At 38.6% G+C, this 72089-nt stretch overlaps 1 protein-coding gene and 1 pseudogene across 2 annotated transcripts; one reads left to right on the top strand and one right to left on the bottom strand.

Annotated features, from left to right (window-relative positions):
- Nucleotides 1–26682: 26682 nt before the first annotated feature.
- On the top strand, nt 26683–54001 carry RESF1 (retroelement silencing factor 1). Its single transcript, XM_081058363.1, has 5 exons — nt 26683–26808; nt 28121–28210; nt 43708–48670; nt 49923–50000; nt 53244–54001. The coding sequence occupies exons 3-5, from the start codon at nt 43765–43767 to the stop codon at nt 53408–53410; spliced, it is 5151 nt and encodes a 1716-aa protein (XP_080914489.1). The 5' UTR covers nt 26683–26808; nt 28121–28210; nt 43708–43764; the 3' UTR covers nt 53411–54001.
- An 8293-nt stretch (nt 54002–62294) lies between these two features.
- On the bottom strand, nt 62295–62694 carry LOC308502046 (large ribosomal subunit protein eL32-like; annotated as a pseudogene). The gene has a single exon. The product of its transcript is annotated as a large ribosomal subunit protein eL32-like (transcript).
- Nucleotides 62695–72089: the final 9395 nt, after the last annotated feature.

Below are 72089 nucleotides of genomic sequence, written 5' to 3' on the forward strand. Positions count from 1 at the left end.
ATCTTGTTTGGTTCAAATAAACTCTTACAATACTTTCCTATAGGCTGGACATTCTTTAATCAAAAATAGTAATAGAAAAGAATAGAATATAAAGTAAATAGAGGGGAAAGTTATGCTAGGCAAAAAGAAAGCCAACATAACTACATTAAAATGAGAAAACAATAGAGTTCAATACAAATAGCATTATTATAAATAAACAGGGCTATTGGTGCTAAGAACATAAGACTGTTATTTGCTCACTCATCCTTGTCATTTTATAATTTGATCGTCAAAATATGGTGGTATATCTTATAGCTTCCATTATCACAGCAAAGATTAAAGCTTCTTCTTCTATCTTCTTGAAATTTCTTCTTTTTCTCCCCCTTCCACTCCTCTCCCATGCCCCCTCTACAACCTTCTTCCTTCCCTCCCACTTAATCTCATTTCCTTTCTCTCCATCTTCTTCCAACCCTCTCTCTGGGGTAGGAAGGGAGGGGAGGGGGGAGGAGGGAGCTGAAAATAAAACTCCCAAGATACAGTAAAATAAAGTTTTTTCAAGATTTTAAATTTGTTTATTTCAGTAAACCCTTAGCAGCATTAATATACAGAGGGTGCAAAAAAATTATATACATTTTAAGAAAAGAAAAACGGAATTAAAATTGTAATACTCAATATATACTGATAACAAAAGATGAAAACAAGCCATGTGTATACATTTTTTTGTCACCCCCGGTATTTGGGGGGGAGATATCTCAATGTTTTAATTTGAATATCTTTGATTAATTGTAAGGTTGAACGTTTCCTCTTTCTTTTGCATTTAGATTTTCTCCTTTATGAATTGTTGTCCCACATCCTTTGTACATTTATCTAATTGTATCTTTGCATATTTATACCTGGTTTGCTCAAAAGAGGGGACTAACAATTAAAATCTACAACTAAAAAGATGAATTTATCACTTAATTAAGCAAGGGGTAACTACTACACTGATCGGGTACAGTATCTTTGAGGAAAGCAAACTGCTGGTCTTATGAGGTCCTTGGAAAGAATTTGTCTAGTGGTTGTATCAATTATAGAGGCAAGATTGGGTTTACACCAGCCTTACAAATGTGGCTTGTGCTAGTTAGAGAGATGAGAGTAGGCAGGACTTGTTGACTCGCTCACTTTCAGGAACACTGGATTGTTCCTAATTGTTCGACTTTCAATGGCATTTTCACAAAAGCAAATTGATTTCAGAGCATTACCTGTATTCATGGCTATAGAACTGTCCATCTTTCTCCAAGGAGCATGAGCACTTTTTAATATTTAGCTCTCTGTATTAAGGATATTAAGCTTTTGTCATGTTTAAATTTTTGTTTTCAGGTTGTCTTTTAATTTGGAGATCTTTCAAATGTAAAACCCTATAGTTTGTCAAATTTCCTTGTCTTCTTTATGCTTCCCACTTTTTCACATTAAAAATCTTTTACTACTCATGGCATATGATGAGGAACTTTCCACTTTTCATCATTAAATTTTCAAAGTAACTCCTTATATGTGCTCATTATAGCTTAATGTTGTTAACCTAAAAATAAAAGGCCAAAGTGAGAGGTAACAAGCATTTGTTTGAGATCCAAAAGACTAGCTATTTGGGAAACATAATTCAGGCAGAAACTCAATTAGTGTTCTGATTAGGCGGTGAAGGCAAGGGAAAGGGACAAGGAAAGGGATTACTTATGAGAAAGGGAAAGGGACTAATTACATGAATAGAAGGAAGGAATTTTTATGGGTGCAGATAAGCTAGGGAAGGAATTTCCATAGGTGCAGATAAGCTTACATAGTGATGCTAATTCTAAAGAATGTCTTTAATTTTCAGTCTGGTAGTCATAATGTCTGCTTCCCTGTTATCTTTGCAAATAGTAGTTTGGAATAAAATACTGCTTTAAGCCCAATCCAAAAGTTATTTTGCCCAGTTTTAACCTTCCAAGTGTTTGAGTAAGACTTGCAAGGCATTTCCTCTGGGATGGCAGCTTCAACTCCATTTTGAAGTGGTTCCATTAATATTATCTTTTACAATATCTATATATCTTACTTCCTCTAAAATTCCAAGCACTGTGAGATCAGGGTTTGTGTCATTTTTTGCCCCTCCCATAGCACATGTTTTGGTGTATGAGAGGGATGTGAGGTTGCAGTGTGAAACCTGTATTAGAACAGGAATAATTAAAACTGAGAGATAATAAACTATCTAGTGGGGTAGGAGTTACTAAGAGTTGATGTAAATGAAGGACAAGTTGGATGTGCAAAAGATTCAAGTAAAAGTACCTGAGGATCCAAATTTGAACTTGTTGACAAAACTAATTCTCGTGTGCAACTCAAATTTTTATCGTATTTTTTTCCAATAATTCTGCTGTTTATTTGGTATTAATTCAGTGGATTGGAAATAGTGGAATCCTCTTGTGTGACCTTAGGAAGATGGTGGTTAAGCATAAAGACTGGTCTTATGAAAAGAGCCACTAACAATTGAACTTAATAAATCCCCAGGAGGACTAGAAGACTGAAGACTCAGGTGGCAGTTTTATTTAAATAGCTACTTCTGAACTTAGAGGAAAAAGTAACCATAGTTAGTGTGCTTACTCTAAGATGGTCCCTAAAGGGACATAAATCCCCAAGACCTGCCTAGGACATCCTAAGGGTAATCAAAATCACAAGGTGTTTTCTTTTCCCCAAAAGATTCTAAAAAAAATTTTGTGCGTGTCATATTAAGTTAAAAGGCAGAATAGCCTACATTGGGACTTCTTGTTATATGAGGTAATTAATTTCCTCATGATGATTGTAGGGGAGGAAAATTTTCTTCTACCCTTCCAGGTTTTGTTGGCTGGTCTAATAATTACATTGACATAAGACAGATTAACAGAAGAAAAACATTTAATTTTGTATTTATAGAAGCCTCACAAAGACACAAGAGGTTCTCAAGACAGTCAGGAAATTGAGGCTTATGTGCCATCCTGAGCTAAGGAGAAGGAGAGGTCTGTGGCTTCAAAGGGAAGGAAGACTAGTTACAGGAAGATGGTTATGATATAGGATTCTGGGGTGTTCCCAGAGATCATGGTCTCACATACCCAAAGAATGAGAACGCAGAATCGGAAGGAGAGGTAAGGTTTAAGCACTACAGTTTTATTTTAAAGTGCAAAAGAAAAGCTCTCCAGAGAGGGAGAGGGGATCCAAAAATGGAATGCCCCCGAGGAATAGGGCTATGCTAGGAACTATGTCTCTAGTCAGAGCTGATTGGTCTCCTGTCCTTGGGCGGTTCACTATGGCGGGCCATGCAGTTTGAAATTGTTAGCTATTTTAAAGTCATTTCCTTTGGCTTTTGTTATGGTCTTGGCCTTAATCCCCTCCACCACAGCCATGTTCCTGACTGCCTATGGTTTTTCTATCTCAATTAGAGCAAATGTTTGCTAAACAAGTCTGCCATACTATGCAGAGACAGTGGGACACAGAGAAGACATTGAACAAACAGGCCCAGCCTAACTCCCCCTAGTTATCTCTGGTGATAGTTCGCTTCCCATACCAGGCCCTCTATCTAAACTCTTTTAGGTAGTTAAGGGGGAGGTAGAAGTTCTTCCTGAGCCTTTTGGGCCTTGCTTGTCTTCAGCTCAAATGTGGCACATCAGGAGAGACTTGTTCTTGTCGATGTAAGAATGTCTAAACCTGTACAAAATTTTTATTTGAGCCAAACAGGATATGTCTGCCAGAGCTCAACAGACAGAGAAAAATGCTTCTTAGAATGACAGTTTGCAGTTTCTTTTATGCATTTGGAATTAAGATGGGAATGTAAAGAAGATGAAATGAAAGTGGGAGAAACCAAGGTGGGGATTGAATTACAGGACAGTTAACGAGATTATGTGCTATCTTCAGGATGGTTAAGCTTCTGAGGGATCTGAAAAAGAGGCATTTTAAAGGTATGTTAACCTAGATTCACAGAAACAATGCACAAAGCTTGCTTAAGGCAAAGATAAACTTGCAGTAGTCCTGGAATGCAAAGGTACCTGGAAGTCACCTAGTTCTATTCCTTGACTTTTTAAAGAAAAAAAAATTGAAAGGCTCAAAGGTTAAATTATTTGCTCAAGTTAGTTATTACCAGAGTTGGAACTATAATTTTTATCTTCGATTCATAAACAAACGGTATGTGCTTTACATTATGCCTCTTTATGATGTAGAATGTTCCTCAGTGTATCCTGGGTTCCTAGTCTTGTGGAGTCAAAGAATGTATACACGGACCAAGGAGAGGCAGAGAGTTGCACAGGAAGATAGTTTATTATAGCAAGCAAAGAGTTACAGCTCCTGAGTGGGAAGGGGTACCCGAAACTGGGATGCCCACTAGCTCAGGCAAAAAGCTTGTGTTTATATACCTTTATTTCTACCTGGGAGGGGGGATGCTGGAATATTGGTGCCTATGGATACAATATTTCTCAGACTCGCTCTACTGCTCAGCCTGGGGGAGACCTTTGAAAAACCCAGTTGCCTGAGAGCATGATTGAAGATACTTTTGCCCTGGTACAGTTACTCTGGTACAGGTAAGTTATTCACTGTTCTGTTTTTGTTTAGTCTACCAAGGACTTTCTAACTATCTGATTTCATACTAACTAACCTGCCACAATTACACACTCCAACCTCTGCCTCTTAGTTCAACAGCTAATGGGTGAGAGAGCACAAACTGAGACAGCTACACAAAGATGTTTAGCTACATCTTAATGATTTTTGGATAATATAATCTCTGTTGATGAATTCCTGAGGATGTAGTTAATATTTCTGAGGAGTACTAACGTCAACTTTTCAATTTCTTATGCCCCTCACATGATTGAGGTTTGCTAGGCCCCAGGAAGAAGATAAATCATTTTTGGGTAGTTCTGATAAATACATCCTTCTCTTCCTACATCTTGCAAAATAAAAAATGGGTATGGCAAACCAAATTTTTAGGAAAAGATGGCTTTATCTTGCTTAAGCATGACTTTTTCTGTTAGGACTTATTCATTAGGTATTATTCAGATCAAAATATCTCATCAGGGTGGTCTTGCCTTAGACTGTCATAGGGACGGATAAAAAGCTATAGTTGGGGTGATTTACAGTTGAGGGTGTTTTGTAAGCAGAAGTCTCAGTCAATGGAACAAATGTTTTTCTCATTAGTTAGCTAGTTTCAGGGGGACAAAGAATTCTAATCTTAGCTGAAAATCAGGAGACAAAGGATGGCGAGTTGGCTAGGTACAAAGCAGGTTCAGACTAAGGGGCAAAGCCTGTGTCTGGCCTTGTCACAGCCTTTTCCTAATCAACAATTTTTGAATCATTCATTATTTCTTCATTAAATCTAAATCCCCCAAGTAACCAAATCCTCCATTGCCTTGCTCTAGGCTTGATGGAAAGCTCTGTTACAAAATTAACTTATGAAAAATTGAACAGTGTCGCATCCAGCGCAACACGGGCAGTGAGGGTGAGAGAAGGGGCGGCTTTGGGTTAAGTTTTTAAGAAAGAAAGAAACAGAGACTTAATGCAGTTAAGTCTCAGAAGGTCAGGGGATCTCACAGTCATGAAAGACTGGAGCCCCTAATCGGACTGACTGGTAGCTTTTATTGATAAGCGTACAAGGGAGTAGCGTTGTTTCTGATATGGTCTGTGAGACTCATTTATCACGTCATAGAGACAACTCAAACCAATTATGTTGGTACCCAAACATCTGAAGCAGAAAGTCCTATGACGACTGAGGTGAGGTATGCGACTCCCTAAGGGACATATATCACATGTCGAAACTATTCCATAGAACTGAGCGGAGGGCTTGATCTTTATTGTTCTCTTGACTTCTCTCACAATCAGGTGAGAGGAGAAACAATCAGGAGAAACAATCTCACAATCAGGTGAGAGGAGAAAGTCAGTAGTGGTTTTTCCCAGGCAGGGGGAAGGGGAGACAAGGCCCCTTCCCAGATCTTTCTAAGGCAGCTCATCAGGGGTCTCCAAGTGGTTCCACTTGGCTTGAGTTGTTCCCCCCCATGGGGAATCTTACTCGTCATTGGCTGCAAACCCTCTTTTGGAGACTAGATAGAGAGACATGAGGTGTAAAACGTCAAGATAAAACAAAGTCCAAAAAAGTCACAGTCTCACAGTTTCTTCTTTCCTTAAGGAAAGACACGGGGGGACAATCGGCTAGGCTATTGTGTGACAAGAGAACAGTCTTTTGTGAATGCTTTCCAACTTTTAGTTATTAATGTTTTTGCAATTGAGGTTGTCTACCAAGAGCTACTTCAGTAATATAGGCAGGAATAAAATCAACATAGGAATGAATCAGAGGATAGTGGTGATGGTTGTACAACATTATGCATATACTTAATACCACTGTATTGCACACCTAAAATGGTTAAAATGTTATATTTTATGTTGTATATATTTTACTACACTTTTTAAAAAGTCAATATGCTACGGATACCAGGACCGGAAAGAACCCAACCGGCACTCAGAGAATTGGGAGAGTCAGCTTTATTACCCCAGTGGGCTTAGTGGAATCCTTCCCAAAGACTGAGCCCCTAGCAAGGTTTTGAGCAGGTTTTTATGGGTTAGGGACTTCCTAGAGTCGGGGAAGGGACAGGTGTCGTCTGGTGATTGGCTCTGGGTATGGCTTGGAGGGCGTTATGCGGAAGTGGGCTGGGGCTTAGGCTGGGGACTTCTCTCTCAGCTCAGGCCACCATTTTAGGTCAGTTCCACGTGGCAGGGAACCATTTTAGGTCAGTTTCTCCATCAAATAGAAAAAATGAAATCAGAAAACATAATGGAAAAATCTTTGTAGCAGCAAGATAAACTAGATTATCTAGGAAGAAAATTATCAGACTGTATAAAAAGGCATAATAGAATATTTGAATAAATGGAGAGATATATAGTGCTCCTGGATTGAAGGACTTAATATAAAAACAAAACATTCCAAGGAAGTTCTCTAGTTTATCTATGTGTTCTATGCAATACAAAGGAAGTCTTAATATAACTTATATATACATATACAATACATAGATAGATAGATACATACATACATACATACACACATACATACATACATAGACACATAGATAGACAAAATTTGACTCTATAAGTATCAATAGTCTGAAGTGGATTATGCAATGAGTAATTTTGTGACAAGTGCTTAGCCATCTGGAAAATGATAGTTGAACTCCTACAACTTGCCTTACACTAAAATTAATTCCAGATGGAATTTAACTTAAAACAGTAATAAAAACGAAGAAAAGGTAGATTTCCCCTCACCAAATGTGCTCACGTCTTAAACAGGCATTATAGCAAACAGGAATTACAAATGGCATATAGATAGATAAAGGTGCTAATCCCCACAATAATCAGTAATGCCACGATAAGTTATTTCTGTATACTCACCAGAATAACTGAGCTTTAAAAGGTTGATAAAGCCACAAATTTGTGAGGAATGAGAACCGGAAACCTTCATGCCCTGCTGTTGGGAGTGTAAACTGGTACAACTTTGAGAAACAGTTTAACATTGAACGTACCCAATGACTCCAAAATTCTACTTTTATCAGTTCAAAAGAATATAATTTTTTAATAAAAAAAGAACATTTGGAAGAGTAGATTCACATAAATAATATATTTGAAATAGAAGAATAAACATAGGGGACATGCTCTCCCAGGTGTCAAAATATAAAGCTATTAAAGTATTATCATAATAAAGCAGTTTTAGACAAATTGGCCCCTGAATGAGAAGAGAATTCAGAAATAGAATCAATGACATATCTGTGTATTATATAATAATGTAAAGTTTCATTTCAAATCAGTAAGAAAAGATAAACTATTCAATAATTAGTGTTTTGTCTATTTTGGTGAAAAAATATCCTTATATTACATCAAATAATAAATATTTTGGGAGGAGAAAGTTTTAAAAATCTAAAGACAAAAACATGAGGTTATCAGGAAAAAAATTTTAAGGAAATAATTTTATAATTTTGAAGTGACAGGTGTGTGTGTATAAATATATACCTTAAATGTACATTATATGTGTGTGTGTATATATGTATATATATATATATATACACGTATATATGTGTATGTATATGTATATATAAATTTTAAGGCGGGCACAGCTCAAAGTGGCCCATGCGGGACTCGAACCAACAACCTTGGTGTTATTAGCACCACGCTGTAACCAACTGAGCTAACGAGCCACCCCCAATATGTACATATTTTTTAATTTATCCCAAACATGGACAGACTCTTAGTGATAATTGCTTGATTTTTAAAAATACATTTACTAAGTCTGCTTGCTTAATGTGACATTCTTGGAAAATGATAGTTTATATTTGACAACAATCACCATATGATGAAGGTACATAAAGATAACTGCTCAATAAGATTAGAAGTTTAAACTTTGTAAGTTCATAGGATGTTTACCATCTCTTAGAAATGTTAACCCAAAATTTGATAGGCATTTATTGCTCTAAAAAAGTTAACCAATTTAGCAAACTTATTTGGCATTTCTTTCCCCTCTGACCATGTAATAAGACTGTTCTTCAAATGTTTCTCAAATCAGCTCTTTTCTTACCTGCTGTTTCCTTCATCATTCAATAAAACATTTACATGTACTAAAAAATTTATCTAAGAATTTTGCCTTTTAATTTAATTGCATATTCACAGACATGGCTCTAGAAGGGTATGCACAAAATTAAATTGAACAGTGGTTATTTCTGGAGTTGGAAGTTGGAAATTAAAATTTTTACACCATATCTGCATTACCTTTGAATTATAAAAAAGTCCTGCTTAAAAAAAAGGTTATTGTCATGTAAAAATTAACATAAACAAAGCCACTTCAAAGTGGAGTTAGAGGTGCCATCCAAAAGTAATTGCCTTGCAAGTTTTAACTCCTCAAACATTTGGAATGTTAAAACTGGGCAAAATAACCTTTGGACTAGGCCTACAGCAGCATTGTATTCCAAACCACTATTTGCAAAGCTTGCAGGAGAGCAGACATTATAACTACAAGACTGAAATTAAAGACATTCTTTAGAATTAGTCATCACTATGTAAGCTTATCTGTACCTATAGAAATTCCTTCCCTACCTTATCTACACCCATAGAAATTCCTTCCTTCTAGTCCTGTAATTATTCCCATTCCTTTTCTCATAAATAACCCTTGGCTTCTCCTAATGGGAACACTATTTGGGTTTCTGCCTGCATTAGTGCTTCCCAAAATTACTATTCTTCTTGGATCTCAAATAAACCCTTGTTGCCTCTCACCTTGACTTATTTTTTTTTAGGTTAGGAGTATCTAAATAAAAGCAAAGAAAACAATTATCCATGAACTCTGTGTTCACCATTAGAGAAATGATTTAGCAAAATATGGTAACTTTTTTCCTTGAAAAAATACTCAATTATTAAAATTATATTTTCAAAAATTATATTATAACATATAAAACTATCTTGTTAAAGAAAACAAAAACTGAAGCTAATATAAAACAATATTTAATGTCAACTATAATTAAAAGATAGTCACAGGGATACATAATACAGTATAGGGAACATAGTCAATAATATTGTAATAACTATGTACATTGTCTGATGGGTAATATATTTAATTGGGGTTATCACTTTGTGAGGTATATAAACGTCTAATCACTATGTTGTTTTGTACACTTGAAACTAATGAAAAAAAAGTGGAGAAACACACAGAAAAATAAAATACAAATTTGAGGCTAGATTTTGAAAGATGATTGAAATAAGGCTGAAATTGAAAAAGAAAGAACATTTCCAAGGTTCTCAAAGTGAATAATAAACTGAAGCAAACTGAGGAATATCAGAGTAAATGATGGGTTGAAGGGGGAGGACTTCAGGGTGAATGCTGAAAAAGAGGCAAAGCTGCTGAAGACGGAGTTCTACAGTTGACAATGTTATCTAATTAAATGTTATCTAATTCACTTTTAGTATCTATGGGATAGAAATAAACTTTCTGTATTTTTTATGTTGTTATATTCAGATTAAGTTATTCCTTACTTAAAAAAGAAAAACCTATTCACAGAGAAGAAATCATAGGAAGAAAAACACCAATATACTAATGGTAGTTATTTTTGGGTCATAGGCTATTAATAATATTTTATTTTTCAGTATTTTTCTTATTGTCTATGAGCATATATTATTTTTAGAATGAGAAAAATGTTGGTACAAACAAAGCAGCATGCTTCAGCATGCCCTGACTCTTTTCTTTGATGATATGTGATGTAATAGGTTGGCCTCTTGCGACTTTTACAAAAACTTGTAGTTTGTATTCCCTCCCACACCTAAGAATTTTTCCTCACATAATGAATATTTGGTGGTTGGCTTTTCAAAAGGAGTGTTACTGGGAATGACATTTTACCTTGGTTCTTGTCTTCTTGAAGGAAAGAATTCAGGCAAGAGACAGAGTTTGTGCAAGCATTGGACAGCAAGAAGTTTATTGGTAAAGTGAGGCATGGAGTGGGCTGACCCAGAAGAGGGAAGCAGCCTCTCCTTACATTACATGAGTTTTTGTTTCTATGGGTGTTGTCTTCCCCTCTCCCTGTCCAGTGTCTTTCTCTTTTTCTGCTGACATGTCCTATCCTCCGTTTTTGTTCCCAAGGTTGTTTCCCAGGGCGTTAAGTGTGAACCCATCAATTTCCCAAGATTTTTTTGAGAAGCCCATTAAAAAGCAGGCAAACTATAATGCATGGTCCTGGAAGTAGGATGTACATTCTGGTAAGTGGGGTGTTTCCCCTCCCTCTCCAGCATTTTTCCTTCTTCTAATGACATATCTTGATTTAGGAGCATGTGCAAGGCCACTATCTTCCTATAATTCTTTAGGAAAGCCCACTAAGTGTGTGTGGGGGGGTGCTAAATCAGAATGTTGTCTTGTTTTCAGTATCCTGCTGAGTAAGGTGTTTGTGCCCACCTTTGTTTTCAATACCCTGCAAAGCAGGATATCTGTGACCCATCCAAGCAGAAGCAGTTAGAAGGGGCCTCCTAACTGGGGCTGGTTCCTTCCTTTTCCTGTTCATTTCTACCTTTCCTCCTACCTTATCAGGAGGACAAGTTAACACTTGAAATTGATTAAGATAGAGTAGGTCTCTTGCAAGTTTTAACTAAGAAGATTTAATGAACATTTCTGTACTATGTTGTTAATCTAAGGAAATTCTTCAGATGATTTTTCTGTTTGAAAATATTCCTTTTTAACTTAGACATAGGGAGGAAAAAACTTACCCTCTTAGATTGTCAAGGGGTGTACGAATTAAACTAACAAAAGACAGATTAATGGGGGAAAAGGCATTTAATTTTTTTTTTATTTGCAAGAGTTTTTTTTTGCAACTGAAAACTAATGAAACTCAAAGAAGTAGGGCTTATATACCCTTTTAATAAAAGAAAGGGAGTTTGGGCTTCAAGGGACAATAAATTGTGAAGAAGTTAAACTAATGTATTATCAAGACTATTTTAGCAAGGTTTTATTTATGCAAACTCACCTTGGTGTTGGATCACTGTTTTTTTGTTGTTTTGTTTTGCTTTTTTAAATTTTATTGGGGAATATTGGGGAACAGTGTGTTTCTCCAGGGCCCATCAGCTCCAAGTAGTTGTCCTTCAATCTAGTTGTGGTGGGCGCAGTTCAGCTCCAAGTCCAGTCGCCATTTTCAATCTTTAGTTGCAGGGGGCGCAGCCCACCATCCCACGTGGGAATTGAACCAGCAACCTTGTTGTTAAGAGCTCACACTCTAACCCACTGAGCTATTCGGCTGCCCCAAACTGTTTTTGAAAAATGAGTCACTCTTTCTTCCAGATGGTGTGGGGGTAAGAGGGGGTGGTGGTGGTGGTGTTGCCGGAGGCTCACAGGGGTGTCCAAGAGAGGAATCAGCCCAGAGCTATGGTGACTGGATTCTTGTTTCCGCACAAGAAAGAATTCAAGAGCAAGACAGATGCAGGAAAGCGAGAGTGATTTATTGAAAATGAAAAACACACTTGAGAGGAAAGTGCAGGCCAACTCAGAGAATGAGTTGCCCTGGAAAGTCACCATCAGGGGTATTTGTCCCTCCTGGGGTGGAAATTGGTAACATCCCATTGACCTGGTTCATTCATCTCCTCCCTCTGAGCGGGACCCCCCATTTCCGATTTTTCTTCCTTATTTGGCTCCTCCAGAACTGTCATAGCATCAGATGTATGACAGGAGTCATAGTAACCGCAGCGTAAATGAGATTATAATGACATTAAAATTAGCTAAGAGGTCAGGTCCCGGTCATAGGGATCAGCTGAGCTGGATGAAACTGGTTCTTGTTTTTCTCCAGCTGCAGGTACTAGATACATTTACTTGTTACTTGTGTTACCAGTGAAGCACCTCACTTTGTACCCTGGAGGGGGTTGTCAATTTCCTAGGCTTCATGTCCTACTTCAGTGGGATGATTCTTAACATCTTCAACTCAAAATAATTCCTATGCCAAAGTGGCATATTTTGGGGTGGCAGGTTCGGATCCTTTTCAAACAAAACGAATAAGTCAAAAACACCTCTGGGGCAAAAAAATTACCATTGTGTGCAGGGAATTCATTACTTTTCAGAGTTTATGCTCTTTGGAGGAGGCAGGATGACAATGGTTATGAGCAGAAACTCTCAGTTGCCCAGCTTTTCAGATTCTAGTACTGTGCCTTTGAGTAATCTCTTTTGAGTTCAATTTCATTACCTGTAAAATAGTGTTGTGGTAAAGATCAAAGGAGATAAGTCACAGTTAGCAAAATGTCTGGCACATAGCAAACAATAAATGCTACAAATACACTTTTATGTTCCTCTTTAGAAGATGCTTATTTCATAAGTGTACTGACTGCTTGTATCAGTTAGAGTTTGATTAGAGAAGCAGAAACAGTATGAATAATAGAATAAGGGGTTTATTATAGGCATAAAAACTTAGACAATTATGGTAGCAGGTTGAGAAGTCTATACAAGAATATTTCTGTGTTGTGTAGGACCTGAAGTCAACCAGCTGGCAATCAGGGAAGCTGGATGTGAAGTAGGGAAGAGCAAAAACTGGAATCCATAAGGATAAACTGGAAACCCAAGGACAAACTATGATGTTGGCTGGTCTACAGGGGAAGCTGATGCCCTCCACCATGGAACTACCCGTGCACTTGGCCCAGGACTAGGAAAAGCTGAAGAAGGAGATATGGTATGTGCTTGAGGAACTGTGGACTGGGTACCACTGTATCCCCACAAGGTGAGCTAGCAGATCAGTGACAACCTGTGCTCACCATGACAATGCCTGGCACCCTATACTGATTTTCAATGTGAAAAAAAAATGATAGCTGCTTTCCTTAGGCCTTCCAGAACACTCTCATATTTTTCCTGTGGACAACTGTAACTCAGAATCATGCAGGGAAAGAAATTCTAGCAAAGTTAATTTGAACTTAGCTAAGGTGACATAGTACAACACGTCATATTTTGTGTATTGCTTGTGATTCTGCCTATTTTAGTCTGAAACTGAAACTTGGAGGAAAAAACACACCATAGCATTCAGATTTTAAAAGCCTGCCTCTTTTATTTTGAAATTTGGGACCCTCTAATAGCAAAAATAAGTGCCTTCTCTGTTTTCTTTGATGAATTTGTAATTAAGAAAACAAATATTTACATCAAAACATGTGATTTTGAATGAATTATGTACCACACCATACAGAAATTTGTGTGGCAAAGGACTGTGCAGATTTGGCCTCTGGGAGAGGATTGGATCCCAGCAAACCTGAGTGGGTGGTGACAGCATGTCCAGCTTGATGGTCTCCTTGTTCAATTCTCTCTTCTCTTTCACAGCCCCACTCTATTCGTCCACTATCTGGTGGCCCCAGAGTTTTCCTCTCTGTGATCAGCCTCTCCGTCTGGGCAAGCCCAGGACCTGGGCTCACAGTACTGGTACAGGAATGCAGGCTGCAGACTTTATACTATTTCACGAGAAGAACAGATCCCAAACGAGTGGCTGGTGTTGGGCCTTTTCCAGTTGGCCTCAGCCCTCATAGCATTTCTTCTATAATGCGGCTTTTTAGAAAAAGGGGTCACCTTTCAATGTCACACACTGAACTGCTGAAAAGGACAAAGGGGTGGTTTCTCCAAGGCGGAGGAGGGGGTGGGCTCTCTGGGCTCCTGAAGGCTCAGTTGGGGGGATGGTGGCATTTCCTACTAAAGCACCTGCCATTCCAGACATCCTGATTCCTGGGCCTATTGCACCAGGTCCCCAGGCCTACTGGTCTCTGTCCTGAAAAGCCCCCTTGGGCAGCAGCTGGGCACCTTCCATCCCTCAGGGCTCTGGTCCCACCCCAAATCTCTTAGCACAGCGTCTGTTTCCAAAAGAGGGGGAAACTCAGGGGCTATCAGCCAGTTGTGCCTAAGGGTGACAGGTAATGGCTGGTGAGGTCACATGGCTTTGGGACCAGGAAGAGAGCAGAGATCTCCGGCCCCTCTCTCTCTCACTTTCCATCACAACAGGACTGCACCACGGAGCTCTCCACAGGCCACCACGGCTCTTTTTGTTTTATACCCAGACACGTAACACCCTTAGACCCTGGCCCAGAACCCCTCGCCCCCCAAATCCACAGAATTGGCCGCTTGGTTAGGTGTGCACTGGGTCCAGGAGAAGGCACATGGGGAAGGGAGGCAGGCGCCTCCCATGGCTGGGGCTTTGTAATTAGAGAGGCCAGTGAGGTCACCTCAGGCCCGGGACCCCAGTCTTTCCTCTCCCAGGCCTGGAACCTCAGTTCCCCCTCAGGCCCCTGACCCCAGGCCCCGCCCTCCAGGCCCCTGACCCCAGGCGCCGCCTCCTTGTTCAATTCTGAACTAGCACCCATCCACAGACAGCTTTAAATAGGAATCATCTAAAAGTTTCAAAGAAGTCAGAGTGAGGCAGGAGAAATTCCCAAATAAGCTCATGATAGTTCTGAGGTTTGCCTTCTATTGTGTGAGGAAGAGCAGCAGTGGGTCTAGAGTGTTCCTGCAATGGATAGAAGATGTGCAGGGGGAGAGGTGATGATTTTTTTAGGAAGGAAGTCTGTTGTAGGAAAGAGGGTCCATGACTTTGCACTGGAAATAACTGTAGCATGAGCCAGGAAATAAAGTGAAATTCGTTTGCTGAATAAAGATCTATTTTATTGGCAGAGCAGAGGTTGCCTCTGAGTAAGAGACAACCCCAATTTGAGGTATGGCAGGTTATATTTGGTAGGTATTTTACATTGAAATGAAGGGGAGGAATATTTTATTAGTTTCAGAAAATGGGTGGGTTTTGCCAGAAATTTGGGATACACCCATTTTTTTGTCCTTATATGGTCTTCTTGGGAGGTGTCATGGCACTGGTAGGTGTGTCCTTTAGCATGGAGATGTATTATAATGACTGTATAATGTGTCTGGAGATTAATTGCAAATGAATGTCATTGCCATCTTGGTTTTGGCCAATTCTGGCAGTTTCCTTGTCTCATCTTGATTTACCGGTCCTTTGACTGGCAGTTAATGGTTTTCTTGGAGGCCCTGCCCCCACCCTATCTCAAATCTAGAGGCATAGCAATGCTAGGTAGGTATTTCCATTCCGGAATAAGATTTGAATAGCATCAGGGACTATAAAGTTAAGTGCATGTTCTACTGCTAAGTTGCCAGACTGGCAGCTGCTACCACTGCACCAAAACAAAGTAGGTAGACTTTTGGTATGGGCTCAAATAAAGGGATATAATCAATGGGTCTCTGATGTCTATCATGCTCTTGTTAAAACCCCCAGAGTTTGTTTTGATTTTCTATATACAAATAGAAAGAAAAGTTTATGACATTTAGGAAGTCCAAATGTAGTGAGTCTATTCAGGACAAGAACTCAGGTGTGTCAACCCATAGTTCTAAATTATGTTGTTTTGGTAAAGTCATGAAGAGCTTCTAGTCTCTGAAGGGAAAGAGACTTTTCATTTTGTATAATGATGTCATGACCAACAAAATACACTGTGGTCTGACAAAAGTGGAGTTTATCCTTTGAGAAGTTATGTCCCTCATTTGCTAATGCTGTCAGCAAGTGGAGGGGATCAGTTCTTTAACACTTTGTGTCTGGAGAGCATGACTGAAGATTCACACATTATATAAGAGTTTTCCCTATCTCTGGGTCCCAAAAGGACTAATTGATAGAGATCAGAGAGTTCATACTACAAAGTTTTAAGGTGATTATAAATTATTCAATGAATTTCCGTTTTTCCTTAGGAGGATTTGGAAAGTTCTTAACTAGATTATGAAAACTTGATATTGACTAAAGTATAAAGTTATAAGACTAGCAAATTTGGTTATCATTTTCAACTATGTTATAAGACATGAGGAGAAATTGTCTGATGAGAGGGGTGTGTTTAGGAAGGAGCAATGGAGGAAAAGGAGGAGGACCTAAGAGAGGTATAGGAAGAAGAGGGTGAACATAACAAGGGGGGAAGGGAGTCAAGTACAGGGGCCCAAGAAGAAAGTCAAGGGTTGTATCAGGAGAGGGAGAAGAGAATTTAAGGTTGGAGTTTAGATCCTCCACATTTTTATTAGCCTTTTCTAAGGAGTCCTTACTAGCAGCAATTTTAGAATTTTCCCATTTAAAAATGCTAATGAGATAAGAAAGTTATAGGCAGTCAGGGACAGGACTGCAGTGGAGGACATCAAGGCCCAGGAAAACAGTTTCAAAATAGCTGACAGAAAAATGTGGAGAAGGGAGCTCAGCGGGAGGGGCTACCACATCAAATTACAGAGTCAGCTAAGACACTAGCCCAGGTACAGGGGGCCAATGAGCTTCTGGTAAACAACTTAAAGATTGTAGACTCAAGGACATATAGTCTCCTGTACAGCTTAGCCTGTGGGGCATTCCATTTTCAGATCCCCCCTCTTTCCAGAGAGCTTTTCTCTTGTGCTTTACATTAAAATTGTGTGCTACTTAAAATTGCCTCTCTGACCTGCATTTCCATTCCTCAACGACTGTGAGATCACGATCCTGGGAACACACCAGGATACCTATATCACTAATCATTGAATATTTGGAATCTTTCAACCATTTTAGCCTGAGATATCAAGCAAATGGATTATCGTATTCATATTCCAAATTCCTCAGAATGGCCACTGATTTCTATTAGGGTAGGTAGAAAGAGCAGGAGGAAGAGGGACTAGCCCTGGCTCAGACCACCATTAAGGACCACCCGAGGCCCGTGCCTTTGCCCCAGTTTGTGTCACAAACATCCCGCTTATCAGGATGTACATCCTGCTTACCCGGATTCCCAGGACCACACATTGTGTTTTACTCCCTTTAATGAGCTTTCTAAATAAATTATGGGATATTGACGAGCTCATGCTTACACTCTGGGAAACAAGAGGGGAGGATGGGACACATCAGCAGAAAAAGAAGAAGATACTGGAGAGGGAGGCAGGAGACAATTCTACCCATAGGGATAAAAACCCATGCACAGTGTAAGGAGAAGTTGCTACCCACCCTCGGGTCAGCCTGCTCCACACTCAGAGTGTACTTTCTTACTAATAAACCTTGCTTTCAGCAACTTGCTTAACTCTGGCTCTTGACTGAATTCTTTCCTTCAAGAGGACAAGAACCAAGGAAAAACGTAGTTACTGGTAACAGTTCTAAACTGTCATTGGTAAGATCCTGCCAGAGCTTCCAATGTTGAGTGCTATTTTCCCCTACAACTTTGAGCCCATATTCAAATGACAAGAACAAACAAGAAATAAATAGGCAGTAATAAGAAATAAATAAGCATCTTGGGACTATGAGCTCAGCTCATCTGTGAGAACCCTGAGTAATGAAAATAAATCAAATCAAGAGGATTACACCATGGACAATAAAAACAATAAAGGTCTAAGAGACATTTTAACATGGAGAGCAGATCAGGTGAAAGCCTTAGTCAGTCTCTACAACTTGAAGGGACATGGCCTGGGGTCTTCGGCACATTCTGTTCTTGATGTGGCTACAGGCTGAGCAGCAGGGGTCCAGTCCTGATTTAAACCGAGGCACCACAATTTTAGAAAATGGACCAAAACACTGTTAGCATAAACCTTTATTGGAGAATGCTGGGTATGAGAAGCTTCCAAATGAGCAGCCTAACTGTGAAAGGAAGGCATTCTGGCAGGAGGAGTCAGATAAAATTTGGCTAACTTGGGGAATAGTTTGTCAAAGATGGGTCCTTGGGAAAGAGAGGAGTAATTCTTGTGGATTGATAGCCATTGTTATCATGTTGATTGATAGTCAAGAGGAATGGAGGGATGATAGGAAGGGATTATGTTTATGTGCCACTGCAGAAAATTTTTTTGGTGTCTCTCGCAACATTCTCTGTCACCTGGGATATCACTATTGAGAATGAACAGACCTAACACAACCGGGCTGAAGTACACTTTTTAAAAATCAGTTCCCTGTAGTGGTAAAACTTATCCCCTTTGACCATTAATCTGAATAGAATAGTACTTTTGACAAAGAATGAGTTGATTAGTAGCTTTTTGTATTTTGCATTCAGACTCCAAACTCAAAGCTCTTAGCACCTGAATTGCTGGCCTATTTTCCTTCTCAATGGCTGAACCCGTGAAGCCAAATTCTAAGCTTTTTGTTCTTTGTTTTCCAAATTGGCCTTGAATTTTGTTTTCCAGTTGGTAATTCAATTTACTGGATCTTATTGACTGTTCAAATAAACACAACAACGAGATCACTTTACATAGATTGAGAAGTTGATACTCATTGTCAATGACTGGGAGGGAAAAGATTAACTTTTTGGGTGTTAATGAAAGGAAGTAACCTGGCAATATTTGCTATGTTGAAGTTACAGTTCAATCCAAAAATCTACCTTCTGGCAACGCTTTCAATACTTGTGGATTCTTCAGAAGAGGCAAAAATTAGAAACAAAGTGAATTTCAATTGTATAAGGATGACTTTTAAGTAAGTTTTAAAAATAACTTAGAACTATTTCCATGGCCTGGAGAGATGGCTATGGCCTGTTGAATAAAGCAAGAATTAGGGGAATGTGTACCATATGCTATTTAATGAGATGCTTACTAAAATTTCTCTAAATGTGTATTTATTGACATATTATTAAATGAGAATGGAGAAAAGTGCTGAAGTACATATGGATTAGGGGTTCTTTTTTTTTAGTAAATTTTATTGGGCACTATTGGGGGACATTGTGTTTCTCCAGGGCCATTCAGTTCCAAGTAGTTGTCCTTCAATGTAGTTGTGGAGGGCGCAGCTCAGCTCCAGGTCCAGTCGCTGTCTTCAGTCTTCAGTTGCAGGGGGCGCAGCCCACCGTCCCATGATGGAATCGAACTGGCAATCTTGTCGAGAGCTTGCGCTCTAACCAACTGAGCCATCTGGCTGCCTAGGGGTTTATTCTTACACCAGTACCAGACTTCTTGATTGTTGTAAGTCTTGAAATCAGGTTGTGAAAGTCCTTCTGATGGGGAAACTGACCTTAAAATGGTTCCCTGAATGTGGAACTGAGTTAAAATGGTGGCCCCAGTGGAGAGAGAAGTCCCCAGCCTAAGCTCCAGGCCACTTCCTCATAACCCCCTCCAAGCCACATCTTGAGCCAATCACCAGATGACACCTACCCCTTCCCTGACTCAAGGAAGTCCCCAACCCAGAAAAACCTGCTCAAAATCTTGCTAGGGGCTCAGTGTTTTGGGAAGGAACCCGCTGAGCCCGCCAGCGAAATAAAGCTGACTCTCTTAACTCTCTGAGTGCTGGTTGGGTTCTTTCCGGTCTTGGATTCTGCTACACTTCAGCTGTTCTTCTTCAGGATTGTTTCCACTGTTCTTGGTGTTACTGAACCCAAGTTTATGTGCTGACACTTTGAAAGGCCAGAACTCAAAACGTGAGATTTTGGAGTAAGAAAAAGCTCATTGATTGAGAAGGCGCCAACTGAGAAGATGGGAAATCTAATAGTGCCTCAAATCCATCTTTCTCATTGGAATAGGTTAAGTGTTTTTAAAGCTTTTAGGGGGAACCAAAGGTATGCCGAAGTGCTCATGGGGAAGTTTTAATTGGAGGACCTTAGAACTTGGCTATTTATGGTAAAGGGGGTGGGTCAGCATTCAATCTTCTTAGACAACCAACCCTTTGCTTCTGAAAGGTTTACAGTGTTCAAGTTCTGGTTATGTCCCGGTCCTTAGGTTCTGTGTGTGGGAGGTAGGGGGTGAGGGGTGGTGCGGATGTGAGATTTTGGTTCCGAGTGCAGCTGGAGGTCAAAGTTTTCTGCTCTGAGCATGCTTTGGCTGCATGACATGCAGTTTTGGTCTGTTATCTCTGAAAAGCAACTCAGTATCTTATTAAACAGGATAGGACCATTTTGAGCTGGTTCTGCCATTACATTAGTCCTCTGTATTCCCAGGCTCAAGTCTCCAATTATCCCCTTTTAGTCAAATCCAAAGGGTATTTTCAACTTTACTCTTACCTGATCTTTAACAGGACTGAACATTTTTTACTCATGTGAACTATTCTCTTTCCTTGCCTTCTGTGATACCATTCTTCTACTTTTTCTGCTGTCTTTCTGGATATTTCCTCCTTCCTTGCCATTAAACATTGGAGTTTTTCACAGCTTGGTCCTGTGTCTCTTGTCTTATTCTACACTTTATATAAACTAATACTTTCATATTCAGAGCTTTAATCAACTTTTAAAAGATAGACATGTACTTCTTCTCTCAGTAATAGTCTAGCTGGTTCAGGCTTGAGGAGAGGTTGTCTTTATAGATATTTCAGTATCTGGTTTCCTTCCATTTTGTTCCTTAAACATTCCATTGGGCAGGTGTTATAACCTGGAAACCATTATATTAGTTTTCCATCGTTGATGAAGGGAACCAAAGTTTTGCCACCCTGAAGCTGCCTTTTGGGATATTGATTTTAAGCTGGTTGTTAAGAAACAAAATATTCAGAAAGAAATTTTGACCCTTCCTACTTTCTGCCCAAGAGGTCCTGATAGAAAAAGCTGCTTCAGGAAGGAAATCTTAGGATGTTCGTCTTAGCCTAATTTGAGTTAAGTATTGTAAATAGAAGGGCTGTAGGCACTGGCTTGTTAGCTAGATATCCCCTAGAATCCCATTGATTCTGAGTTGGCTAGAAAGAATTTGCTTACCATTTGTGTTCACTCTTCCTTAACTATCTGTAAATCGCCCATTCTTACTTCTGAAATCTAATAACCCCCCTCCTTTTCTCCTTTGTCTAAAATATCATTTATAACCAATGTTGCCTCACTGAATTTTGGAATTTTCATGCTTATGTGAATTACCCATGTGCATGTATTAAAACTTGATTTTCTCCTGTTAATCTCTCTCTGTTAATCTGATTATTATTTCAGCTAGAACTCTGAAGATGGGAGGAAAAGTACTAATTTTTTTTAGCCCCCACACTGACATGATAAATTACCACAAACTGAGCTGCTCAAACAACATTTACTTATTATCTTACAGAGTTCATTTCCAAGCTCATTCAGGTTGTTGGCAGAATTCATTTCCTTCTCATGCTTTCTTTCCATGTGGCCCCCTCCACATTCAGGCCAGCACCACTGAGTCAAGCCCTTCTCATGCTTTCAATCTCAGACTTTCCCCTCGGCCTCATTTCTCTGGCTTCCTCTCCTATCTTTCTCTTATGCTTTTAAGGGCTCCTATGTTTACCTTGAGCTGAGTCCACCTAGATAATCCAGGCTAATCTGCCTATATTAAAGTCAGCTGATTACTAATCTTAGTTATCTCTGAAGTCGCTTGTATAGTTAAGTAACACAACCATGGAATAACATCAGGAGGTAAAGGTCACAGGGACCAAAATTCAGCCTACCACATCTATGGATCGAATTCAAGAATACTAGAATTTGGATGGCAAAACAATTAATTCTATTTTCACTAACGTATTACTGAAATGTACAATGGGCTTCCTTCAATTATGGGTGTTGGCAATAAAGCCACAGTAACAGCAGTATTAACAGTAAACTTTTCACCCTAAAAATCAAAGGTATTTTTATTATAATTAATGTAGATAAGCTTGAAATATCATTTATGTCCATCAGTTTCAAAATCAGTTATTAGATCTGCTACTAGATCTTACTTATTGTGTTAATAAAGAAATAGATTTATATAAAAAACTTTTGGAGGCCGGCCTGGTGGCTCAGGTGGTTGAAGCGCCTTGCTCCTAACACTGAGGTCTCGGGTTCGATTTCCACATGGGCCAATGAGCTGCGCCCGTACAGTAAGATTATGAACAACAGCTGTCCCTGGAGCTGAGCTGCTGTCGGAGGTTGGGGTGAGCTGCTGTGGGCTGTTGTGTGCTGCCAGGAGCTGGCGGCAGCCATCGTGAGCGGCCGTGTGAGCCGCTGTGAGCTGAGCAGCCAACTGATGGCTGGTGACCAACTTCCTCGGCGGGGCGGGGCGGGGGGCGGGGCGGGGGGCGGGGGAGGTGAAAGAAGGGGGGAAAATATTTCGATAACTTTCATAGTGAATTAACTTTCATTGTAACCTTACATATTTTATTCTAAGCATTCCAAAGCATTATTCTAAAAAGGGGACTATTGGCTCCACCAAACTGCCCAAGAGATTTACGGCATAAAAAAAGGAAAGAATTATCTTGGAAATTGTCTCCCGTGGTGTGGTTGAAATCAGGTGACTACCATTTCTGTTATCATGCTAAAGGTCTAGCTGCTCGCTGCACAAAAGCCAAAACTCGAGACTAGATTGATGGAAAGAACAGCAGGTTTATTCAAAATGCTGGCATTCTGAGAGGATGGGGGACTCCTGTCCAAAGGCCAGCCCCCCCCCACCCCCCAGCATGGCCAAAAGGTTTTATCGGCATGTAGGAAAGGCCCAACAAAAGAAAGGGGAAGTTGGTCAGACACTTCCTGGAAAAAGGCGCTTCCCAGAGGCTGGTTTGTTTCAGGGATAGGAGTGGATATTATGCAGATGTAAAAACTTCTTTCAAGTCAGTGTCCTGGTTTTTTTCTTGAGGAACCAGGGTCATTGGAGCCTGGTGTGCATACAGTCTGGAGTAAACAGAACCATTGAAACTAGTATGCACAGTAAATGTATAGTAAATAGAATCATTAAGGTTTGGCGGGAAAGGAGGGAAGCAAAGAAAAAAAACTTTCAAAAAATTTTTGTTGAATCAAATTATATTAGAGGTTTAAATCTCAAAGTAGAAGATCTAGTGTCACCATTACATTTCTACATTCCAATCCAAGCAAGTGGAGAATGATAGAGGAATTTCAGGGTAAGGCATTCCCTAAGGCAGAAGTTGCATACAAGATTTCTTTCTGCTCATATGTCATTTTGAAAACTGAATCATGACAATACTTAGCTGCAAGTGAGGCTTGGGGAATGTATTCTCTGATGAGACAGGTAGAGTTAATAGGAGCGAGCTTGTGGGTTAGGAGAAACAAGCTTAAAAATTAACCTCTTGGCTCTGAATCCCCTAACTAGCTGTGGGAACAGAATGGTTCCCAGAAGTCAACTGTAACAAGAATCCCCTGTAGGCTGACAAACACCGTATGTCCTGCATAGAAAAATATAAAACGTCCATATTCCTTCTCATCAGTGCAACTGTCTACTCTAGATTCTGCCCCAGGCAAGTACTCTGAGAGTATTTCTCTTCTTAAATAAAATTTCTGACGTCTACCTATTTGTGCCTTCTTTCATAACCCTTGAGCGACCATGACAATCTCAAGTGACCTTGTCTCCAGCTAACTATTACTAACAGGAAAGGGGAACAGAATATAGGGGATAATCAAGAAAAGACAAGACTTCATTTACAACTTACAATTGTTCATTTACAATGAATAATACGCATCTTTTGTAAGCCAGCATAATTTTGTTAAGTTATAAATAAAAGGCCAAAATAAGAGATGACAAACATTATTTGACTCCAAAAGAATAGCTCTTTGGGAAGCACTGATTCAGGAAGGAACTCAAACAAGTGTTCCTGCTAGGAAGGCAAAGGGTGTTTATGAAAAAGGGAAGGGGAACAATTGCATGAATAGAAGGAATTTCTGTAGGTATAGATAAGCTAACATTGTGATGCTAATTATAATGAATGTCTAATTTTCAGCCTGGTAGTCCGGGCTGCTTTCCTATTATCTTTGCAAACAGTTGTCTAGGCACAATCCAAAGGTTATTTTGCCCAATTTTAACATTCCAAATATTTGAGGAGTAAGACTTACAAGATAGTTCCTCTGGGATAGCAGTCCTGACTCCATTTTGAAGTGTCTCCATGTTATTTTTCAGTTTCTTACTATAGATATGCTAATAATATCATGCATTTTTCTAAACATGTTTGTTTTATAAGTTTCAGAGTTATCAATCTTTAAGCTACCGTGTTTCCCCCGAAATAAGACTTAGCGGGACCATCAGCTCTAATGCGTCTTTTGGAGCAAAAATTAATATAAGACATTACATTACATTATTACATTACATTACATTATTACATTATTACATTACACTACACTACACTGCACTCCATTACATTACATTACTCTGCTGTTCGGATGACGAAGGTTCTTTGTCACACTGAGTTGTAAATGCCAGAAAGAGAAGGCAATTTTAAAGCCCAGCCATTGATTAAACTCCCTTTGCAAGTCTCCTTGCTGGTGACTCCTTAAGGCTTCTATATTGATGAATGTGTTGATGGAAGAATGTCCAAACCCGTTGAGAATTTTTATGTTTATTTTAGCCAACCTGATGACACATCAGGAAGCTAGATCTCAAATGCTCCAGAGAATGAGAGTTTTGCAGTTCTTTTTATATATTTGGAATTAAGGAGGAAATGTAAGTACAATTACAGGAACGTGGGAGAAAGTACGGCAGGGAAATCTCTGTGATTGAACTACAGGATAGTTTAACACAAGATCATCTGCTCCCTGGAGGGTGGTTACAAGAATGGAAAAGAGGATTACTTTTGGCATTTCAAAGGTATGTTAACCTAGATGCACAAGAACAATGGACAGGGCTTGCTTACGGCAAAGATAAACCTTCTATAAGCCTGAGGGGTGATTACGTACCATGACCTGCCCAGTTAGGAATTTAGGATCATAGCACTCTGTGAGGTTACTTCCACTCACTGAATTTGTCAGATTTATTACATATCCCCTTTTCATTCACAAATGTCAGTTGCATGTTAGGATTGGTGAAAAGACCAAAAACTTTTGGAACACCAGACAAGCTTTACTTATCTAAAGGAGACAAGAGAAAGTCAGCACAAACACAAACAAAGATACATAGTAGAGAGATGAGCAACATCATCCCAGATAGACTTGAAGTTTCCTGGGCATTAAATCTTACTAGGCATTAAGCCTTCCTAAGGCTATATAGGAGTGGGCTCCCTATCAAAGTTTCTGGCAGCAACACTTCCTCTCCCTTGGGTTCATTTCTGCTTGCTGACCTGTGTGGCTTAGATCTGGAAAAACTCATATCTGAGCCAAGTGCACCAGCCCATGCCTCAGAATCTGCTCTAGGTTATGTATCAATTCATTTTACTATCTCAGCAATCATATGAGATATTAGTGTTATTCTCGTTTTACAGATAGGAAAACTGGGCAGATACAGATTGCTGTGACCGGGATGTGACTATCAAAGTAGCAGTCTAACACACGTTTGTGTCTTTCCACAATGTCAGATTTTATTAGAATAAAGCCATGGATTTAGTCCTACTGACTCGGTTTACCACGGGCATTAATCAAGGTTCTGGCCAGAGGATTGCCTCCAGTAGTGGAGGCAGAATGGTTTCACACAAGAGGGTCACACAGATTTGCAAGCAATATGGGTAAGCAAGGTGAACAGAGTCTCAAGAAAGAAGGATGAGAGAGAAAGAGTCTGATGTTCAGAGAGAGTCCTTGTGGTGCTGGGGTACACAGTGTTGGGCCTCAGGCCTGGCTGTTGAGACCATCAGGAGGCAAAGGCTTCAAAGCGCTCCTTCTGGGAGGAGTGCAGATGCAGCTGTGAGCTTCTCAGGTAAGGTCTGAGCCACCAGCCGTCAGAGAGCTCCGATTTTATGCTCAGGACTGGGTGCGGTACACCCATCTGTAGTCGATAAAGCCACCCAGCTGGTCACACTCCACCCTGCTTTTAGTTATCTGGTTAGGGCGTTAGCTGGGTACACCTTTCACGTGATGCTCTGGCATGACTGTCACTTTGTGACTGACATAACTATCAGAGTCATAATTAAAGCTCTATACACAGGTTAAGTCATTTCCCTAAGGTTGTATGTCTAGTGAATGGCAGAGCCAAGAACTGAACCTCAAGGGCAAAGGAATATCCTGCCCTCCCTATGGCAAGAACCAAACATCTCTGCTTTTTCTCATTCTTAATCACTCGTACAGGATTCTCTTGTTACTTCCTCCTATGAAAACCCTCTTGTAAAAAAGGCCTATTTGCTTTTCTTTGAGAAGGTTTCTCTGCTGAATAGACGTTCTCCCTACTGATTTTGGATCTATCGAATCGATAGTTTTGCAGGCGTGGGGCGGTGCTCTTCAATCCCTTTTTAACAAGCCCTCCGAGCGATTCCGATGCAAGTTAAAAAGGCAGAGAATCACCCACTGCTCGAGAAGTTTCCTCCACTGGAGTAGTGAAGGTGTTTTGCAAACAACCGCATGATCCACTGGGGGGCGAGGCTGGCTGCAGCGACTACGTATCCGGAGCGCACTAGGACCGCAGCAGCGCAGGCCTCGGGGCGGCCGCGGGGGCGGGGCCCAGCTGTTCCGGGCGCCCGGGTCTCGCAGCTGGACCCGCCCCCGAAGGCGGACCGGAGTTGACTTAAACTCTGGGGCCCGGGAGGCCGGCTGGTCCTCCTCGCTTACCCCGCCTGGGTTTCGCGCCTGTGGGTAAGTGTAGGACTGGCTACTCCGCCGTCCCTCGCTCGCCTCCTCGGGTCCCCGGCGGGGTGGTGGGTGCGGGCAATCCCGGTGCCCGCGGGCAGGGGCAGGGCGCGCGCCCAACGAGCGCTTTTGTTCTGAGGCGGGGACGGAGTCGCGCGGGCTGCGGGCGCTGGGGCGGCTCCGGGCCTGGATCCCCGCGCGCTCGCGCGTCCCGCAGGCCGCCACCCGGAGCTCGGCTGGCCTGTCCCGTGCGCTGCCTTGGCCGCGCTGCGAGGACCGGCTCTGGCCCGCCCCGGACGCCGAGCTGGAGCCCGAGGGCGCCGCCTCACCCGCTGTTTTCCTCACATTGCCTTCCCTTACCGTGGAGGTCGCGGGTGGCGTCCGCGAGGACACGTTTTGTTCAACTACGGGGCGCTTGGTCAGGCGGTGGGGTGTGTAAAAGTAGCTTCTGTTTTTAATTATTTCCCGTCGCCGGCGTGAAGGAAAAAAAAAAATCTTTGTTTTGCATTTGGCGTTTGTCAAGCGTTCCCTTTCTCCCCGCCCCCATCGCGCTGTTCCTCCCCGAAACAACTACTCGGCTGGCATCTCCGAGGGGCCCGCGAACGCCGCGGCACCGCCGACGTTTTCTGTTCCTCAGCGGTAGTTCGTTCCTAGAGGCGTTTTTAAGTGCACAAATGCATACCGGGTTTAGGTGTTCTTGAGGGACGCAGCTTCCCTAAATACGTGTCTTGAGGGACCTGCGTTCAGCTGCAAGCTTTTGGAGAATCAGTGAAGCCCAGTTATTTGCGGTACTTGCAATGCCTGTCTGCAAAATGAAGAGAACAGCAGGGGATATTGTATGAGCTTGGGGGGTGCAGGTCGCAGAGCTCGTTTGCGGATTTTCTGCTTTATCTGTGAGCTGTAAATCTTTTCAGTTTTATTCAGCGTTAATATGCACGAATGTTCCTTTTTTTTCCCCTGGACAGTTGGATTCACTCACTAATCTTAACAAAAGTGCCAAAGTAAAATATTTTTGTTTTAGGAGGAAAGGACAATAGTGGATCTGGAGGAGGTCACATTAGTTGGAATTCTAAGTTGAAAAGTGACTGGTATTTTAGGCCATTTCTAGTTTCTATTTTTGTTACTTTGCACACTTAAGAATTCAGTAAACTTCGTATGCTTTTGGTGCAACCTGAAGTAACAGTTTTGCCCAGCATTGGCATATCAAGTAAACAGATTAACGTGTACTTTTATTACAAATTTAATATACATAAAAGTGACATACACTTTATGTTAAATAATGATTACATCATGTTTCAATATTCCTTGCTGTCCCTAGGACCAAAGAAGTAAACATTGGAGGGACACTGACGTGTTTGGAAGGAAAGGGAACATATACAATAATGAAAGAGTAACTTCTTATTTAAAGGTAAGTATGTCTGTCACCTCTCTAAGTAGCCTACTCCAGTTTATTACGGAACAAAATTATTAGGTGAATCAGCATTGATAAAAATTTAAACTATAGGACACAATGGATTTGATGACAAAGTTTAGGGAGAAATAATGTGGCTGGTTTAGCATGGAGTATTCAGTTCTTATTTGTAAGATTGAGAAGAAGAGATTTTTCATGGCTAGGTGACGGGGGTCCAAGTTACTAAGGCAGAGGTCTACTTAAGACTGTTCTCTACATGCTCTGTTTCTTGTTTGATTGTTTTTATTTTGTTTCTGGCACATGGTGTTGGGGGGAGGCAGCACAGCACAACTCCGGAAGAACCATTCCTGTGATACCAACCTATAAAGCCAAAGTGATCATCTGCAGGGCTTTCATCTTATCAACACCAAGTGTTAGGAAACCTTATGTAATGATTAAGAGCATGGTCTGTGCAATCAGACTGCTGATCTTCAGATCTTGGCTCTATCACTTACTGTCTATACAAACTTGGGGAAATACTTAATCTCTCTGCCTTAGTTATCTCATCTGTAAAAAGGAGATAACAGTAGTACCTACCTCATAGGATTGTCGTAGTGATATAGCATGTTTGGAACGCTCCTGGCACATAGTAAGTGCTCAATAAATTTTAACTGTTGTCATATTACAGGAAATATATTTTATAGCCTAAGACAACACTATGTCTTACACGAAATTCAGTTTGCTAATTGGAGCTCTAACTCAACTTACCAATTTTGCGTTGATTAAACTTTCCTGTAGATCCTGTAGTAGGTTCTGTTTTTGTAAGGAAATACCAGATACGACTCTAGTTTTTACATGCAATCTTATTTGATATCAAGAATGCCACCATTTAATTGTCTACCCAGGGCAAATTTGCCCCAAAGCTTTGCTTTTCCTTATTCTGTGATGTGCTAGAAGCTCTCTCCCGTTTAGGTTATCAAGGTCTTGGACACAATTGGAGCATAAATGTTTAGAGAATTAATCTAGCTTATTGTTTAAAAGTGTTTATAAAGGTGAATTTCAAGATTTTTTTTTTCTAGCCAGTCTTCTCCACCCACCTCCATCCTCCCACTGGAGGCATACTCTCTGCAAAATAGACAAAGCATGAGATAAAGAGGCAGCAATTTACCAACCATGTTTATAGAAATGCAACTTAAAATTTAATTTGTAATAAGCTTTGTAAAGAAAGAATCTTGTGGATCTTGAAGAATTCTAAATTCTTTGTTGGGAGGCAGCTATGTAGTATGTGTATTCTTAATACCCTAAGTGTTGCTTGTAAATTGAAGAGCAATGTTGGAGGCGGGCCTGTTGAAGGAAATGTCTCAAGTGAGACATTTGCTCAGTTACAATAATTGCAGAGATTTAATGACAATCACTAAGATTCTCTCAAGATAAATTACAAGACTTAATTTGTAAATTAACTTGTGGTTAAAATTGCAAACTGTAATAAAAAATTACATTGTTCACCTAAATTTTAAGAAGTAGAAATCATAAGCAGATCATTATTTTTTAAGACCCAAAAGAGAATTTATTTCCTCAATGTAATTTAAAAGTTCATGTAGCTTGACTGGATCTAGCTTTGGCTGGATCCAGCATCTGAAAGAAAGTCTGAAAGGTGAGAGACTCTTTGAGCTCTGATTTTAGCATTGACTTCATTCTCAGGCACACCTCCCTTCATTGGGTGGTCCTACTTTCTCTAGGTATGTTATCTGTTGACATGAAAACATCCAAAACTATTGAAATTTTTATGAGTTTATTAGAATTTATTTGAGCCAAATTGAGGAGATGCTTGGAAGCAAGATCTCAAAAATGGACTGAGAAAATGCTCTAGAGAATGGCAATTTTCCAGTTCTTATGCATTTGGAATCAAAAGAAAGTAAGGAGGATTACATGAAATCCATTGGTGTTAGATTATGGAGGCCGGAGAAAGCAAGACAGGAAAATCACTGTGATTGGATAAAAAGTAAAATGGAGAGACACATTTTTTATATTGGTGGGTACAGGATAGTTAACATTTACAGTAAGTAGGGATGGAATACAGGCAACAAGATCATGTGCTCCCTTGAGGGTGGTTACACCTCCCAGGGGTCTGGAAAAGATTACTCTGGGATTTCAAAGATTTGTTAACCTAGATGCACAAGAACACTAATGGACAAAGCTTGCTTAAGGCAAAGGTAAACCTTTTATTAAGGAAGTCACAGGCCTGGGGCGTGACTACCCACCTTGACCTGCTCAGTTAGGAATTTATGATGACATCATCCTGTGACAGTTACCTTGGTCACTGAGCCTGTCAGATTTATTACACGGGCCTTCTTTTGTTCATTTATCTGATCAGTTTTAACTTGCATGCCTTTTTCTGGTTGCTCTATCAAAAGTCTATAAATTTCATTGGCTCTCAGTGGGTCATGACTGCTGATAACAGGGAAATGCTGTTTGGTTTTTTTAGACCAGCTTGAGATGTAATTCATAGACCATATTCATGTAATTCAATTCATCCATTTACAATGTACAATGGTTTTAAGTATGTTTACATATAGGTGCCTTTGTGCAACCATCACAATTTTAGAATATTTTCTTGGCCCTCAAAATGATGTAGGATGTTCCTTAGTGTATGCTGGGTTCATAGTCTTGTGGAGCCAAAAAATGGATACACGGACCAAGGAGAGGCAGAGAGTTACAGGAAGACAGTTTATTACAGAAAGCAAAGACTTACAGCTTCAGAGCGGGCGGGGGTACCTGAAACTGGGATGCCCACTAGGTCAGGCAAAAAGCTTGTGTTTATATACCTTTATTTCTACCTGGGGAGGGGGATGCTGGAATGTTCCGTGCTTATGGATAGTGCTTGTAAGACTCGCTGTACTGCCAGCCTGGGGGAGACCTTTGTAAAATCCAGTTGCTCCAGAGCATGACTTGATGATGTTTTTGCTCTGGTATGGTTGCCCTGGTATGGGTAAGTTATTCCGTGTTCTGTTTTTGCTCAGTCTACCAAGGAATTTCTAACTGCCTGATTTAATGCTAACTAACCTGCCTCAAAACGAATCTCCATACTTATGTGCAGTCACTCCCCATTATCTCCCAACCACAGGCAACTATTAATGTAGTTTCTGTCTCTAGATGTGTGTATTCTGAATATTTTGTATAGATGAAGTCATATGCATGGTCTTTTGTTGGTCTTCTCTCACCTAGCACAATGTTTTCAAGGTTCATCCATGTTGAAGCGTATATGTACATCACCCCTTTTTATTGTCAAGTAATAATAGGTATTGTGCAGAGATGCCACGTTTTGTTTTATCCTTTCATAAGTTAGCATACATTTGTATTGTTTCTACGTTTTGGTGCTGTGAATATTCATGTACAAGAGTTTGTATGAACATACATTTTTAGTTCTCTTGTATACATACCTAGGAGTGGAACTGTGCTATCATGATAACTATATTTGACCTTTAAGAAACTATCAGACTGTTACTCAGAGTAGGTGAGCCATTTATATTCTCAGCAGCAATGCATGAGTTCTGTTTTGTCCACATCCATACCAACGCTTGTCTTTTTTATTATAGGCGTCATAGGGCTGTGCCTGAAGTGGTATCTCACTGGTTTTGATTGCATTCCCCTGACAATTACTGATGTGAAATATCTTTCATGTGCATATTTGCTATTTGTATATCTGTTTTGGAAAATGTCTATTAAAAATCTTGATAGACTTTAAATTTGAGTTGTCTTTATTGTTGAGTTGTAAGAGTTATTTATGTTTTCTGGATTCTGATTCCTTACTAGTGATTATAAATGTGAGGGTTTGTTTTGTTTTCTATCACGTTGATTAAGGTCTATACTGTATCAATACCACATGGTATTGTTTACTGTAGTTTTATAGTATTAAAAAGTAAAATTAAACAGTAGATTTGGAGATCTAATTGGATTTATTGAACGATTCATGAATCAGGTAGCATCCCGTTTAGTAAATAGAGAGGTGCTCCAAGAAGTTGTGCCAAATTAATGTTATATGTCAGCTATAAATGAAAAATTAAAGAAGTGCAAAATGGAAGGATTTCATAGCAAACTGGGGGGAGTGTGGCAGTGGTCTTACCAGGCAGATTACCTCACTAATGTAGATCAGGAAATTCCAGCTTAAATTTCCTCCTAGGAGGGGCTGAAAATACAGTTAATTCTTGGTTTGCTGTCTTGGGGGCAAGTGATCCCACCTTTGGCCTGTTTTTCTTTAACAGTACTAGTCAGTTTTGAAATTGGGAAGTATGAGTCCTCTAATTTTACTCTTTTTCAAAGTGAATTTTAGGATCTGGTTCTCAATTTATGCAAAAAAAATCTGAGATTTTGGTAAGGATTACACTGAATCTTTAGATCAATTTGGGGACTATTGCTACCTTAACAGTACTAAATTTCCAATCCATGGATGGGTTTTCTCCCCCCACAGTTTTCTAGGTCTTCAGTTTCTTTTAGCAATGTTTTATAGTAGTAGTCACAGTAAAAAATTTACACTTTTGTTAAATTTATTCAGTTTTTATTGATGTTACTATAAATAAAATGTGTTTTCTAGATTAAATGTTTTAGAGAAATACATTTCGTTTTTGTATGTTGAGCTTCGTATTAGGCAACTTAGCCAAACTAGTTTGTTAGTTCCATTAGTTTTTTAGTGGATTCTTTATAATTTGTTTTATATATAAGATGATGTCATCTGCCAAGTAGAGATAGTTTTACTTCTTCATTTCCAGTCTGGATGTCTTTTCTTTTTTCTTTTTTGTCTAACTGCCATGGCTAGAACTTGTTGCATAGTGTGAATAGAAATGGCAAGAGCAGACATCCTTGTCTTTTTCCTAATCTTAGAGAGAAAGCATTCAGTCTCACTATTAAGTATGATGTAAGCTGTAGGGCTTTTTTTATAGATGCCTTTTTATTCAGTTGAAGTTTCCTTTTTCTAGTTTGAATGTTTTTATCATGAGAAGTACTGGATTTTAAGATACATTTAATTCCAGTCACATTACATCTTGACTTCCCCTGCTGAGATGATCGTGTGAGTTTTGCCCTTTAGTCTGTTGATATGTTCTTTAACATGGAATATTTTTTTTAAATGTTGAACCAATCTTGCATTTCTGAAATACATCCCACTTGGTCATGGCATACAATTTTTATTTGGTTGCTAGTATTTTGTTGAGGATTTTTACATCTATATTCATAACAAGTTGGTCTGTAGTTTTATTGTGATTTCTTTTCTGGTTTTGGTGTTACAGTAATATTGGCCTCGGAATTGAGTTGGGAAGTATTCCCTCTTCTTTCATGTTTCTGAAGAGTTTGTAGAATTGGTTTTAAATCTTTAAGTTTTTGGTATGATTCACCAGAATGCCGTCTGGACCATTTCTTGTCGGGTAGTTTTTGTTAATGCAATCTTTTTAAAGGTCTATTTAGATTTCCTATATCTTCTTGAGTCAGTCTTGGCCAGTATGTCTTTGGGGGCATCTTTTGGGGTTCTATACACAATTCCAACGTGTGTGTACGGGAAAAAGAGGTTTACCCCCACACCAATAACAAGCAATTATTTGGGGACAGATTTCATAGGTTACGGGCTGAGTCCCACAAGACTGCCTACTACACATACACTCTAGATGCCAGTGGCAAGACCATGTCATTACTTGTGCTTCTGACATACCAACTGCAGATTGAAGGTCCCACAGCCGGCTCCCCGTAACTTGTGATGCTAGTCACAAGTTCAGGTTATTACCTGTACTTCCTGTCAGCTGGCTATGGATAAGGGTTTTCAAAACCCCGTCCTTGGATTTGAGTAATTTGCTAGAGCAGCTCACAGAACTCAGAAACATTTTACTTAAGTAGATTACTGGTTTATTGCTAAGGATAGAATCGACAGCCCGATGGAAAAGATGCATAGGGTAAGGTATGTGGGAAGGGACTTCCATGTCCTCTTCTAGCAAGCCATTCTCCCCAGATCTCCATATGTTTAATCCTGAAGCTCTGAACCCTGTCCTTTTGGGTTTTTCTGGAGGTTTTATCATGTAATCCAGATTGATTAAATGAGGATACCTTTATTACTCTCATCACCTAGGAAAATCCAAGGGTTTTAGGAGTTCTGTGCCAGAAAAGGGGATGAAGACCAAATATGGTAAGTCCAAACTTAACCTCGATAGGGTGCAGCGACTTAAATCAAACGACTGTAATGAAACTGATTTTATCATAGGCTAATTGGTATAAAAAAACTTAAGTTTCTAAGACACCTCATCAATGTTACAATGAAACAATGTTATTGGAGGACCTGCTGTATATATTTCTTACCAATGTCACAGGGGGTTTGCCCTTTTTATCCAAATTATTGAATATGTTGGCATATAGTTCATAATCTCTTTTTTTAATGTAAGCTTGGTATTAATGTCCCTATTTCATTGCAGTTTTACTCAAGGAATTTTTTTCTCTCAGGAGATACAGAATTGGCTCACTCTTTTAATAAATGATAAACTCCTCATACAGTTTGTGCCCTGACAGAATACTGCATATAGCTGATACTTCCCTGGTAAACATTAATGTGTATTTGAGGCAGTTGTTAGAGATGTCTAGATGTTTGAGACCACCACTCCTCTAATGGGTTCTGTTTCCTTGATGTGGGTACCTACAGGGCTCTAAAATGAGTTGTTAGGCAGATCTCCAAGGAAGGATAACTGACTTCTTCATGTGTAGTCTATGATCTTTAATTCCCACTTTAGGGAATAACACAACTAGAAAAGATGGTCTGAAATTTGTCTCGACACATCTAGAAACAAGAAAACACAGTTGACCTTTGAACAACATGGCTCTGAACTGTGAGGGTCCCCTTATACATGGATTTTATTTTTTCAATTAATACATAGTACTGTGAATGTATTTTCTCCTGTTCATGATTTTATTAACACTTCTCTAACTTTATTGTAAGAATACAGTATGTATACAATAGAACATACAGAGTATGTGTTGTTTATGTTATTAGTAAGGCTTTCCATCAACAAGTAGTTACGTTTTTAGAGAGTCGAAAGTTATGCTCGGGTTGTTGACTGAACGCCGGGGTTGGGAAGTCACTGCCCCTGACCCCTGCTTGTGTGCGGGTCAACTGCAGTGTAAACGCTCTGGGTTCAGGATGGGATTCACGGGATTACCAGCACCCCACGCAATACCCGGATTAATCAATTAGGAAAAACAGCATTTCATTTCCCCCTACCCTGTTCTTCGTGGGGCTCTCACTGGTGATGCCATCTGGTACATACTTAGCTGGCTTCATACGGAAAGCCTGATTGTCACCTGTCCTCCAAAAGGCCTGATCATCCTGCTGGGAGCACAGTCTAGTCACTCAGACCCGGTATTGTCTAAGAGAAAGTACAATTTGATAGATTGGCCAGTGCTTCTGAATAGATTTTGTAGCTGGATATGTGAAAAGCAGGAGAATAGAGGTCTAGGTGAACAGCTTTACCATGGTCCACCTCTCTCTTCTCATGGGCTGCAATCAGTCTCAGTCTGACCCACACTTTGGCAGGACACACTGCAAGTCCTCCTAGAACAAAGGTTGATAAACAGACTGGAGAAATAGCCACAAGGCTTTTTTCTTGTCTGTCTTCCTGGTTTCAGTTGAGCACAGAACTTGACCACCTCCTCCCTTCCCTTTGGGGTGTCCCTGCAGGCTACACAATGGCTGTAGTCGGCTCCTTAGCAGCCTTGTATTCTCCTCCGCCTCCATATCACCTCCTGGGACTAGGGACACCGATGGTTTTGCTGTTTGAGTAAGCAACACACTGAATCCATTTCGTCTCATCTCTTTTCTAACTATATGGCAGTGTGCAGAACTAATATAGCTGTGATGATAGGACTTCCAGCCCTGCTTCCATGGTGCCACCACTTAGGGAAGACTGCTTGACTTCATGAATTTGTCGTGACAGTTAAATGTGAGAATGTATTTAGAGCATTCAGCATAGTTCGTGACATAAAGTGAATTCTCACATGTTAAGCTATCGTTGTTTATAGAGTTGTATTATAAATAATGAACTAGAGTTGTATTATAATGTAAAATTTAGAATCTATTCTTGAAAGCCTATTTTAAGGACTATTAGCCTTATTTCTCCTATGACAGAATACAAAAAGCCAGAGCTAGAATAGGTTCAATAAACATAATACTTTTAGAATTACTGAAAAGTGGCTTTTACACTGAGGTGTTGGTGTTTGTGGTATTGTTGTTGGTTTTTAATAGAAATATCTATAGCTTTTTCTAATACGAATGAGTTTTCAAATGAAAAACGCTGGCATTCCTCAATTTAACCACATCGGTAGACACTCTCTAAATAAACTTTGGCTTGTGGTACACGCTACAGGTGGAACTTACAAAGCCATAAGGGAAAGGTCCAATTAAAAATGCGAAAGCAGGTTTGTTGTGTTTTTTTCCAGGTATGAGAAGAGTGTTATTCATACATAAGTGTATATGTCTGTGTGTGTATGTATGTGTGTGTGTATATATATATATATACATATATATATATATGTATGATTTTTTTAAGAAGTCTTATATTTTTGAGGTACTAAAATGCTTAGGTGAAATTACATAATGTCCATAGTGGGCATAGATGTGAAGAAGGATGAAGTGGGACTTTTTCCCATCTATGTTTAAATAAGGACTTCTCTTTAATTTGGTGTTCAGCAATTACAGATAATGTTTATTAATTCAACAAACATTTATTGAAACCTGCTAGATATTGTCTAGGTACAGATCTTTGGGTTGTCCCAAGACAGTCTTTTTTTATGCCTATTATTTTGGCTATTTATAGCACTATCTTTCACTCTAATAATGTTCCAGTTTTTTTGATAAAATAATGGTCACACTTGTATGTAAAACAATTCTTGATATGGCAGTTTTTCCTTCCTGTTCTGTTTCTTACTATTTCATTTTGCCTATAGAATGCCTGGCCATTGCCAGCCATAATATAATAGGTCCATTTTCATAGCGTTCTTTCTGTTCATGGATATATATACCCATGCATGTGTATTTAAGATAACTAGTGTTGATTATTCCTCAAAGGTATGATTTTAGGTGATTTTTGGCTTTGTAATTTTTGTGGTAAGGCTGACCTATAAATAAAGGAAGCTGCTGGGTTGACAAGATTTCAGTTAAAGTACATTCTTTGCATTATATGGCTATAGAATACTTTCACTTATTTATTTTTATTTTTATTTTTTTAATTGAAGAATATTGGGAACAGTGTGTTTTTCCAGGACCCATCAGCTCCAAGTCAGGTTGTTGTTGTTTTCAATCTAGTTGTGGAGGGCGCAGCTCAGCTCCAGGTCCAGTTGTTGTTTTTACTCTAGTTGTGGAGTGGGCAACTCACTGGCCCATGTGGGAAACGAACCGGGAGCATTGGTCTTAGGAGCACTGTGCTCTAACCAACTGAGCCAACTGGCCGCCCTAGAATAAAAAAGTTACACAAGTATTTTCTTAACCATAGTGAGGTCTTTATGAAATTTTTATGTGAAACCCGCATGCATTCTTAGATTTATAGTAGATTTATAGCGTCCTGCAGCCATTCACTTCCTTTGTTTCCCCTCTGCTTCACAAATTAATTTGATTTTTGCAGTTCACAACTTGCTACTCACAACTTCCCATACTTTGGATTTTTAGTGACTTGCTTTATTCCCAGTTTTCTCATAGGAGTAAGAGTAATAATATCATACAATATTAAAAGCCTGAAACTGTCAGACCTAAAAATAAACTTCATCTCCAGGATGCAAGATGTTTTCCTAAATTCAAAATTTAAAAAGACTTTTAATGATGACTCATAGGAAACCTCCATGGATTCTCTGTTTAGAAAGGAGTATATATGAATTATGTCTCTGAATTCCCCCAGTTTGGACCACAGCTCTTTATCAATGTCAACACACAAGGAGAGCTGCTTGCCTGCCAGTGAAGACTACCATGTTATCACCATGCACATATTAGTATTGTCTCTTCAGTGAACTGTAAAACCTACAGACAGATAAGTGATGTTAGAGTAGAGCCAAACTTTGTGTGAACGACCGTGTTTCCTTGAAAGTAAGACCTAGCCGGATCATCAGCTCTAATGCGTCTTTTCGAGCAAAATTAATGTAAGAATAAGACCGGGTCTTATATTAATTTTTGCTCCAGAAGATGCATTAGAGCTGATGGTCCAGCTAGGTCTTATTTTTGGGGAAACATGGTATATCTAGGATCACTATTTAGGGTTTGCTAATTTACCTATAGCCAGTTATAGCAAGGATGTTCCCAGAGTTCCCCACAACAGAATATAAGAATCCAGTCCTTTGATGGTTTGATGGTACTTGCTCGCATTACTGGGATGCTTGCTGACCCTTTCACCGTTTCACAAAAGTACTGGGACGACTGGATCCAGTTCACAGTAACTGCCAGAGAGGATAGAGCCATAAACCTACAAGGCAACCAATGGACAATTCACTGACCTACAAGTTAAGGTACTCCAATTCGTTTTCTTTAACCCCACTGGAAACGAATGTGAGACTGTATAATTTGTTCAAAACTTCTATTTGTTAAAAACAACAACAACAAAAAAAAGAACCCCTTCTATTTGTTGATTTTTCTGTCAGTTCTATTCATCATTGAAAGTGGAGAATTGAAGTCTTGATGAAATGTCTATTTCTCTCTTAAACGTTTTTGTTTCTTGTATTTTGATGTTCTTTTAGGTGCGTATACGTTTATAATTCTTATATTCTCTTGGTAAATTGACCCTTGTATGGGTCTGTCTTTAGCTTCAGTAACATTTTTTTGTTTCATTCTTTGTCTGATAATTACTGTAGTCACTCTACCTTTTCTTTTTTTTTGGTCACTCTATCTTTCTTTTGGCTGCGTTTTGCATATCTTTTTCTTTTTACTTTCAATCTGTTTGTATTGAGGAACCAGAGTGTGTCAGTTGGAGACAGCATATAGTTAGATAACTTTTTAAAATCTGACGTCCACTTGTCTTTTGGATTGTTTAATCCTTTCAGATTCAATGTTATTATTGACATAGTTGGATTTACATCTGCTATTTTTACTTTTTGTTTTCTATTTCTCATGTGTATGTTTCTCCCTTACTCTTTTTGCATTAAGTGAATATTTTCTAATGTAGCATTTTAATTTTTTTAATGATTTTTTTCACTGTATGTTTTTTACTTTATGGAAGCACAAATTATTTTTAAAATAATTTTTATTTCTACATTTAAAGGTGTTAAGCATTTAAAATTTGATTTATTAAACTTTGTGATTTTTAACCAACTTAAAAGACTATCACTGGTGTGGGGTGAAGAGGTGAAGAATGTGGGGCCCAGTGAGGTTATTTGCTGTTTGTTTTTTAAAATACCTGCAACCCTAGAATCTGTATATGTGCATACCCATGTGTGTGAATGACCTAATTCAACAGAGGTTGGTGCTAGTAATAAAGAGAAAGGAAATAAGATTTTTAAATTTAGAGATTTGATAGGAGGAAGATCAGCTCTGTCACTGTAAATGCAGATTACATTTACAAGGACACATGTTTCTCCTGAGGTCTGTCTCCTTGGCTTATAGACAGCCACCTTCTCAACGTGACCACATCATCTTTGCTACATGTGCATAACATCCTGTGTTTCTCTTATAAGGACACCAGTCCTGTTGGTTTGGGGACCCACCCTTATGACCTCATGTAACCTTAATTACCACCCCAAAAGTCCCCATCTCCAAATGCAGTCACATTGGGGGTTAGGGCTTCAGTCATAAGAATTTGGGGCAGTCACAGTCTAGTCCATAACAGCCTCCCATCCCCAAGTTCACATAAAGGGGTCTTCGTTAGGCATCATTAACTCTTTAGAAGTGCTGCTTTTTCACTTTGTATTATACTTCTACCGGATCAATCAGTTGTCTTATTAAGGAGCTTTCCTGGGAGAAGGTCTCTGAGGAATAGATAGATCTTTCTCCTTAGGACTTGTTTTTAATTTTAAAACGTACATGACTTCAATCTTGTTTTTCTTGTGTTAGTGAATACACTACAACTTATCCTGGCATCCAGCCTGTCCTAATTCACATGTTCATACATGCAAAAGTTTGTGTCTTATTCTTGCTTATTTTGCATTTCCATTTAAATTTTAGAATCAGCTTATAAATTTTTACCAAAATAAAAAAAACACACCAAGATTTTTACTTGGATTACATTGCATTTATAGATAAATTTTGAGATAATCAATACTCCTAATTGTCTTTAAGTATTTGAAGATAGCATATCCTTACACTTTGTTCATTTTAATCAGAGGTCTTGCACATTTTTCATTTTCTAAGTATTTGATTTTTTAATGATAGTGAAAATCATATTTTTCCCTAATTGCTGCTATTTTCTTGTATACTGACCTTGTTTTCAGGGATTTTATTTTTTTATTTTTTATTGGGGAATATTGGGGAACAGTGTGTTTTTCCAGGACCCATCAGCTCCATGTCAAGTCGTTTTCAGTCTAGTTGTGGAGGGCACAGCTCACTGGCTCATGCGGGAATCAAACTGGTGACCTTGTGTTATGAGCGCTGCACTCTAACCACTGAGCCAACTAGCTGCCCCAGGGATTTTAATAAATTATAACTTCATAGGCTAAAAGGTCTATAGATTGTTTTGCGTTTTTTACATAAGTAACCTCTATGAGTAGTCAGTTTTATGTTTTCCTTCCCAGTTATTACTTCCTAGGCTCTCTGATACAGTGATGGGTAATAGTGGCATTTTAATCTTATTGTCAGTCTAAATTTTTGAAATTACCGTTTATCAAAATTAAGAAAATATGTAATTTTGATACAATTGTTATTTTAACGAATATTTTATCAAAGTTCTTCCATCTATTGAGATGATCACATTATTTTTTTTAAAAAAAAATTATTGTATGTAATTACTTTGGTTAATTTTCAAATGGCAAACCTATAATGAACCTAATTTGATCATGATGTATGATCCTTTCATATATCACCCTACTTGATTTGCTAACATTTTTGTGTAGGATTTTTTGCATCTATCTTTCTAAGATTGGCTTCTTAATTTTCCTTCTTTTCAGCTTTTTGTATGCCAGACTCAGTAAATGAGCTGTGAAGTATCCCCTTTTTTATCCTTCAAAAGAAGTTGTTTTGGATTATTTCTTCCATAAATGATTGGTAGACTACTCCGTGAAGCCATATGGGCCTGGTGTTGTCTTTATGAAAAAGTACTTAATTATAGATGTAATTTCTCCAAAAGAGATGTGGTATTCTTATGTCAGTCTTGGTTAGGTGTGATTTTCAAGGAACTTCTTCATTCCACCTAAATTTTAAATGTACTGGGATAAAGTTACTCAATACTTATTATTTTAATATCTGTAGGGTCTAGTGATAGCCTCCTTTCCTAATATATATATCTTTTCATGATTAGTGTTGTCAGTCTTAATGACTTTTATTCTTTTTAAGGAGCCAATTTGTGGCTTGTGGAATCTCTATATTGTTGTGCATTATTTTGTTTTTTTTTCACTGTCTATTTCTTTTATTTCTGTGGTTTAACTTATTTTCATTTGTGATGAATGTGGAGATTGTTTCCCAGTCCTTTTTTTTTTTTTTTTTAAAGATTTTTATTGTAGAAGGGGAACAGGACTTTATTGGGGAACAGTATGTAGTTCCAGGACTTTTTTCCAAGTCAAGTTGTTGTCCTTTCAATCTTAGTTGTGGAGGGCTCAGCTCAGCTCTAGGTCCAGTTGCCGTTGTTAGTTGCAGGGGGCACTGCCCACCATCCCTTGCGGGAGTCGGACCTGCATCCTTGTGGTTGAGAGCCCACTGGCCCATGTGGGAATCGAACCGGCAGCCTTCGGCGTTAGGAGCACGGAGCTCCAACCGCCTGAGCCATCGGGCCAGCTCCCCCAGTATTTTTTAATAAGTCTATTTAATGCCATAAATTATTTTCAAGTTATATGTGAACATGGGGTTGGGAACCTTTTATGGACTGGATTGTGTGACCACCGCCACCCCAAGCCGCAGTTTATATGCTGAAGCTTTTACCAACAATATGACTGACTATGTTTGGGGATAAGACCTTTAGAGAGGTAATTAATGCTAAATGAAGTCTTAAGGCTATGTCCGAAATTCAGTAGGACCGGTGTCATAAGTAGAGAAGAGACACCAGAGATCTTTTTCTTTAAAGTGCATTCCTTATTTCTCAGTTATTTTACAATTTTGTAGTTACCTTTCCCCTGTAATTTTTAAATTAATTCCACTGTGAATTATCTGAATTATTTTAATCCCTTGAAATTTGAGATTTGTTTATGGCCCAGCCATATGGTCAATATTGGCAAAAATCGATGTACTTGGAAAGAATGTATATTCTGAAGTTGTTGGGTGTATTGTTAATATGTTTAAATAAGATTTGTTTATTTTATTTTGTCTCCTCATTTACTATGGTTATGGATTTGTCCATTGTTAGACTTGTCAATATATTGTTGGTGAGTATAACTTATTTTATCCTTTTTGGAAGTCAGTTTTTCACTGCTTATGAAAATAATTTTTATATCCTTTAACACATTGTTTTCACTTCTAGGAATTTCCAGAAACATTTAGCAGAAATATAAAAGCATAAATACACGAATGCTTAATTTATAAATGCAAATACTTTAGAAAACCAAATACAGGCATACCTCTGTGATATTGTTGGTTCAGTTACAGACCACTGCAATAAAGAAATAAAGCAATAAAGTATCACCATAAAATGAGTTGTAATCTTTTTACCTGTGGAGCTTCTTGCCTTCGATTTGTAAAAAAATGCAACATTTGTGAGGCTCAACAAAGCAAAATGCAATAAATTTACAAGGTGTGCTCATCTTCAGATTATAATAGAGGACTGGTTAAAGGGTGATATTCCCAAAAGGAGGAATTCTTTGCAGACAATGAGGTAGCTATATGTCTAGTAAAATGGTAAGATATACTAGGTATAAAAATGAAAGTCCGGCAGACTAGACAATGTGTTTCATAGGATTCCATTTGTTTAAAAGATGAGGTTTTATTTATGTATTAGCATTTTTTACATATAGAAATTTTGTGAAAGAGACAGTAACAGTAGATACCCTTAGGGAGTATATAGACACTGGGAATGGACACTAATACGTTTGAACATTTTTTTTTTTTTTAATATAGGGAGCATGGGTTACTTTTAAAGAGGTAGTTACAATAATAAAAATAGAAAGTACTCACCACTTAAACGTAACAAACAAAATGCTAACTGTGTTATGTAGAATGGATTTCTGTTAAACACCCTGGGTATTTTATTTACATTTGCCATATTTATTGTTGCATCCTCCTTTGCTATTCCTCTTTACCAAATCAAAGATGAGGATTTGTCTAGCAAGGTTTTAGGAAGTATAGATATAGTCAGCATTAGTGTTAAGGTAAACTAATCTTTGAAGTTCTATCTGGGCAAAACAGCTTTGTAATAAAAGATCTTTATTTCCTACAGATTCCTGACATTCAAAAGAACTGACTTTTAACACAGTGCTACTACATCAAATCAACCATGAATTGGAATGCAAAACCAGAGAGTGTCGCCCTACCCCCAATATATCCTAAAAACCAGTCATCTTTTTTGGAGCCGACTTTAATAAACACACCATCTCAAAGTTCTTTAAACTATCCTGGAACTAACCAAGAAGGATGCATGTTTCTCAGTAATTCAAATCCAGTCTCACAGCCACTCCTCAACTTCAGAAATTATAAAACTCCTCAACAAATCTCTGTATCTGATATGCATAGTGGGACATTTGTGGCCTCACAAACTTCAGTAGAAAGAATAACATATTCAAATGTTAAAGGACGCAAACAACTGAATCACAATTTGCAAATGTCTCCAGAAGTTGCACAAAATGTATGGTTGAAGTCCCCAGTGAGGAATTCTATGCCTTCTCATACAGGGGCAACTATACCTCAACAAACTGGTTTTGGAACTAATACACCCAAGGTACATGTACCACAGAATCAATTTGTAACACCAGATACCTATTCTGTGCAAGTACATATGATCCCTTCTAATCCTGCAAGAGTTCCTGTAACTTATCAAGGAAACCGGGGACTTAATTCATCTTTATCAGAACGACAGGGTGACTGGGCACAACAGTATGCATCCAATGGACTGACTCATCAAGATTACAGACTACCAAAGCAATACATTTATTCATCACAAAACCTTTTGCAAGATCCTACTCTTCAGAAACAAAATACTGTGCCACCGATGGCGTTACAAGTTAAAAATAGTCATCCTCCAAATTCTGCACTGACTTTACAGCCAAAGCAGACTGCAACTGTACAGTCCTTTCAATATGCAGTTACTCAAACTGACAAAAGACCTCCTCCTCCTTATGACTGTAGATATGCAAGCCAGCCTTTGCAAAGTACTCAGCATGAAGTTCCTCAGGGTCAAGAAATACACATACCTGAAATGAGGAAAGATTTTTGCAGAGGCTTTCAACAGCAGTGGCAAAACCTTAATGAAAATGTCAGCACAGTTGGAAATTTCAGTAACTTGAAAGTAAATACTAATGTCAGTCAGCCTTTTAATGAACCCATTAGATCTTCTATGGATGGTGTTCAGATACTCGGTCAAACTAACCAAGAGGAAAGACTGGATTCTTGCAATCTAACTTCAAACCAAGCACTGGACACAAGTGCCACAAAAGAAAAGTTAGTGAGGGATATTAAAACATTAGTAGAAATGAAGAAGAAATTTTCTGAACTGGCAAGGAAAGTTAAAATTAATAAAGATCTTTTGACAGCAGCAGGTTGTATTAAAACAAGTAAAACCTCTTATAGTGAATCAGCTCAAAATTCTGAACTGTCTCTGAAACAAACTGCCAAAATCCAGTCTGGACCACAAGTAACCATAGTTACTTCGGAGCCTGCAGAGGATAAACGACCAACAATAATGGAAACTGCAGAAGAAGCAAATACAACACACAGTACATTGAATTCCAACATTCAGGATACCAATTGCAGAAATTTTAACCAGGTCAGTTCCATTTTATTAAATCCTGTGTGTTCGGAAAAGTTGCCAATGCCAGACAAATTACATGATTTGAAAGTTACAGCTTCTTTGCAGACAGCAACTGATGGGAGAACCCATGCAATATTAAATAACACCCAGTTTTCATCAGGAAATTTTGTCAACGTTGAAGAAAATGTGCCAACAAAGTCTGAAACAACTTTAGTTCCTCACTCTAAAGCCTTTGAAGAATGTGCTTCAAAATATCTAAATAAAAACAGGCTACTTCTTAGTCTCCTTGCACATGGAGATAAAATTGAGGAGAAATTATTAAAAGGTGTTCATGAAACTATTCAGGATTCTAAGCCACTGTGTTTTGAAATGAATCCCAATACCCAAATCACTGGTAACCAACTGTACTTGGAAACTCCAAGTACTTGTAATGTAAACGCCAAGATTTCGGACAGTTCTTTTTGTCCTGAGCATGAGTCCTTAACACATGGAATATCTCCAAAAAGTGGCAGTCACTGTTCCTTGGAATTGCTAGCAACATGTCTTTCTCTGTGGAAAAAGCAACCTTCAGAACCTACAGAAGAAAAACAGTGTAATGAGTCAAGAACCAACAGAACAGCAGTTGATGTTTCAAAGCCTGTGGATATCTCTGATAAGAGTCCATTTTCATTTGTAGGAAATTCTCAGAATAAGATGGTAAACAGCTCACCAACAACTTTGTCAACGGCAGTGCAGAATTATGAGTCACCAGGTGCCCCTGTTACAAAGGGAGCAGAACTTCAGGTTGCTGTAGTATCACCCTTAATTCTTTCAGATGTGAAAACGTTGCCAGTCAAAGGAATAACATCTGAAGCTTTATCTGAAACAATGTATCCAGTTATTAAAGAAGGCAGTGTTTGTAGCTTACAGAATCAATTGGCAGAAAATACAAGAATTACTACTTCTTTCAAAGTTAATGTTAATGAAGCAGTAGCAAGTATGACAAGTACCAAGATTTTTCCACTTATACCGAAGGACAAGCAAAATGAGTCCACTAATGGTAATTCAGAAGATGTACCTAATACCAGTCAAGGAGAGCACTTCAAATCAGAACCAGATATTCACTATCCTGTGAGTGATCAGCAAATGAGTAGTGATATGTTACAGATTGACAGTATTTGTTCTCTTGTGGAAGGTGATCTATCTTATAATTCCCAAATAGCAAAGATATTCAACTCACCCCCTGTGAAAAAGGTTGAGCCACAGAAATCTCTACCCAATCACCAAGTGATTAGTAGTAAACAACAAAAAGAACAATTAGACAGTATCACTGCAAAGAAAGACTTTGGTTTTCAAAAAGATAATTTTGTTCAGTGCACAGACATTTCAGTTAAAATACCTGATCAGTCAAAATCACTACAACCTCCAGAATCAAATAGTGAAATTCTGGAGGGAAACGATTTGGAGCATATCACTAAGAAAGAAAACACAGCGAGAGGTATGTGTTCATCAGCTGCTATTCACCAAGATAGTAACTCTCAGGAAATTGATGTGTCTTGCAGTTACTCTGCCGAGGATCCTGCAAGAAATGAGATTCTCGATAAGACATCTATCTTATACTTACACGATCAGCTGTCGGAACTTTTAAAAGAGTTTCCCTATGGTATTGAACCTGTGAACACACGTGAAGGTTCTGTAGCACAACAATTAACAGATCAAATTTCAAAAGATCAGACTTGTGATAAAACCAGCTGTGACTCCAAAGACTCCCCAGACCAAATACAAATTACAATATTAAACTCAGAGCAAATGAAAGAATTATTTCCTGAACAGGACGATCAATCCTGTGAGGTAGACAAATTGACAGAACCTCAGAAAGCAAAGCCTATCACAAAAGAAGGAAGCCAGTGTGACCTACAAGTGCGTACAGATGGAGAAAGTTATAATTCTGCAGTGGATTCAGAGAAAGATGATGTTGGTTGCTGTGCTTTGGGGTGGCTTTCTATGGTTTATGAAGGAGTACCCCAATGCCAGTGTAATTCCATCAAGAACTCTACTTCAAAGGAAGAAAAAGGGAAAGATCAGTGTTCTCCTTTGGAGACCAACAGTTGTAAGCAAGGAGAGTGTACCTCTGATAGAGATGTTCTGACTGGATTTAGTCCTCCAAATAACAATCCGAAGATTGCGCTGACTTTTCCAGATGGTAGAAACGATTTTCCTGAAATAGAACAAAGCAAGACTGCAAAAGATACATACAAAAGAAAACATAACAGCCCACTAAGGATGCAACAAGAATTATCTGGTCAACCTTTATCTAAAGGTGATAAAAACCTAGATTCCTCGCAGACTCGCAAAAAAAAAAGAAAACTGAATTTTCATGAGATGATTTTCCACTCTAGTAATAAAACAAAATTTTCTCAAGAGAGTCTGCAGAGGAAGCCCATAGCACAAAACTCACATCCACTAAAAGCAAAGACGAGTTTTTTGACAAACAAAAGTAAAGATCTGCATATGAAGAATGGTTCCCTGGTGCAATCAATGCCAGAAAAGAGAAAATTGAAAGTAGGTGACACTGCACAAAAAGTTTCAGAAAAAAGGAAGTCAGACAAAGGGAGTATACTTGATTCAGAGATAAAGAGGACAAAATATGATAAACAAGAGCAGAATAAAAATGGAGGTGGCACATTTAAAATATGTAACTTTTTGTCAACACCAAGTGAAAGAGCCAGAGTGAAAGAAAAGATAGTATCAAATAAGTCCTCAAACTCTAAGGATAGTTCATCTAAAATCAATAGAGTTCTATCACAGAAGGAGTATTTACAAAGGAAGAAGCATAAAGAAGCAATGAGTGGCAAAGCGTCAAAGAAAACCATACCACGTGATTCTCAATACATGAGGTCCAGTAAACTTTCTCCGCAAGTAGGGAGTTGTGGGAAATCAAGCGAGAGACACAGTAGCAGTGTACAGACTTCTAAAGAAACAAATATTTGTATAACCCATGGTAAAAACCTTAAAATCCACCATTCTGAGAAGTCTAAAACACACATTTCGAGGAATGTTAAAGGAACAGTTGGTGGAAAGCAACCTGATAAAATGTGGCTTGATAAAATCAGTTCACCGGAAAATGTAAACAATATAAATGATGAAATTGAATTCACCCAGATGTCTCCCCAAGCAAAGGAGCAAAGAAAACAATATCTGAACAGAGTTGCATTTAAATGCACTGAAGAGGCGGGCATTTGTCTTACATTTGAGAACTTACCCAAGAAGTTCAATAAAGAGAAGAGACTGGAAGGTGAAACTAAGAGCCTTTTACCTATGAAAGATTCCACAGAAAAACGAAGCATGCTTCAGTTTAAATTATGTCCAGATGGACTGATTAATAAAAGTACAAACTCTGCTCAAGACCAGAAGGATCTGCAGCCTTGTCCTCAAAAGGAGCAAGCCCCCTTGCAAGGTCCAGTATGGGTTTTTTTTTATGGTGTCTACAAAATTGTAAAGCATTGTATGTTAAGTGGATTAGCACCTCATGCTATCTGGGTAGCTAGGAAAAACTTGAATGCATTTTGCCATTACTTGTTTTTCTCAGAAAATCAGTGGTTCGTTGGGCAGTATTTAAGTTTATGCCTCGTATTGTAAATTGTACTCAATTTGTACAACTGATGAGGCATATAAAATTGTAAGGTCTGCCAAACAAAGATTCCCTTTTGTAGCAAGATGCCTATAATGTGAAAAATATTTATTGTGTTGTGTATACATTATTTCAACAGTATTTTTGTTGATTTCCCTTTGGAGTTGCAATTTCAAAGCCCTGTGAATTTGAAATTTTAGTTTAAATTTTGGGAGATATGTAATGATTATTAGTCATATCTCTTTATACTATGTTAAATGGTTTAATATATTAACCATCTTTGAAGCGGTTGGAGATTATCACTAAAGTGGTAGCGTCCTGTCTATGCATGAAAGGGAGGACCATGAAAGTAGTATTGTCCAATGTTAAGTCACTAAACCCAGAATGGCAAGCATGACTATTGATTAACTGAATGATAAGAGTTCTCAATGTAGTATAGGAGGGAACAACAAAAAGATGACTAATTTGTGGTAGTAAGGAAACATTTAGGTGTTGTGGATATTATATATAAAACTGTGCTGAGAAACCCAGATTGGAAAACTAAACGATTTGAATGGAAATCTTAGTTTCTCCTGTACTTTTCAGAGAGTCTTTGTTCGGGTGCATAAAGTTACACCATAAATAAGGTACATTTTCTTGGAAGGCGATAGGGATCTGTGGTTAAGTGGAATATAAAATTCATTTTGTAAACTATTGGCGATTTCACTTGGTGCTTATAACTAGATGCTTACGCATGGATGAATAGGAGCACTGAAAGTGGGTCAGGGCAGTGTGAATGTCGTTTTCTATCATGTGCCCTTAAATACCTTGAGATATGTTGGTGTTCACTCCAAGTGGGTGAGACATAACTACATAGTGAAGATAAACTTTTAAAGCAACTCATTTTTCTAATGGGAGATATTTAGGTACACCAAATGAGAGCAGGCGTTTTTTCAGACCATTTTTAGAATTATGCTATGTAAATATATTTAATACCTTCTAAAAATTATTTTAGGGTTATCTGATTTTCCTTCATTACAGTACTGAAAGTGAGTATCAATGTCTAGAGATCTCAAAATGAATATTTAAATGGTTTCAGGAATAAAAAGTACAAAAGAAGACTGGTTAAAAGGTACATCTGAGGAGAAAAGGATTCCAGAAGCCAACCAAGAAATAGGTAAAATTATCATCTATTTAATTTTTTATTTTACTTCTTGTTACTCTGTCATGTATAAACTGGATTATACTTAGGAAACTATTGTGAAGTTTTATTTTTATTCATATTCATTTTTATTTATTTTGTTTTCCTCCCACTTCCCCCCACCACTCCGGTTCTGGCCATTGTTTCTCAGTCTAGTTGTAGGACCTTAGCTCCCTAGCCCATGCTGGTGTTATGAGCCTTGCGCTCCTCCCGGCTGAGGCAGTCTGTCGCCAGTCGTCGGACGGCCGATCACAGCAGCTCCCGGCTGCTTACGATGGCTACCAGCCACTCACGCCTGCTGCCCGCCACTCACGGCGACACACAGTAGCACACGGCAGCACACAGCAGCTTACGCCAACCTCTGGCTGCTCATGGCAGCCCAGCTCCAGGGAGAGCTGCTGTTTACAATCTTAGCTGTAGAGGGCGCAGCCCACTGGCCCATGTGGGAATCGAACCAGCAGCCTTCTGCATTAGGACCACGGAGCTTCAACTGCCTGAGCCACTGGGCTATATTCATTTTTAAATGATTCAGTGTTTGTGTAGGAATGGTAGAAAGATATTTGCTCCTGTTTTCTCTCATGCTATGGTGAGGGAAGCAGTGATATCTACTTTTCACAAGAAAATAATTCTCACCACAATAAGTTAGATAAGGGGAGGCATACTTTTTCTCTGTAGGCTAGACAGTAGATACTAGGTTTTGCAGATCATAGGGTCTCTCCTAAATACTCAGCTCTGATAAATTGGAGTGAGAAAATGACCATGTAATAATAAATGAATGACTGGGCTCTGTTGCAATTAAACTTTTATTTACCAAAACTGGCTATAAGTTGGGGTTGGCCTGCGAACAATACCCTGTTTGCCAAGCCCTGGATTAGATGATTTGCAAGGTAATTAATTTAATCCTCAAAACCGAGTAGGCAAGGATGTTCCCATTTTATCAATGAAACAGGTTAGATCATTTGGCTAAAGTTACATAACTAATAACTGAATATCAGGGATTTGAACCGGGTTTCTTTTTTTGATATTAAGTGTGGAAAAGAGTTATTTTGATGAGAGACTGATAGTCCTAGGGTTTGTTTGTTTGTTTGTTTTTGCTAAGAAGTGATTTGGCTTGAAGGCCAACCAGAAAAACCAGAGCTTGTAGTATCCAACTTAATTAGTGGAAACAATGTAGTTTATTTTTTAGGATTTTACATTGAGAACTAGAAGCTACAGTTCGAGAGTTTTTTCTTAGTTTTGGTTATGAATATGTAAAGACAAGGGTTGAGAGTCGCTTGAAAATGGAAAGAAACAATTTCACCATGAGTAACAATAAAGAGAAGCATATTTTTTAAAAGCGGAATATGACAGGTTGAGAGAAGAGCTGAAAGCACAAATGCAAGTGGAAATGGAGTCATACACATTGAAAATGCATATAGGAAAAAACTTAAGTTGACTCAGAGGAGGAGAAATGCACTCTTAATCAGAACAGGAAAACAACCAGAAAGTGGGAACTGAGAATATAAAAAACACTAAAAGTTGGAATACAGGGAGTCAAAAATGAGAAAGATAGAAATGGGCATGTAGATTGGAGCAAGAAAGATATGAATGTAGCCCCATAGAGGTGGTAGACATAAATATTACCTCACGGAGAAGGTGAGAGGCATAATTGGAATCTGAATATGAAAACATTCAGAGGACATACATATGCACAGGTTGACCAGAGTGGCTCAGATGCGCATGCGTTAAATGACAGAGGCATAAAACCTGTCACAAACAGGATGAGCAATAAACAGTGAAGGTGGGACACTGATACTTAGAAACATGAAAAAAATACCACTAACCAGGGTATAAGCACAATGAGATCAGCAGCACGAGCAAACCAAGATACAGGTCTTAGAGCTCTGTCAAAGTCTGATGCAACTCAGAGCAAGAGTGAAAGATACAAAATACACCAAGATGAAGAAACAGGAGAATGTGAACCTGTGTGAAGTGGGATGAAAACAAATGTCATGAACTTCCAAACAGCTATACAGAAACATTTTAATTAAGTATACATCTAAATTTGGAAGCAAGGTTTGGAGTGTGGATGGAGTAAGTTATAAAACTATCAGTCAGGATCAGGTAAAATAGAAGAGGAAGTAACAGAATCCAATGGAAAGCAACATAGAGACCTACCTTAGGTATCAGCGTTACTAATTTTATAAAAGAAAGATAATGAAGGTGTAGAAGAATTTGAAAGTCTAGAAATACACAGAAGTATGAAAATATGGGCCCATCAAAAGAAGAAATAGTGAGGCTAATGCACACGGAACCAGTCTAATGAAACAAGTACGGGCATGTCTTAGAATAACATGTACATAGCAAGGCCAGATTTTTAAAACTATCCATTCACTGTTTGCAACTGGCTGATGTTTGTGCTCTTCACATTGCTAGTTTTAAATTGTTAGGAAGGTCACATTTATTATAGTGTGCAAATGATAAATGAGGTTTTTATTGAGCAAGGAAAAAGAGCAGAACAGGCCTGGGCAGTAAAGCCAGGAATGAAAGTAGAAAACAGTTCCCAAAGAAGAGGTATGAGTCCTGTGTGTGTAATTTATAATTTGATCGGAAAAGAGACATAGTTTGTTAAACTTAACTCTGCCCTGATTTTTTTATCCCAGGGAAGAATGTGTGTTTTCCCTTTCTCTCTCTCTCTGTCTCTTTTTTTCTGTTTGGCAAAACTGAATGATGTATTGAATTACATTACCATTAATAAGAATTTTGAAAAGTTCAAGAAGAGAAAATTTTTGAAAATCATTGAAATACGTTTTTTAAAAGGGAGATGAAATTAAGTTGGTTTTGTGGCAGGTAGAATTAGAAGGTCAGAATGGTTTCCAGTGTTGTCCAGACCATCTTGAGGCCATGTCTATAGTATACAATGTATATATACTTCCATTTGTAAACAGCGTCAGTAAGAATAAATCCGTTTTCAGGTGGCTCCTTAGCTCAGTTGGTTAGAGCGCGGTGCTCATAACACCAAGGTTGCCGGTTCGATCCCCTCATGGGCTACTGTGAGCTGCGCCCTCCTGAGTCCTCTGCTTAGGGCTTCATAAAATTGTTGTACAGCCCTCAGATCTTACCAGAGGCTCAGATGGGGTAGGGTCTGCTTCCATCCCCCTCTCTATTTTAATTGATTATATATTGATTATTAACATTAACAGTAATAATAAAGTAAATAAATGAAATTTGTTTCCTTAGATGATAATGTTTTGACTAATTCAAGAATCGCCAAGAGAAGCTTCAGTGCAGATGGATGTGAGACACTACAAAAACCAGTAAAGGATTCAAAAGCAATGTTTCAAACCTATAAAAAGATGTACATGGAGAAGAGAAGCAGAAGCCTTGGTAGCAGTCCTCTAAAATAATTTTGAGACTTTAGTTCTTCTGATGGTTCTGTAATTGCCATGAGAAAATTTCTGTCATTTTCTGTTCAGAATATTTTGTTGGAAATACTCAGAATTGCTGTTAAAATGTCTTAGAGAGTTTGGTTACCACTTGGGTTATGTATGTCAATGGCTGAAATTAGTTAAAATGACCTGAGAACCTTATTTGTGGGTAACAGATGTAGATGGTATTTGTCAAAGAAACCATAAGGTATTGAATTTCAAAATTATTGAGCCAAGTTTATCATGTTTTAAAACAAATTCTTAAATGTTATTTTGAAATGCTATCCATTTTGAAGGAGGATATTCCTCAGTTAAGGACTTGTTTATTTTAGCTGGGACTGCAAGCGTATTTTTGTTTTTAAAACTAACTAGCAAAACTTAGTTTTCTTTCAAAAGTGCTTACTGTGAATGTCAAAATATATTCCTAAGTATTTTATACCTTATTGTAAACTTTTTGTCAAAAGTATTGTTTTATACTTGTTAAACTGAACAGAATTTTGGATAATGTTTAAACATTACTTTTCATACTTGAAATAAACATTTATTTTTTAAAAAAATATATTTGAAATCATAATGGATTGATTTGTGTTTGATATCCTACCCTTGTGACAGGACACATTTTAGAAAGGTGTTTTTATTATTATACTTTTTAAATTTGTCAAGGTAACTGGTTAATAACGTATATTGCAGGTGTACAATATATTTTGACATCTCTGTACTCTTGCATACTCACCTCCAAAGATGTAGCTGCCATTACCATGTATTTGACCCCTTCACCCACTTTGCCTTCCCCTCTGGTGGCCAGATATCTTTTTGTATCTATGAGTTTGTTTGTTTTGTTCATTTGTTACTTTCTGTTTTATATTTCACATGAGTGAAATATAGTGTTTGTCTTTTTACATCTGACTTATTTCAGTTAACAATACTCAAAATCCAGCGATGTCACAAATGTCACTATTCAATCTTTTTTATGACTGAGTAGTATTCCATTGTGTATATGTAGTTTGTGTGTGTGTCTGCCTCGCATCTTTATCCAGTCATCCGTCCATGGACACTTAGGTTGTTTCCATGTCTTGGCTATTGAAGTAATGCAGTGAATATAGGGGTACATACGTCTTTATGAATTAGTCTTTTCATATTTTTCAGATAAACATCCAGAAGCGGAATTGCTGAAGCATATGGTAGTTCTATTTTTAGATTTTTGTTTTTCATTCCATTCTGTTTTTCATATTTACAATCCCACCAATAACGTACAAGGGTTTCATTTTCTCCATATCCTCTCCAATACTTGTTATTTCTTATCTTTTTGATAATAGCCATTGTAACGTATGAGGTGATACCTCATTGTGGTTTTCATTTGCATGTCCCTTATAACTAGTGGTGTTGAAGGTCTTTTCATGTTTGTTGGCCATCTATATGTCTTCCTCGGAAAAATGCCTATTCAGGTGCTTTGCCCATTTTTAAATTGGGTTGTTTTGTTTTGGTTGTTTTTGAGTTCTTTATATACTTTGGATATTAGCCCCTTACCAGAATTATCCTTTGCAAGTATCTTCTCCCATTCAGTAGGTTGCGTTTTTGTTTTCTTGATGGTTTCTCTTGCTATGTAGAAGCTTTTATGTAGTCCCATTTATTTTTGCTTTCGTTTTCCTTGCCTTCGGGGTCACAAAAACACCTCCGAGACCAGTGTCCATAAGCTTAGTGTCTGTTTTCTTGTATGCATTTTATTGTTTCAGATCTTCAATCCACTTTGAGTTAGTTTTTACTCGTATGTACAGTGTGAGGTAGTCTAATTTCACTGTTTTACATATGGCTATTTTAGATTCCCAGCACCATTTATTGAAGAGACTTTCTGCATGCTATGTTCTTGGCTCCTTTGTCGAGAATAGGTTGTCCGTATATGTGTAAGTTTATTTCTGGGTTCTTAAGTCTGTTCCATTGGATTGCGTGTCTGTTTTTCTGCCAATACCGTACTGTTTTGACTAACTTTGTAATGTAATATTATTTGAAGTCAGAGTGTGGTACTTCGAGATTTGTTATTTTTCTTCTAATGATTGCAGTGGCTATTCAGGGAATTTTGTGGTTCCGTACAAATTTGGGAAGTTTTTGTTCTATTTCTGTGAATAATGCCATTGGGATATTGTCAGAGATTGCTCTGAATCTGTAGATTGCTGCAGGTAATGTATTTGGACACTTTAACAACATTAATTCCTCCAATACATGAACACGGAATATCGTTTCATTTCTTTGTGTTTTCAACTTTCAAGAATGTCTTGTAGTTTTTAGTGTATAGGTCCTTCCTTCACCTCCTTTGCTAAGCTTTTTCCTAGGTATTTTATTCCTTTTGGTGCTCTCATAAATGGGGTTGTTTTCATTTCTCATTCTAATATTTTATTGTTAGCATATAGAAATGCAACAGATTTTTGTATATTGATTTTGTCTGTATTTGTTCATTGTTTTCTAATAGATTTCTTGGTAGAGTCTTTAGGGTTTTCTATATATGAATTCATGTCATCTGCAAATAGTGGCAGTTTATGTCTTTCCAATTTGGATGCCTTTTATTTCTCCTTTTTGCCTAATTGCTCCTGTTAGGACTTTCAGTACTGTGTTGAATAACATTAGTGAGAGGGTGTCTTTTTCTTGTTCCTGATCTTGGAGGAAAAGCTTTCAGTTGTTCACCGTTGAGTATGATGTTAGCTTGTTACAAATACCAGGACTGGAAAAAACCGAAGCGTCACTCAAGAGAGGAGAGTCAGCTTTATTACGCCACTGGGCTCAGCGGAATCCTTCCCAAAGACTGAGCCCCCAGCAAGGTTTTTGAGCAGGTTTTTATGGGTTGGGGACTTCCTTGAGTTGGGGAAGGGATAGGTGTCGTCTGGTGTTTGGCTCAGGGTGTGGTTTGGAGGGGTTATGCGGAAGTGGGCTGGGGCTTAGGCTGGGGATTTCTCTCTCTGCTCTGGCCACTATTTTAGGTCAGTTCCACGTGGCAGGGAACCATTTTAGGTCAGTTTCTACATCAAGCTGAGGGTTTTTCACAGATGGCCTTTATGTTGCGGTACCTTCCTTCTGTATCCGGTTTATTCAGACTTTTTATCATAAACAGATGTTGTGTCTTGTCAAATGCTTTTTCTACATTAATTGAGATGATTATACATTTTTATCTTTAGTTAAAGTATATTACATTAATTGATTTGCTGCTGTTGAACCATCCTTGCATTCTTAGAATGAATCCCACTTGATTATGGTATAGTCTTTTATTGTGTTTGTTGTATTTATTGTGTTAGTATTTTGTTGGATTTTTTTTTCAAGATTGTTGAAGATTTTTTTTTTTTTTAAATATATTATTGGGGAAGGGGAACAGGACTTTATTGAGGAACAGTGTGTACTTCCAGGTCTTTTTTCCAAGTCAAATTGTTGTCCTTTCAGTCTTAGTTGTGGAGGGCGCAGCTTGGCTCCAGGTCCAGTTGCCGTTTTCTAGTTGCAGGGGTCACAGCCCACCATCCCTTGCAGGAGTCGAACCGGCAACCTAATGGTTGAGAGGACGTGCTCCAACCAACTGAGCCATCTGGGAGCTCAGCGGCAGCTCAGCTCAAGGTGCCGTGTTCAATCTTAGTTGCAGGGGCGCTGCCCACCATCCCTTGCAGGACTCAAGGAGTTGAACTGGCAACCTTGTGGTTGAGAGCCTACTGTCCCATGTGGGAATCGAACTGGCAACCTTCGCAGTTAGGAGCATGGAGCTCCAACCACCGGAGCCACCGGGCTGGCCCCTGTTGAGGATTTTTATATCTATGTTTAGAGAAATTGGCCTGTAGTTTTCTTTTTCTGTAATATCCTTGCCTGGTTGGTACCAGGGTAATGTTGGCTTGTAAAATGAGTTAGGAAACATTCCCTTCTCCAATTTTTTTGGAAGAGTGTGAGAAAGAAGTATTAAATTTTCTTTGAATATTTGGTAGAATTCACCAGTGAAGACATTTGTTGAAAATAAGTTGCCCGTACATGTATGAGTTTATTTCTGGGTTCTTAATTCTGTTCATTGGTTTGTGTGTTCCATTTGGTTATGGACTTTTGTTTTCTGGGAGATTTTTGATTACAGTTTCAATTTCCTTACTAGTGATTGTATGAGTTAAGTTTTCCAATTCTTCATGATTCAGACTAGGAAGGCTGTGCTTCTAAGAATTTGTCCATGTCTTCTAAGTTGTCCTATTTGGTGGCATATAGCCTTTCATACTATTCTTGTATAATCCGTATAATCATTCGTATTTCTGTGATGTCTGTTGTAACTTCTCTTGCATTTCTTATTTTGTTTGAGTCGTTTTTTTCCTCAGTGAATCTAGCTAGAGGTTTGTCATTTATGTTTTTCTTTTCAAAGAACCAGCTCTTTGTTTAATTTTTTCTATTTAAAGAGTTTAATTATTTCCGCTCTAATTTTTTATTTCCTTATTTTCTTGACTTTTGGCTTTATTTGTTGTTCTTTCTCTAGTTCTTCAAAAAGTAGTCTTAGATTGCTTATTTGAGATTTTTCTTGTTACTTGAAGTGGGCCTATATTGCTATAATCTTTACTCTTAGTACCATTTTGCTACATCTGGATGGCTCAGTTGGTTAGAGCGCTAGTTCTTAACAAGGTTGCCGGTTCAATTCCTGCATGATGGAATGGTGGCCTGCGCCCCCTGCAACTAGATTGGAAACGACTGGACTTGGAGCTGAACTACACCCTCCACAACTGGGTTGAAAGACGACGACTTGACTTGGAGCTGATGGGTACTGGAAAAACACACTGCTTCCCAATATTCCTCAACAAAATTTTTTAAAAAGTTTTGGAATGACATATTGTCATTTACTGTATATTTTTTGATCTCTTATTTCTTCCTTGACCCAGTAGTTGTTCAGTAACATGTTTAATTTGTACATTCCAGCTTTCTTCTTGTAGTTGATTTCCACTTTTATACCACTGTGGTCAGAAAATATGCTTGGTATGATTTCAGTGTTTTTAAATTTATTAAGACTTGTTTTTCCCCCACTTTTTCCGCATTCCCCCTCGACCCCCCACACTCCGGTTCAAGCCGTTTCTCAGTCTAGTTGTGTAGGACACAGCTCCCTGGTCCATGCTGGTATGAGCCTTGCGCTCCCCCTAGCAGTTGGTCACCAGTCATTGGTCTGTCACTAACAGCAGCTCATGGCAGCTTTCGCAGGCTGCCAGCTGCTCATGGCAGCACACGGTAGCCTATGGCTGCTCACACTGCTGGCTGCTCATAGTGACACATGGTATCCCATGGCAGCACTCAGCAGTACACACCAACCTCCGGCTGCTCACAGCAGCCCAGCTCCAGGCAGAGCAGTTATTTACAATTTTAGCTGTAGAGGGTGCAGCTCACTTGCCCATATGGGAATCAAACTGGTGGCCTTTGGCATTAGGAGCATGGTGCTCCAATCGCCTGAGCCACTGGGGCAGCCCTGAGACTTATTTTGTGTCACAACAAATGTTCTGTCCTTGGGAATGTTTGATGTGCACTTGAGAAGAATAAATATTCTGTCATTTGGGTATGGAAAGTTCCCGAAGTACAAATTAAGTTCATCTGGTCTAATGTGTCCTTTAAGGTTGGTATTTCCTTGTTGACTTCCTGGATTATCTAGTTGTATAAGTGCAGTATTAATGTTCTCTACAATTGTATAATTGTCACTGTCCCTTTAGGTCTATTAATTCCTTTTCTTTTTTTTTTTGGTGCTTCCAGTTGGGTACATACATAGTAATAAGTGATGGGTTGTCTCCCTTGTCATTATAAAATGCCCATCTTTGTCACTTGTTACCTTTTTTGTCTTGAAATCTGTTTTGTCTGATAATCTCTTAAGTCTGGCTACACCCACTTTTCCCTGGATGTCATTTTCCTGTAGTATTTTCTACCCCTTCACTTTAAGCCTAAGTTTGTCTTTGGTGCTAAAATGGGGCTCCCTAGGCAATAGCTGAATCTTGGTTTTTAATCCATTCCGCTACTCTGCCATTTGATTGGTAAGTTCAGCCCATATACATGAGGGTGATTATTGATATATGAGGACTTACTGTTAGGTTGGTGCAAAAGTAATTGTGGTTTAATAGTTTTAAAATAATTGCAAAAACTGCAATTTTGCACCAACCTAATTAACCACTTGATCTTTTGTTTTCTGGTTGTGTTTAATACCCTCATCTGAATTAGAGTGTCATTTCCTGCTTCTGTCTGTCTGTTATCTTACTCAAAGTTTTGTATACTTTCGTCTTTTTTTTTTTTACAGATTTTTTTTTTAATTGGGGAAGGGGAACAGGACTTTATTGGGCAACAGTGTGTACTTCCAGGACCTTTTTCCAAGTCTAGTTACTGTCCTTTCAGTCTTAGTTGTGGAGGGTGCCGTACAGCTTCAAGTTGTCTTTTCCGCGTCTTTTTTTAAGGTCGAAGAGCTCCTCTAAATATTTCTTGTAGTGCAGGTCTTGTGGAGGTAAGTCTCTTTAGCTTTTTTATCTGGTAAAGCCTTTATTTCTCCTTCATATTCTAAAGCATAACTTTGCTGAATATATTATTGGCTGGTGGTTTTCCTCTTTTCGATATTTTAAATATATATAATTCTACTAGCTTTTAGGGTTTCTACTGAAAAATCTGATGATAATCTGATGTAGTTTCCTTTGTAGGTTACTGTTATTTTTCCCCCTGGCTTCCTTGGGATTTCTGTCTTTGTCATTAACTTTTGACAGTTTTAATATTATGGTTTTTAAAGAAAATCTTGTAGTTGAATGTCTAGCTCCTTCCACAGGCTTGGGAAGTTGTGATCAATTAGTTATTTGAATAGGTTCTCCGTTCCTGTCTCCCTCTCTTCATTCGGTATTCCCATTATCTTTATATGGCTTTTTCTAGTGAGGTCAGATAGTTCTTGTAGAGTTCTTTCATCTGAAAATTCTTAGTTGTCTCTCCTTCCACCTGAAACATTTCTAGGTTTCTATCTTTGAGCTTGCTAATTCTCTATTCCATCTAGTCTGCTCTATTTCTACTGTTCTTTAATACACTCTTCATCTCATTTATTGAGTTTTTCAGTTCCAGAATTTTTGTTGGTTCTTTTTATGTTTTCAGTCTCTTTCGTAAAGTACTCCTTTGGTTTATTAATTTTGTTCCTGAGCTCGTTGAACTGTGCTTTTGAGTTTTTTTTGTATTTTGTTGAGTTTCTTCATAACTGCAATTTTGAATTCTCTATCTTTTAAGTCAGTCTTCCATGACTTGAGTTTGGTCTCTGGAACCTTCATTTTCTTTCTTTGCTACCATGTTACCTTATTTCTTCATGGTACTTGATGGATTGTTTCTCTGCCTGCACATTTGAGGTAGTGAACTCTTGTTTAAATAGTGTTTTGCTCTTAATTCAGCAGGTTGATAAGTAGAGTTCTTTTATTTTCCAGTAGATGGTGCTATAGTGCAAGTTTTTGTTTTATCTGTACTAGTGCCTCCCGGATTGAAGTGGGGCTGCTTTGCTTCTGTTGTGGAAATTTCCATGTACCTACCAGGTTGTTGGGTGTCCCCTCTATGTCTGGCTTGCCTTGGTCTTGGGCACCACCACCGTGGTGGGGGCTGTAGTGGGTGTTGGGGAACCAGGTGTGCAGGCTCCCAGTGCTGCCTCGTTGTTACTAATGGTCTCTGATCCTGCTGTGCTGTGCTGTTTGCCATGTCTCTGCTGTCTCTACTGGGTTCTGCCAAGATGGATGTGGAAAGGGATGCATGTTCATGAGTCTGTAGCACTAATTCCTTGTTAGTAATGTCTGTTGGCACCACTGTGCTATGTAACGCGTCTCAGCTACTGCTACCAGGTTCTGCCACAATGGGATGTGGGGGAGCAAGTCAGCTTCATAGGCAGGGATGATGGTTCTGTGCTTCTTACCCTCCGGGCTTTATATATTAACATGTGCATACACAGTCCAGTTCCTCCACTGCTATACAGTTAGATGGGGCTGTGGCAGGTGCTGAACTGCAGGCTGCATCTGTAGCCACCGTCCCTGTCATCCACCTTCCTCCCACCCCACTCATTCTAATATGCTCTCCTTCAGATGTACCAATGTATGGATCTCTGAGGCATGTTTCTGTGTTGAGCAGAGGAACCTCTTGAATTACAGATGTCTGATTTGTAATTTTAAGGAGAGATATAAAGGGGTTCTCTTTCTCTGCCATGATGCTGATGTCCATGTTTTTAACAGGATAAATGTTAATTAAGCTGTCACAAGTAAATATTTTCAGGTTTCATTCAGAAGAGCAGCAAAATTTTTATTAAGTTCAGGAAATTGCAAAAAAGCGCAGAAGGCGAAATACAACTTCTTTTGAGGTTTTACTTTGTGACTACTAGAAAAGTGTTACTTTTATAAAATCTTGTATACTCACTTAAAAACTACATTTCTGGGAGTAGGAAGAGATTGGAAGTTGTTCAGTTGGTATATAGTTTCAGTTTTCCTAGTGATAACATTCTTAACTATTGAACTGTACACTTCAAAATCCTTAATATGGTAACTTAGTGTGTATTTTATCACAATTAAAAAATATATTTTGAAGACTTAAGACTGGGCTTCTCACAAAATATTATGCAGCATGCTTCCATAGGAAAGGCAGCTGTGCTCATCTTGAGTATTTGGTGGTTTAATATCAATAAAATATTTGGTTAGAAAACCAGTGGTTAAAACTGCTGGCGCCGTAGGACCAGTCAAGGCAATAGCTCCAAACTGTATTAGTAGTTATTGTATTCGCCATTGTGTTTTTTACTGTAGGGAACTCTCAGAATTCAAACAAAACAAAAACAACTCTCACTTCAGAATATCTTTTTTGGAAGAATTTTATGGTCTTATTAAAACACAATTTGCACACGAGCAGATTATTCATTTTCTTCACTGCACAGCGGGGCATTGGGATTGGTGGCTGATGGCCAGCTGGGCTGCTCTTTCCAAAACAGCTTTGTGGTTCTTTGAGGAGACGTTGTGAGCAATCTCAGCACAGTAAAGTTTGTTGCACATCAGCAGCACTTCAAGCTCCTTGACATTGTGAAACTTCCAAACCCACTGGGCAGCATGTGCTTTGTTTTCTTGTTACTCCCATAACTAGTGTTGGGCATCACGATCTGGCCCTTGAATCTTCTGCCCACCATATTGTCAATGCCTTGGGGATTTCTGCCACTTACGTTTAAATTTGACATACTGGTCTGACTGGTGCCCTATAAACTTCTTGGTCCTCTTTTTGACGATCTTGGGCTTCATGAGTGGTCTGAGGGCAGCCATGATACTGTGTAGGAGGTGAGTGCCACCTTCGTACGCAGCACAGAGGAAGAGAGGGGAAGGTGGCGCGCAAGGGCTGATGGGACCAGAATATCTTTGATGAAGCAGTGAAAGTTGTTAATGTTATTAAATCTCAGCTCTTGAGTACATATGTTTTAAATATTCTGTGGTGAGCTAGCAAGTACACATAAAGAACTGCTGCATGTTTCAAGCTGCATTTGAAGCAGAGAGACCGAAGCAATGATGTGTGATGGTCATCAAGCAAAATCACATGGAAATGTTTGACTTGTAAACTGAGCTAGTCCCATGAAACATCAGTTTTCCTTGAGTGAATCATTGACACTTTTCTCAAACTAATTCATCCTGACATTTCAAGGAAAATAAAAATACTTGTTGCCAGTGATAAAATTTGAGGTTTCCAAGAAAAATTAGGATTTTGGAAAACTTGTATCTAGAGATCCTGAGCTTGATAGCATCGCACTATTTTGGGATGTGTGCTAAAATATGTCAATATTTGGAAGATCTGCATAATTTAGTGAACCAATACTTTCTGATGACCAATTCTAGGCAATAAGAAATCCATTCAAAAAGAAGAAGATGCATTCAAAAAACCAGGCACACCAATGGATTTTAATAGAACAATATGAAAATTTTCTTGTTTAGCTTCCATATTGCAACTAACCTGTAGGAAACAACTGCTTGTCAGCTTTTGGTGTTGTATCAATATGTATCACTATCTGAAAAGGCTATTAAGAGCACTTGCTTTGTACACATAAAAAGCTGTGTTATGTATTTGACATTGTATTTTCTTAACATATTTCAAGCAAGACAACATAGCTCAACAATAGAACACAGGTAGGTATGAGAATTTAGCTGTCCTATAAGAAGTCAGGCATTAAAAGATTTGTGAAAATACAAAACAACACTAGACTTTTTTCAAAATTTTGTTTTGATAATTGTTTTTCATAAAAGTGTTATTTACCTAACCATGTAATGGGTTAATTTTTAAATGAAAAATACTTTAAAATTTGTTTCAATTTCTCATGGAATAAATATTGATAAACATTTGGAAATTCCTCAGTTTTTAAGATTGCAAAAAAAAAAATCTCTTAAGAGTGGTTACAATGGTGATTCTGGAACAAGCACAATTAAATGGATATGTTCAGTCTTGCATTATTGCCAAAAAGTCAACATTAATTTTCAAATACTTAAATCATGTAAAGTATTTAGAGATGCATATAAATACTTAACAATGTTGAATTGGCTGCTATCATTCTTAATTGTTTAATAATTAATGTTTTCACATTAGGTGTGACTTTTACATGTTAAGGTTAGAACCTATAGGTACCAATGAATATTTTATGACATTTTATTTCAAAGGTTAACTTCAGGCAAGAAGGAGAGAAAACTATGTATGTCCTTCCAAGGAGGTGACTACAGAAAGAAAGCAATAATAAATGAAGGCTAATTTTAGAGTGAAAATACAGAATGAAAAATCCATCTGAATGGTAACATTGATTAGCATGTTACATATGCCTTATTTCCTGGAATAAAATTTGCAAATATTAAAGACCTATAATGTAAGAAGCTTATGGAAAACATTCTGCTACTATAGAAGCCACAAAGATGAGTAAAAACAAGTTCTTCCTCTCCTTAGGAAACTGCAATCTAGAAGAGGTGAGAAAACAAGTGTCCAGATGTCAGTTGATATTTGTTAGAGACAAATGTTATGGGAGGTTAAATGAGAGATGAAAAGCAATGACATGCTTGAGACGTTTTCTTATTGACACTGGGATGCCTTATATTACCTTACCACAGCCAGGTTAATGCCTCTTCTTGCCTATCTTTATCTAGATGAAAGTGGTCAACTCTACTGGTCTTACCAACTAATTTATTTTGAGGTTCTTTTCGACAGGAGAGTCTAGAGATAGAAGCACAAATAATATTGCTTTGTTATTACAATCTATGCTTGTACATGTCTCAAGTAAGGCATTCAAAGTTGATTACCTTCTAACTCTAGATGTTTACAAGTGAAACTTGGAGAAGTAGTTAAAGCTCCTCTATGTTATGTGTGGATTGTGGAGTAGAGATTATGGAGTATGAGTCAGGATTTCACCTAAACTATATACTTAAATGAAGACTGTCACATCAAAAACAGTCACGAGGCCATCAGGACCCCAAAAGCCTCAGATATCTGAAGGAAACTTGGGAGTGAACATCAGATTCTGACTTCAAGATGGGAAGGTGCCCTATTAAGGGAATGGATACACCTTTAAGAAAGAATTGCTAGGGAAGATTAAGAATGATACAAACTGATAGCATTTTGGTAGCCCTGTAATCATAGTAAACATACTATAAACACAAGTTACCAAAAAGTAATCAACTAGAGCTTAAATGTCCAATATGGTAGCCAACAGCCATATGTGGCTATTGAGAACTTGAAATGGGAGCTGGTCCAAATTAAGAAGTGCTATAAGTAAAATGCACTGGACAGTTTTAACCTATGTTCTGGGGGGGAAGGCCAATAGGACTCAATGGTTAGGTGGATAAGGGAGAAGAAGAGGGAGAAATCTTGTTTCTGGATTGTGCCACTGAGAGGGTTGAGAGGGCTGCCTTGCCTGTGTGATTTAGGGAGTCTTCAGGCTGATTGGTGATCGATTACCTTAAGCACGTAGCTCCAAGTTTCCATGGAGCTTTGTAAGGGCCAACTCCTTTTCCTGGAGGTCAGCCTGTACGTCAACAGTCTCAAACAAGTTAACCCACACCTCTTAGAGGTTGAGTCAACCCTACATAGATTCTAGAGAAGAGTGGAGTCATGAATTTGTACTCAGGCCACCATCTTTTCAGAAAGATCATTATTTTCAGAGCTGGTATTTCAGGGTAAATTTTAATGAAATAAATGTCTGAGGTTTAATTTGGTATCCTCATTAATTTGTCATACCTTTTGCTTTGCCTAAGTAGGATGAATTTGTCTATGATATAATAGAATTTTTTTTACTAGTAACAGAAATCTAGTTTGTTGACACTAATTGAAAGAGTTGGAAGGGGTAGGAAAGGAAATTTAGCATTTCCTTTGCTAAGTCCTTTCAGTTTGCTTCCTTCCTCTCTCCTACTCTCTGATCTCCCTGTAACTACAAATTAATGATTTGCTTGGGATTCCAGGCTACTGTAATTGTGGGGACCAAATGATCAGGGAACTGATACTGTCACTGTGGCAGCATTTTAGATATGTTAAAGCCCATAGGTCTTTGGGAATTTGCCTGCTCTGCTTTGAACTACGTATCTAAAATGTGGCTCTTGTGGTATTGTAAGTTCCTGGGGTCCAAACTCTTAATTATTTTTAAGACGTTAAAATATCAACTATAAATCACATACTACTTATAATATGGCTGCATGGGCTGAGCAAAAAATTAAGTTGTTATGCATGGCGGGAATTATCTTAATTTAGTTCCTCTTGGATGCTTCAGAGAATCTTGTGGGAAGCAAAGTTTCTGGATAGTTATGTGGTTATGCTCAGGTTCCAGTACACCCTTTATTAATTAACCTTTACTCATCGTGTCACATTATTCACAATAAACCAGTCAATTATATTGTCCTTTTTTACATAAAAGAAAACTGAGTTACAGAGAAATAACTTAAAGTCAAATAGCTTTTAAGCAATAAAAGTGCGCCTAAGAATGAATATAATTATCACACTACTTCAAATTTGATCCAAAACACTACAATCTTCAATTACAATCCATTTCTTACCAAGGAACATTTCCATTACATGATTCAAAGTACTGGACCAAGTGGCCAGAATATGCCTGCTGAGGAATCCCAGCATGCACTCACCCAGACTGTCCTTCAGCTTCCCCCTGTCTTTGGCTTTGCACTTAGAATTTCTAGTGGCCTTGTGCTTTCCTTTCTAACCTAACTTTTCCTCTCTGGGTGAGCATGACCTTAACTTCCCTTACTGCCTCCCTGTTCGTTTTGTGATTTAATACCACAAACCAATTTCAAGAAGCATTCAGCAAAATTATCAGCAGATTTTTGGCACCTATTTTTGTGTTGGTTTTTATGGAGCCAAGTTTGGGGACTTGGAATTTGTTTACAAGGAACCTGAAATAACCAAACTCGCCGAGTTTATCTCACAGATTGGAGGGAGTTTATGGAGAAAGATTTGGAGAGGATGTGGTTGAAGTAATCAACAATTCTAGTCCTGTAAATAAGTATAAAGCAGATTATAACATGACGATGTCCGTGGGAAACTTCATGAACAGTTCAAGCGGAAGACCATTCTGAGTATGTCTCGTGTTTTTCCTTGTATTAAGACAAGGGTCGATGTCACTCACAAAGAGGAGATAACCCCAATTGAAGTTGCTCTTGAAGACATGCAGGGAAAGACACAGGAGTTGGCATTTGTATCACATAAGGATCCTGCGGATCCCAAAATGCTTCCGATAGGACTCCAGGGATCTGTAGGCACAGCAGTGAATCAGAGGCCTTTGAAAGTCGCACAGGTTTTTTTCTTGTCTGAAATACTCAGGGACCCCAAACTCTTCAGACATCATAACAAACTGCAACTCTGCTTCAAGATTTTGCCGAAAGCTGTGAGGATGCCTTAAAAAAAAAAAATAAATAAAGGCTTCATTGGGCCAAATCAAAGGGAACTGAAAACTACCATCGCCTTATAGAGGCCCTACAGCCTCTGCTAAACAGAAAGATCCCTCAGTCACACAAGGCAGTATTACCTGTCACCTGCCACAGAGATCCTTCAGTCGAAGGAGCCTGCCCAAAATGGACCTCTGAAACAAACATACATGTTTTATTCAGGTGAAAGGAGCCACGTAGTTAACACTGAGTGTGAAAAGATCTATTGAAAAATAAGACTTGGGACTTAATTCTGGAAATTATGAAATTAATTTATTCATTGAAGAATGCAGTGTCAAAACAATATCAAATAGAGATTGTTGAAGTTTGAGAATCATGGCTATGGCTTCTAATGTTCTGGCAATATGCTGTTATTATTATTTTTGACATTTTAATAACAGGTACACTGCACATTTACCATTATTTATACCATAGCTAATATTACATTTATTTAAGTTTGTATACTTTAATTTATATTACCATCTACAGATTTACTTTTGGAACCATTTTAAATGTAGTGATGTTTATTTTAAAGTTATTATTAAATATGTGAACGTTTACCCTAAAACAAACAAACCAACCCATAAACCAGCTTCATGTATTTGGAACATTCATACTATCGTCATGCGCTTCTTTTGCAGAATGAAGCTCATTGTTAGTGTTCTGCATCAGTTATTGCCACTGTGTGAGGCTTAAAATAACAAACATTTATTACGTCACAGTTCTTGTGGGTCACAAACCTGGTTGTGGCTTAACTAGGTGCCTCCTCCTTAAGACTGCAAGGGTGCCTCCTCACAAGGCTGCAGTCAAGGTGTTTGCTAGGACTATACTCTCATCTGAAAGTGTGACATGAGGAGCATTCGCTTCCAAGCTCACATGACTGTTGGCCTCACAGGCTGTGAGATGGAGGGCCTCAGTTTCTTACCAGCGTTGGTAAGCATTGGTCTCCTTCAATTCCTTGCCATGCTGGCCTCTTCACAAGGTAGCCTACAACATGGCAGCTGACTTTCCTCAAAGCAATCGAACATGAGTGTGAGAAAGAACACCAGGCGAAAGTCACAGTCCTTTTGTAACTTAATCTCAGAGGTGACATCTTATTGTTTTTGCTATCTTCTGTTTGTTAGAAATGAGTCACAAAGTTTCAGCTCACACTCAAGGTGAGGGCGTTATCCCAGGGTGTAAATATTATCAGGTAGGGACCAACCTAGAGGCTGCCTACCACACTTCTTTCCTAAGTTAACCCCTAAATTGTTCCTTCTTTGTATGGGAATGGAAGCATGACCTTTCTGTTAGATTCTAGTAGCTCTGTGCGTTTTCTAGGGCAGCCTGGAAGTCTGGCTCCTTGGCCAAGATGAGAATAGACAATAACCATATAAAGCACCTGGTTAACCTTCGTAGCCTGCTTTTAGCTACTTGGTACAGAGTCATAAAGACCCCTCAATAAACTCAACATCCCTGAGACTACAGTATCTCACTACGTCGGTGGTTCACACTCTGAAGATAAAGTGGGACTGACAGAGGGCTCTGGGAGCTGTGCCCAGAAGCCTCAAGTCTGTCTCTCTCTGCCTTGCTTTCTTTGTCCTGCTGTACTGTGTCCTTCACATTTATTAAAACCATACTAAGTATATCCTGGTAAGCCCCATTAGTGATCAGTCCCATGTAATTGCTGCAATTGGGAAGTACAGCAGGTCCTCGAATAACGTCGTTTCGGTCAACCGTCGATGCTGTTCTAACATTGATGAGATGCTGTAGGAACCTGCTTTTGTTTGTATCAATTAGCCTATGGTAAAGCTGGTTTCATTATAAGTTCTTTTACTGCACTTCCAAGAATCTATTGATGTCATGAAGCGAAAACTTACTGTACTATCACCACTCTGTGTGCACTGCAGATAGAGACACTGTGTCTTCGTTCCAACCGCATTCAAGTCGCTTTGGAAATGCTCCTAGCACCAGTCAAGTAAGTAATCCACAGGGCTGCAAAGAACCTCATTCAATACCTTTCCTTCAAGTCCATTTTTCTTTGAGGGGAATGACCTCTTTCTGTCCTGTTCTCCATGTCACTCTTTTCCATTGTTCTTTTCTTTGTACAGTACCAGCTTGCTGATTTTTTATACTGATGTAAAAGTGCTGATCACATGATATTGTAATGAATCTCAATTCCTAGGCCAATTAGGAGCTCCTTGAGTGCAGAGATCCTGTCTTAGTTGTATTTGTATTCACAGTGTCTGTTGTCTAGCACAGTATTCTCCAATAGAAATGAAATGTGAGCCGTATATATAATTTTAACTTTTCTAGTTATCACATTAAAACGAGTAAAAAGAAACTGGTGAAATTAATTTTAATAATACGTTTTATCTAACCCCATATATTTATATATTGTCAACATGAAATTAAGATGAAAATGAAGATGTTTTACATTCCCTTTTTTTTGGTACTGAGATTTTGAATTCTGGTGTGTATTTTACATATAAAGCACATCCTAATTTAGATTAGCATTTCAAATTCTCAATAGTTACATAGTCACAAAGTTGTGTGACCATAACCACTGTCTAATTCCAGAACACTGTCATCACCTCCAAAAGAAACCCCATACCCATAGCAGTCACCCTCCATTGCCCTTCCCACCAACCCTAGGTAACCACTAATCTACTTTCAGCCTTTATGGATTTGCTTATTTGGGATATTTCATATGAATGAAATCATGTAATTTGTGGCCTTTTGAATCTGGCTCCTTTCATTTAGCATGATGTTTTCATAGTTCATCTATGTTGTGCATGTATTAATACTTCAGTCCCTTTTATGGCTGAATAATATAGTCTATTGTATGGCCTTTTACTTTTTTTTTTTTAAGATTTTATTGGGGAAGGGGAACAGGACTTTATTGGGGAACAGTGTATACTTCCAGGCCCTTTTTCCAAGTCAAGTTGTTGTCCTTTCAATCTTAGTTGTAGAGGGTGCCATTCAGCTTCAAGTTGTTGTCCTTTCAGTCTTAGTTGTGGAGGACGCAGCTCAGCTTCAGGTCCAGTTGCCATTGCTAGTTGCAGGGGGCGCAGCCCACCATCCCTTGCGGGACTCGAGGAATGGAACCAGCAACCTTGTGGTTGAGAGGACACGCTCCAACCAACTGAGCCATTTCGGAGCTCAGCGGCAGCTCAGCTCCAGGAGCCGTGTTCAATCTTAGTTGCAGGGAGTGCTGCCCACCATCCTTTGCGGGACTCCAGGAGTTGAACCCGCAACCTTGTGGTTGAGAGTCCACTGGCCCATGTGGGGATCGAACTGGCAGCCTTCGGAGTTAGGAGCATGGAGCTCTAACTGCCTGAGCCACCAGGCCAGCCAGGCCTTTTACTTTTAAACATAATAATCCATGTAAGGAAAATGTTCTTTGCATTCCATAATCATGGGGCTAAGTGGGTTTGAAGGTTCCAGTGCCAATGAAAGAATGTTCCACTAGTGAGCACTGACATAATTCTGTTAATTTAGAAGTTGATACTCCCTCTTACCATATTAGTTTTCTCATACCACTGAAATAACAAGAAGGGGAAAAGGGGTCATTCATCGTACTGGCTGGGAGATGGATCTTGATTACCCAGTGAAAGTTGTGTTGCTACTAGCTAATGGGCAAAGGCGGTCAGTCCAGGTCTGCAACCCATGGAATGAGGGAACAGATTTCAGAAATGTACAGGAGGAGGTTGTATTGCCAAAATGAGATGTAGGAATTGAGAACAAGTAAGGACTCTTAATTTAGTGGTTTTTTAAGTCTATATCCTTTTGTTGTTGTTTGTTTTTATTGTTCTATTAGTTACTAGGAGTGGAGTGAAAAAACAACCAATGACAATTGAAACATAGTCCAATTCTCTTGGTGTTGTCACCTTTTTTCCCTCCCATGTAACAGTATGTTTTGAAACTATTGATTATTAAATACTTTTTATTAAGAGTTTTTACTTTCGGTATTAACTGTAGTTCTTTGGTTTTCCACATTTTCTAATCATGGTTTTCAGAATATTATATGTCCTAATTAGCAGATGTTGTCATCATCAAATAATAATAGATAGTTTAATTATTCCTTTTTAGTACTGAGGAAAGAAAAATGAAAATTCATTGATTAATTACAGCTTTGTGTTGTGTGAGTTTATTAACAAATAGCTATCTATAGGTCATTCTTGACAAACTAACATCCCTGAAAAACTGTGAAATTTGATTTTTTACTATTCTGATTAATATATTGTGATTTTAGGCCCTTTTTACGTGCTTCACTTTGATAGAGTTAATCCATAAAATTGCTTTCTACTTCAGCTTATAGAATGAAGTATTGTTTTGTGTACTGGAGGCCAAAGGGTCAAACTTTTTCACAGGTTTTTGAAGCTCCACTTGTCTTTACTTGTTTTGGTCAGAAGAATTGGTAATTCTGTTGGAGCCTTGTATTTACGTGCCCAAAGCAATTAAATCTGTCTAGTTGCTGAAACCAAGTCTCCTGCAACTTCAAGTGCTACACTATCCAAGTTTTAAATGAAAAGTGATATTGTAGAGTAATGAAATTTTGGTTTACTGTACCTTTTGATATCAAGATAATATACATGTTTGAAAAGTTGTTTTTTTGTGTGTGTGTAATTTAGCAACTTTCTGCTTTTAACACTTTGCTTTCCTAGAAACTTAAATTAGAATCCAGAAAGTTCAAGGAATTGGAGAAACAGATGTCAAATCATTTATACTTTGTACCTATAAATTACATAACAAATTATTATACTAGTAAAAAAATATAATTTCAG

The sequence above is a fragment of the Rhinolophus hipposideros genome, assembly GCF_964194185.1.
Source record: "Rhinolophus hipposideros genome assembly, chromosome: 9".
NCBI lineage: Eukaryota > Metazoa > Chordata > Mammalia > Chiroptera > Rhinolophidae > Rhinolophus > Rhinolophus hipposideros.

Excerpts from the sequence above, each read along its gene's own strand:
- RESF1 (XM_081058363.1), top strand. The coding sequence starts at position 43,765 with ATGAATTGGAATGCAAAACCAGAGAGTGTCGCCCTACCCCCAATATAT. Across the intron at positions 48,671-49,922 it reads GGAGCAAGCCCCCTTGCAAG|GAATAAAAAGTACAAAAGAA; the intron begins GTCCAGTATGGG and ends AAATGGTTTCAG. Across the intron at positions 50,001-53,243 it reads AGAAGCCAACCAAGAAATAG|ATGATAATGTTTTGACTAAT; the intron begins GTAAAATTATCA and ends TTGTTTCCTTAG.